Below are 61,894 nucleotides of genomic sequence, written 5' to 3' on the forward strand. Positions count from 1 at the left end.
CTATCGTTGGTTATTATAGACACAACCCTATCGTTAGTTATTACGGTGATTATAGACACAACCCTATCGTTAGTTATTACAGTGATTACGTACAACCCTATCGTTAGTTATTATAGACACAACCATATCGGTAGTTATTATAGACACAACCCGGTGAGTTTATAGACACAACCCTATCGTTAGTTATTATAGACACAACCCTACCGTGATTATAGACACAACCCTATCGTTACTTATTTACCCTACGTTAGTTATTATAGACACAACCCTATCGTTAGTTATTATAGTGACAACCACATCGTTAGTTATTATAGTTAGTTATTATTATCAATATCGGTTAGTTATTATAGACACAACCCTATCGTTGGTTATTATAGACACAACCCTATCGTTAGTTATTATAGACACAACCCTATCGTTAGTTATTACAGTGATTACGTAAAACCCTATCGTTAGTTATTACAGTGATTACAGTGATTACAACCCTATCGTTAGTTATTACGGTGATTACACACAACCCTATCGTTAGTTATTACAGTGATTACACAACCCTATCGTTAGTTATTTACTATCGTGATTACACACAACCCTATCGTTAGTTATTACAGTGATTACACACAACCCTATCGTTATTACAGGTGTTGGTTTACACACAACCCTATCGTTGGTTATTATAGACACAACCCTATCGTTAGTTATTACAATGATTACGTACAACCCTATCGTTAGTGATTACAGTGATTACACACAACCCTATCGTTAGTTATTACAGTGATTACGTAAAACCCTATCGTTAGTTATTACAGTGATTACACACAACCCTATCGTTAGTTATTACAGTGATTACACACAACCCTATCGTTAGTTATTACAGTGATTACACACAACCCTATCGTTAGTTATTACACTGATTACACACAACCCTATTGTTAGTTATTACAGTGATTACACACAACCCTATCGTTAGTTATTACAGTGATTACACACAACCCTATCGTTAGTTATTACAGTGATTACACACAACCCTATCGTTAGTTATTACAGTGATTACACACAGTCGTATCGTTATAAATCTTTAATAAAAAGTTCTTTTTATATCATCTGTTTCTCACTATAAACAATCTTAAATGTTTCCACATCTCTTTTAACGAGAGAGTAAACATAAACATTGTAAAAGAATCAACATATCTATTCCATACCTTCGTAAACAATACAGAAACATAGCTGTTTCATACCTCATTTCACTAAACAATATAGAAATATAGCTGTTTCATATCTCGTCTCACTAAACAATATAGAAATATAGCTGTTTCATATCTCGCCTCACTAAACAATATAGAAATATAGCTGTTTCATATCTCGCCTCACTAAACAATATAGAAACATAGCTATTTTATATTTCACATCATTGAACAATATATACATATATAGACTTAGCTATTAGATATCTCACCTCAGAAACAAAGAAACATAGCTGTTTCATATCTCACCTCAGTAAACAATATAGAAACATATCTGTTTCATACCTCACCTCACTAAACAATATAGAAATATATTTGTTTCATATCTCACCTCAGTAAACAATATAGAAACATAGCTGTTTCATATCTCACCTCAGTAAACAATATAGAACATATCTGTTTCATATCTCACCTCAGTAAACAATATAGAAACATATATGTTTCATATCTCACCTCAGTAAACAATATAGAAACATAACTGTTTCATATCTCACCTCAGTAAACAATATAGAAACATAGCTGTTTCATATCTCACCTCAGTAAACAATATAGAAACATATCTGTTTCATATCTCACTTCAGTAAACAATATAGAAACATGACTGTTTCATATCTCACCTCAGTAAACAATATAGAAACATAGCTGTTTCATATCTCACCTCAGTAAACAATATAGAAACATAGCTGTTTCATATCTCACCTCAGTAAACAATATAGGAACATATCTGTTTCATATCTCACCTCAGTAAACAATATAGAAACATAGCTGTTTCATATCTCACCTCAGTAAACAATATGGAAACATAACTGTTTCATATCTCACCTCAGTAAACAATATAGAAACATAACTGTTTCATATCTCACCTCAGTAAACAATATAGAAACATAGCTGTTTCATATCTCACCTCAGTAAACAATATAGAAACATATCTGTTTCATATCTCACCTCAGTAAACAATATAGAAACATAACTGTTTCATATCTCACCTCAGTAAACAATAAAGAAACATAGCTGTTTCATATCTCACCTCAGTAAACAATATAGGAACATATCTGTTTCATATCTCACCTCAGTAAACAATATAGAAACATAGCTGTTTCATATCTCACCTCAGTAAACAATATAGAAACATAGCTGTTTCATATCTCACCTCAGTAAACAATATAGGAACATATCTGTTTCATATCTCACCTCAGTAAACAATATAGAAACATAGCTGTTTCATATCTCACCTCAGTAAACAATATAGAAACATAGCTGTTTCATATCTCACCTCAGTAAACAATATAGAAACATAGCTGTTTCATATCTCACCTCAGTAAACAATATAGAAACATAGCTGTTTCATATCTCACCTCAGTAAACAATATAGAAACATAGCTGTTTCATATCTCACCTCAGTAAACAATATAGAAACATAGCTGTTTCATATCTAACCTCAGTAAACAATATAGAAACATAGCTGTTTCATATCTCACCTCAGTAAACAATATAGAAACATAGCTGTTTCATATCTCACCTCAGTAAACAATATAGAAACATAGCTGTTTCATATCTCACTTCAGTAAACAATATAGAAACATATCTGTTTCATATCTCACCTCAGTAAACAATATAGAAACATAGCTGTTTCATATCTCACCTCAGTAAACAATATAGAAACATAGCTGTTTCATATCTCACCTCAGTAAACAATATAGAAACATAGCTGTTTCATATCTCACCTCAGTAAACAATATAGAAATATAGCTGTTTCATATCTCGCCTCACTAAACAATATAGAAACATAGCTGTTTCATATCTCACCTCAGTAAACAATATGGAAACATAGCTGTTCTGTGTGTAATAAACCACCAACTTTTCTAATATTTCGTGGGTTAAAAATAATTTACCTTGCACGAGATGACCATTTAAAAAACAATTAAAAACAACTATAAACGTGTTGTTAAACGCATTGAAAAGTTTTCATTTAACTAACTAACTCTGTTTAGTATTTTATGTTTAACTTTTTTGCGACAGGCCTCAACTGGTGGCTTTGTTATACATAAGAAAATCTTTTCCAAAACCATATTATATTACTGCATTAATTTTCCGGGAATCACTATTCCGACAATCTCCTCCCCCAGAATGAGATGGTTTTTGCAGCTCCTTATTCTTTCAATCTTTGTAAAATATGTATGTCTCGCTAAGCACACACACATTTTTAACTCCTTCCCATAAGACTGATATACAAATCAAATAATCGACAAGATGGCGAATGGTTAAGAGCTCTTTTTATCGAACGTTAAAATATTTTTACAAACTTTATAGATAACTGGCCACACAGTGATAATTTGTTGAGCTATAAAATGAACAAGTGTTTTTTTTACACATTCATTAACTTAAGATAAAAAATAAGCATCTTAAATATTCAAGTTTCAAAAGTAGAATATAGTGCTTATGACTAAGCATGACACGTATCCCTCATTTATAAATAGCTACTTAATCATTTGTTTAAGCCTTCACTGAACTACAGAGATGCTTATTTTATTTAATTATATTTTTATAGGATGTTTTTAGACGTAATTTTATCATTTTCCACTTTCTATGAATTTGTAAAATAGAGATATGATGTTTTAGTTATGATTTCTCCTCCTTATGTAAAGTGTGATAGCTTTTTATAACGTATAACTAGGCGGTAAACTTGAGGGCATAAACTCTAAAATTCGGAGTTTAAATATTTCAGTGAATACAGAGCAGACAGCCCGCTTCAACAATAGCAGACGCACTAAAATTGTTTTAGTAAAGTCCTACTAGTGGGGTAGCGGGTAAATTTACGGACTTACAACTCTAAAATCCTGGTTTCGATTCATTGTGTTGAACAGAGCGCAGACAGCTTATTGTGCAACTTTGAGCTAAAACAAATAAATAAGAAATCATTGAAAAGAAAGAGGGTGTCTATTTGACTTGTTACGTATTTTAATTTATCTCGGATGAGTCTGCGACATATAATGGTACGTATATACGATTTCAAATACTCAGAAATTTTAATTTTGAAGTTAATTAATTGTCAACACGCATCAAAATTAAAATATTTGCCAAAAAGATTGATGCACATAATTTTTCCCTTAATACAAATAAACAAACAACAACACAACTTATAATAATGACTATTACAAATAATGGTTTATATACAAAAATTTTACAAACAATACCGAATCGTGTATCTGTTATAGACTGAATATTTTATCTGCGATTCACGATGAGAGAATTAATTCTATGTTGACATACAGTACATCTCATTTGACGGGAAGTTAGCTAGCTATTTCACGTGAGTTTTTCCAGACGAAAATATCTAATGTCCTTATAGAAATACGAACGTCCGAAGCTGATTCACTGAAGTTAAACGGTTTGTAACATTAGAAATCTACAAATGTTCCTGGTAAAGTATCTTTAGTTTTCCGATTAATAAGTATTATCACAGTTTTAGCTTCCGAAGTTTATAGTACACAAACTGTAGCAAACCAACAATATAAAATTCTCTCCGCGTGTTACGATGGCTACCTTTTGTATTCATTTGGCGAGGTTCTCGAAAGTTCATTTGGTAACAATACTGGTGGTAGTCTCAAGTATCTTACAAACACACATAGAACATTGTTGATTCTTAGAGTCGATAATCTTTTGTAAATTTAGAGTATAGGCGAGACTTCCGCAATACACGTTTAACATTACATTAAACTGAAACAAACATAGATATTAAAACAAATATATAATAGTAAATCCGTTGCAGATTCTAGAGGATATTTTAACATATTTATACTTCCTGTAACTTTGTGTGTTTCTTTCAGAAGATACTTTCTAATCTACTTTAACTTTCTAATTATTAAAATGAAACTTTACAGACTGTTGCTCTATGGGGTAGAATACTGAACATTCTATATACACTGTTCTATTTTTGATATCGGAATGTATATGAATATTGTTTTTTGGTTAATATTATATTAAGTACCAGCTTACCAGCCATACGGACTTCCTTTTAATACTAGATGCTCATATAAACTGTCCCACCAGTGGCACAGCGGTGTGTCTGGGAATTCACAACGCTAGAAATTGGATTTTGAGTGGTGGGCAGAGCACAGACAGCCCATTGTGCAGCTTTGTGCTTAAACTACAAGTAAACACAAAAACAGTATATTACCAAGTTTCAAGTCTCTGGATGCCATGACACAACCTGTTTATAGTGATATATAGCTATGGATGCCATGGTGCAAGTTATGAGTGGGAATATCCAGCTATCTATGCCATTTTTAATCTGTTTATCTTTATATCTTGCCACGAATGCTGTGATGCTGCCTGTTCGTGATGATAGCTGGCTATGGAAGGTGTACTAAAGTCTGTTTATGATGATATTTAGCTGTGGATGCCATGATGCAGCTCACCATGAGACGGAAAAATTGTATACAACGTCGTCATTTTGTAGTTTTATTGCTTAGGCTTTCTTCTTGGTTAAAAGCTGATTGGTATATCTCACTATAACATAATTCTTTCATTTTTCCAATTGGTTTTACAATGCTTAGTTTCGTAAAGGATCTGATGTGGATCCTTAATCAGCGGTCAGTCTAGCAGTTTTATTCGGACTACTAAATGTTGGATTTTTAGTGTTTAGTTGGTGTTTTTTCGGAAGCTTAGTGTTGGACCTAGATCATCAAGTATTTGCTTTGTTAAGATCTTATTTGGTTCCACTTCATCGAGTCTTTTAGTTGCGTTCGGATATTCATACTTTTTAAGATTTAGTGTAGTATGTGTGACTTCTGTCCTCGTCTACGAACGTAATAAATATGTACAGCATTTGTAGGACTAAATACAATGACAAAATATGACAGTCCAGTTAACACCGGCCCGGCATGGCCAGGTGGGTTAAAGCGTGTGACTCGTAATCCGCTGGTCGCGGTTTCGAATCCCGGTCGCACCAAACATGCTCGCCCTTTCAGCCGTGGGGGGCGTTATAATGTGACAGTCAATCCTACTATTCGTTGGTAAAAGAGCAGCTCAAGAGTTGGCGGCCGGTAGTAGTGACTAGCTGCCTTCTCTCTAGTTTTAAACTGGTGAATTTGGGACGGCTAGCACAGATAGCCCTCGAGTAGCTTTGTGAGAAATTCAAAACAAACAAAGGAACCTGTTGAATAATTACGTTTAAGCATAGCACCTATTTTATAATTATTCGATTACAGTTAACTTTCTAAGTAATAATCAGCTCTTCAGTTTTGTGATCCTTACTTCAACATCACATTCTTTTACTTGATTTTGTGACATTTTATTTTCCTAACGTTGAAAGCTTCACCCAAAACTTTTCTCGTCAATGATCTCGTTTTAGTTTTTTGTATGGGGGGAATTCTTTAGGATAAATATGTCACGCAGGGTTTTGAAAGGCTAATTTTACAAATGTCTATTGGAATAAGAAGTAAAGTTTTCAACCATCTCTATTGGAATAAATAGTAGTTTTCTACAGTCTTGACTGAAATAAACAGTAAAGGTTTCAACAGTTTCTATTGGAATAAATGGTAAAGTTTCATCAGTTTCTTTTGGAATTAATGGTAAAGTTTCATCAGTTTCTTTTGGAATTAATTGTAAAATTTTCACCAGTCTTTTCTGGAATAAACAGTAAAAGTTTCATCGGTACCTGATGGAATAAACAGTCAAGCTTTCATCAGTTTCAATCAGAATAAATAAAAGTTTCCACCAGATGCTATTGGAAAATATAGTAAAGCTTTCACCAGTCTCAACTGAAATAAGCAGTAGAGGTTTTGTTGTTTGTTTTAAATTCGCATAAAGTTACACGAGGACTATCTGTGCTAGCCGTCCCTAATTTAGCAGTGTAAGACTAGACGGAAGGTAGCTAGTCATCACCACCCACTGCCGACTCTTGGGCTACTCTTTTACCAACGAATAGTGGGATTGACCGTAACATTATAATGCTCCCACGGCTGAAAGGGCGAGAATGTTTGGCGCGACGAGGATGCGAACCCGCGACCCTCAGATTACGACTCGCACGCTTAATACGCTTGGCCATGCCGGGCCAGCAGTAGAGGTATCATTGGAATCTATTGAATAATACGCTTGGCCATGCCGGCCCAGCAGTAGAGGTATCATTGGAATGTATTGAAATAAGGTTGAAGTTTTCAGTAGTTTCTAATTATCATGCATGGAAAACAAATTGGCTTGAAATTAGAGGAAACTTTCGAAAATTAAGTTTTCTATCGTGACACCCTCTGCTCCTTAAAGTAACAACGATCTAAATTCTTTCTTACTGCCTAAGAATTGATTCGAAGTTTTTCTTTTTCGTTTTCTGTTTATTTTTAGGTAAGTAGTGTCAGACGGACCATTACGGACTCAAGTCCTTCACTAAGTATCACTCATTTTAACAAACGTCTTTATTTTAACTAAACGGGTACATGTTGGTATAAACGAAACTGAAACCAGTACTCTCACGTTGTTTAAGAATAAAGGACCCAATGTTTGTGTGAATTGTCGGAAAAAAAGTCTATTTTAAACAACATATAACAAATCTAACCAATAAAAGCACACTTGACAAACACCCACTTATCAGTAACGTTTTACATGTCAGTGTATATTTCCTTGTTTAAAGTTGTCGTGTCTGAAAGTTTTTGTGTTTGAACTGTGTATAGGTAAGTCATAATCACACAAATATATTTATAGGACCGCCGATAACGAGAGTACAGAGGGGATTACACCTCGAGACCAGGGTCGTCAGGTGGGCTCGTGTGAGAGCTCAGCAAATTGATTTTTCAGAATACATTAACAACTTTTTCAAGGTTCGAAAATTACATTTTATAGTTAACTGATATTATGGGGGCAAATATCTTGAGTCATTTAAAGTGGGGACTGACAAGGAAGGGTGATTCAGGTTAGCAGATTTTAGTTTATATATTCCCTGGAAATTCGCCTCTTTCCTCCTCGTATTTAAAGTACTGTCTTCTCGTTTTGCAGATAGACGCTTTCCAGTTGATGTTTCAACACAGGCTCACCGCGATACTTGGTGAACGTTCCGCGAAACTCTCCGTGTCGTGCACGGACCGTGTCTCACGCACTTAGTGCTCGCGTGCGGTGGAAGCAGGCTGAAAAATGGCCATTCAAGATGAAGTTGCTCCAACGTTTGTACATAAACCAAAACTGAGACAGGAAGATGATGGAAATAAGTTAGTGTTCGAGTGTCAGTTAGTAGCTAACCCTCGTCCGGAAGTAGCGTGGTTTAGAGAAGAAACTAAACTTATAGACGATCTTCGAACTCTGACTAAAGTAACGGAAACTGGACCGAACAAATACAACATTAGCTTGGAGTTGGATGACGTTATCGAAACAGATGCTGGATTGTATAAGGTCAAAGCAAAGAATAAGCAAGGAGCAGTCAGTGCGTCGATAAATTTGAACTTCACTCGTAAGTATCTCTGTTTGTAACAGGGCTACTAAGACAACATACATACAACTGTGTTTTATACAATAAGTGACCCGTTGCATTTCGTACAATAAATATTGTCTTCCGATCAATAAATAATATATTGTGTTCCATAAAATAAGTAACATGTTATGTTCCATACAACAAATAATATGTTGTGGTCGATATAATAAGTAACGTGTTATGTTCCATACAGTGCATAAAATATTGTGGTTGATTTTATAAGTAACGTGTTATGTTCCATACAGCACATAAAATATTGTGTTCCATACAACAAATAACGTGTTATGTTCCATACAGTAAATAATATATTGTGTTCTATATAATAAGTAATCTATTGTTTCGTACAGTAAGTAACTTATTGTTTTCCGTACAGTAAACACTACGTTCGGCATGGCCAAGTGGGTTAAGGCGTTCGACTCGTAATCCACGTGTTCGAATCCTCTTCCACCACACATGCTCGCCCTTTCAGCCGTGGGGGCGTTATAATGTGATGGTCAATCCCACTGTTTATTGGTAAAAGAGTAGCCCAAGAGTTGGTGGTGGGTGGTGATGACTCGCTGCCTTCCCTCTAACCTTACACTGCTAAATTAGGGACGGCTAGCGCAAATAGCCCTCGAGTAGCTTTGTGCGAAATTCAAAACAAACAAACAATCTATGATTTAAAATAACGAGTCAAATTTTGTAAATTTGATATTCACTAGTTATTTGTTCGTCACTCTTTTGTTTGTTTAAATGAAAGAAATGCTTTCTATATTTTCTGTTTTGTTGACTTCTTTCAAACGAAATGTTTGTGAATCAGGTTTTACAGGGTAACTCGTTACCTATATTTCCATACCTTCCTATAAAACAGCTAAGTTAACGTAAGAAGCAAACTTGAAATAAAAATATATTTTCAGTACGACACTAGATGGCATCACGTAAAGAAAGCAAAGAAAGTTTTCTTCCATATACAATGGAACGCATCGTACAAAAGCACGTAATTTATGTCAGGAAGCTAAAAAATCAGGAAACTTTCCTTGACTATGAAACGATTAAAATAGCTACTAATTTTTTCATACTACAATTTTTTTTTTCTAACAGAACTTTATGTAAACCTACAACATGGAAACACGAATGCATATTTTCAAAACTACTAAACGTTTCCGTCATTTAAATGAAAACAAATAAAAACAGCAAGATTTCTTTAAAAAGATGAAATTTCAGTACGGTTAGTTTATTGTTTAAGCACAAATCTACACAATGGGTTATTTTTGCTGTGATCGAAATCAGATTTTTAAATGTATGAGCCCTCAGATTTATCGCTGAACTACTAGGGGCTTTCAAGAGGAAGGTGATAATTAAATCGGTGATTGCTATGTTTAACCACCAGATGTCTGAAAACGACCGATGGAGTGCAGTTCAGCGAGAGCTTGCCAGAGTAAACATAAATCAAAGTGCTACGTCTGGCGTCGTTTGTTTTGTATTTATTTAACCTGATTTTTTATTACACAAAATTTTCGAACTGCATGAGCTATAACTTCTACACGAGTCTCCTGTTTAATGGGATTCAAAATTTAATTTTTATCATTGGTGTGATAAATAATGGCTTGATTTTTGTGGAGGTGTATAAGCAAAAATTTTAAACAGTCTCACTGGTTAGACTAAATACAAGAATAGATGGATTTATTTAACTGTTACCACTAGCGCACCCAGTGGTGAAATATTTAACTAGTGCGAACATAAGAAACATTAAACACTGACAAAAAACATCACCACCAAAAACGGTAAGTAAATCACTTTTAAAGATTAGTTAATGTACACGTTCGTAGCGCACAAAGCCGATTAAATACAATTTACTTGTTATGAACTTATAATAGTATTATTAAACAGTTTCTCTGAAGGTTGCAGTGTCCAATTATTCCTAGCTTGCTTTGTAGACAAAGTAATGATGACCGTTAGAAATATTGATTCTCATCAAGTTTTCCGTTAACAATTACATACCTTAAAATTTATAACCATTTGTTGAAATTACACAGTACAAAGCCGTATTAATTCTTCTGAATTAGTCTCGCTGTTAATAATTAGAAAACTTAACTTTCGAAACTACTTGTTCAATTTACAATGTTGCTATCTGTTAACAACTACATATCTTAACTTTTAGATATATTCGTATTACAAGTAGGTATTGGCCTAGCATGGCCAGGTGGGTTAAGGCGTACGACTCCTAATTTGAGGGTCGCGGCTTCGCAAACCTGTCGCACCAAACATGCTCGCCTTTTCAGCCGTGGGGGCGTTATATTGTGAGGGTCAATCCCACTATTCTTTGGTGAAAGAGTAGCCCAAGAGTTGGCGGTGGGTAGTGATGACCAGCTGCCTTACCTCTAGTCTTACACTGCAAAATTAGGGACGGCTAGCGCAGATAGCCCTCGAGTAGCTTTGCGCGAAATTTAAAAAAAGTACGTATTAGCCTTTTTAAATTACGCCTGCCTATTAAAAATTGCAAATCCTTAATTTTCAACAGTTAAAACCTTAAATTTTATAAGTGTTTAAGTTTAAAGAGATGTATTGTTGCTTTTTATTAATTCTGCCTGTTGATAGTCATATTTATACAATCCTTAAATTTGATAACTGTTTTGAAGTTAATAAGACGCAATTGTTGCTTCATACTAAGCCTTTCTGTACCAAGTAAAACAATAAATTTTATAACTATTTCTTCATATATCAAATACATATTATTTAATTTATTTAGTCTATGCATTAACAACTATAAACCTTACAATTTTATAACTGTATTTAAATTTTTAAAAACTGTTGTTGCTTGAATATTAAGTTTTAGTATCAATAAGTGCAAACCTTAACTTAAAAAATATATATATTTGTTTACACAACAACGACGTGCTGTTACTTCATATTAAGTATTTCTGTTAAAATTACAAACCCTAAAACTGTTTTTGTTGCATGTTTCTTTAAACCAACTCTTCTTCTTAACTATTACATATCATAAATTTTTATGTTCAAATTTCGAAAATGCACTGTGACTTTTACTAAGTCTATCTGTTAACAATTGAAAACCGTTTTATAACTTTGTTTAATGAAAATGAGATACATATTGTTGCCCAAATATTTACCCTTATTACTAACAATTACAAAACTAATATTTTGTGTTCTGATTCCGAAACATATCGTTGTTTCTTATCAAAATTACAAAACTTAATTTCTTAACTATTCATTCTACGTGTTAATTAAAATGCTAAGCCTAATTATCATTTCTTAAGTGTGTGTTTACACAAAAAAATATTTAGTTATTTAAATGAATCTTTGTGTACTGTTTTCTTACACTAATTTAAAAAAAATACTGCATATTTTACTAGAAGTGATAAATAATAGTTTTCTGGAAATTAAGTGAAGACTAATTTTGTTGTTTTTACTATTACAGCTGCAGACGAGCCTTACGACGAGTAAGTAAACAACCTCATTCACAACTTCTAATAATGTAAAGATCTTTGTTGAAACGATACCTCAATATAAATTATTTTACCAAACTATCCAATAATGTAAACTAAAATACTGTTTATTTAATAATGTTCTGCAGGAAAAATATTGCTGTAAAACAAATAAAGTTTAAAACAAGTACGAAGTTAGTTTTTAGTTTGAGAATTATTTAATCTCGGTAAAATTTAAAAAAATAAGTTAACTTTGTAAGGTTATAGCTTAGCATATACACCCCTAAATGTTTTAACAGATGTTTCAACGAGCAGTTATAAGAATATCTGAAAAAAATACAATTTTTCGAAATTGATAATACGTGGGCCGTAAATCTCCCTCTGGCATTTTACTGACCACGTTGTAAGGTTGACAGCAAAATATAAACACGTGGAACCACGGGGGCTGTAAACTTCTGTCCAGGTCTTAACAAACCACATACCTAAATGTTTTTTGAATAGTCAGGTAAAGTACGTGGTACTTTCATTATGGCCTGGCATGGGTAGGTGATTAGGGCGCTCCACTCATAATCTGAGGGTCGCGGGTTCGAATCCCCGTCGCACCAATGATGTTCACCCTTTCTCCTGTGAGTGCGTCATAATGTTACAGTAAATCCCACTATTAGTTGGTAAAAGAGTAGCTTAAGAGTTGGCGGTGGGTAGTGATGACTAGCTGCCTTCCCTCTATTACACTTCAAAATTGGGGGCGGCAAGTGCAGATAGCTTTTGTGTAACTTTGCGCGAAATTTAAAAAAAAAATCATCTTAGTTTGTGTTAATGTTTTCTTCTTGCATACTTCGTGTAAAACGAAGAGTCTACTTCGAAATAGACTTATGTATGAGTCAGGATACGAGTTCCTTTTGGCAAAGGTGAAAAAACGTTTATTTAGAAAGCTCCTGAGTTTAATGCTTAACGGAAATACCAAAAATCTACTTAATGTTGTTTGTACTGCTGAAAAGTACGTGTATATAAAGAACCTGCTGACCTAAGCAGTTAGTCTTGGTGGAAAAGAATATTACACTAAGTCTACCGTCACTCTCAGCGCCACCGTATTTAGACGGATAAAATTGGAAACCATTCTTTCTCATTTCGCTTATGAGCTAATACATTCCCAGTTACGTTTACACTGATTGTAATTATAACCAATCATTAGAGAAAAAAAAAGTGTGTTTAATTATTAGTAGATGCGGATTGGTTCCCCAGGATGTCGGGAAACTGCATTTCATTGTTTCGCTACTTTTTGTTTATCTATTTCTGTTAATTAAAAATTGAAAGCTATAATTTTTGTTCTTTTGTTATTTAATCAATTTGATATACACTGAAAAAGATACAGGTCAGTTATAGGATGTACAATACCTTATTTGGTGGAGCATGATATTTACATGTAATATTTATGTGATGTTACCCGAGGGTCTCGGGTTCGAATCCCCGTCGCACCAAACATGCTCGCCCTTTCAGCCGTGGGGACATTATAACGTGACGGTCAATCCCACTATTCGTTGGTAAAAGAGTAGCCCAAGAGTTGGCGATGGGTGGTGATGACTAGCTGCCTTCCCTCTAGTCTTACACTGTTAAATTAGGGACGGCTAACGCAGATAGCCCTCGTATAGCTTTGCGCGAAATTCAAAATAAACCAAACATCACAGTAAGACCGATGCTAATTTAAGTTACGTCATTTGTTACTAACAAAGTACGGGATTCCAGTTATAAGTCTATATATAATAACACTTCACAAATATATTGTATAATATTTATTAGTTGTTGCTGCCAAAGAGGCCTACCTACCTGAGCGTGCTTTGTGAGAGCTGGTATCGAAGCAAAACCTCGCTGGCCGCGACATATAACCTGCAACTCTGTTTTGTTACTTTTATCCCTAAGAGACGACCATGGCTAATACAAACGGTGGTATTGAACGTTATTCGAGGATAAAACGTTTTATTGTTTTTGTCTATACCAAAGCCACATCGGATTATCTTCTAAGTCTATCGAGGGGAATCGCCCCCCCCCTTCGTTGGTGTCTTGATACCTCTGATTAAAAGAAGCTGTCATTTTTGTCTTCAGTTAAGGATAAAGAAATATTTTTTTATAAATTCACTTTAAAATAATATATATATATATTCAGGGGTGTAGATTTTTTACACCCGATGGGGGGGGGATGATTTTGCAACCACTTATGTGGGCTTTTCAGTTTGCAAATTGGTAATCTCTGATTACGTGAACCTGAAAGCTGTAAACATGCAGTCACAGAGCAATCTTGTTGCCACGAAACTTGCATGTATACTTAGGCCTACTGACTGATACTTACGAACTATCGCTTAGATCGAAAAGCTTAGAAGCACGCCTATATTAAAGATTTACATTTCGGCTACTGAAAAAGCCTACATCTAGGCCTAATTATGTAATTCGAATGGTAAGAACACGAGAATCACAAGAACAAACACACAATTTGAAGGCCTGTGATGCAATAGAACAATTCAACAGACCAAACTGTAGGGGGGGATGATTGTATGCATCGTACCTTCACCTAAAATGAAGGGGGGATGTATCCCCATGCTCCCAGGATCTACGCCCCTGTATATATTGTTAGATGTATATGACTGTTTCAGTTTAATACAAGTGTTATTATTTAGATAGTTTATATAGCCCGAGTGTAAAATTTAGTTATTTTTCGAAGTGATAGTTTATCGCAAGTGTGTTTACGTCGTATAGTTTAATAGTAATGAATTGGTAATTGGTATATTAATAAGTCATGCTACTAGAACTCTCTGAGTTTTTCTGTTTAATTGTGTATTATTGCATCATAATATCTAGTAGTGTGTGGAACATTCTAGACCTTCCGTGTCGAAAATATAGTTCGTTGTAGTTAGATCTCGACTGCGCGATTGTGGGTTTTGCCATAAAGAGCGTATAGTGGCGATTTTTAAAGTAAGATTATCACTGATTGTATTGTAATAACAGAGTATAATTCGTCTTGTCAAATTGCATTCTAAAGTAACTGAACCAGTCTATGTGAACTTTGACGAAAACGAAACAATTATTTAAAACTCTGGATAAAACTGTGATAACCAACAGTGTAATGAACAAATTGTACATACGTTTGACTTGTTTTAACATATTATTTTAAACCAAGTGGACTCTGTGTTGTTGAGATATATCGCCAACAAGTCACAGACATCTACTGTAAATAATCCGCCCTATACACACAACATGACATATAGATTATTTTGACACTGTGTATTCGTTGGTCTGTACTTTATTGTATTGTATTTGGTAGCTTTGAATATGACCTTGGTTTTATTTAAACTTCGAAACAAATTAAAGCAAAGCAGTAGAATTATAGTTGAACTATAACTTTATGTTAAACTGACACTTGTTAAGCAATAAGCTTGATGGCTTGTAACGTTAGAATTCTGGGTTCGTTCCACGAGGGACACAGCCATTGTGCAGTTTTATGCTGAATCATAACACTATGAAGTTTCGTTCTGGCCTTGTATGACCAGGTGGTTAAGGCACTTGACTTACATTCTGAGGGTCGCAGGTTGGAATCCCCATACCACTAAACATACTCATCCTTTCAGCCATGGGGGATTTATAATTTTACAGTCAATTCCATTGTTCGTTTCTAACAGAGTAACCCAAAAGTTGGCGGAGGGTGGTGATGACAAGCTACCATCCCTCTAGTCTTTAATTGCTAAATTAGGGACAACTAACACAGATAATCATTGTGTGGCCTTATTTGAAATTCAAACCAAACCAAAACAAACTCACATTATCAAAGCTGATTGGACTTTAATGTGGTAGTACATGAAATAAGGAACTAACAGTTACACGTACAAATCAATACATTTGTCCACTCATAAAGCAGAAAGAGTATTTTCTTGCCATGTCACGTTCAAAACGTATGGGTGACAGCAAAGAAAATTAGGCAATAATTTGTTAACCAAATTAGGCCTGGCATGGCCTAGCGCGTTAAGGCGTGAGCTTCGTAATCTGAGGGTCGCGGGTTCGCGCCCGAGTCGCGCCAAACATGCTCGCCCTCTCAGCCGTGGGGGCGTTATAACGTGACGGTCAATCCCATTTTTCGTTGGTAAAAGAGTAGCCCAAGAGTTGGCGGTGGGTGGTGATGACTAGCTGCCTTCCCTCTAGTCTTACACTGCTAAATTAGAGACGGCTAGCACAGATAGCCCTCGAGTAGCTTTGTGCGAAATTCCAAAACAAACAAACAAACAGTTAACCAAATTATTTCGGTTACAGCTTTGTGAAAGCCTTCGTTCAACAGTTGGCCTTATCAGGCCGGCTAGTGTTAGTCTTAGGTATTTATGTCATCGCTTGCATAAATAACAACTGTTTTAGCGTAAAGTAGGTTTAGTAAGTGAAATTTAATTATTACATATGCCTGCGAATTTAAACTTCATAAAAGTTGTTTTGGTTTCAACACCATATTTTCTATAATTCAGCTACTAAGATTTCTAAACTAATATTTTATTTTTACTATCAAATAAGGTTTATTTTAAAAATCTAAAAGACAAAAAATCTGTTACTTAGATCAAATTATTGTTTCGTTTACTTTGTCAGTGGTTGTCAACATTTTACGCATAACAAGATGTGGTCAGATTTCAATGAAAATGGTTCATTTATGTTGAAGTACATATGACGATTTGTGAAAAATATGTAAGTAATGGAGCAAAATGGATATCATTTTCGGATCCAGCGTACGAGAACCACTGTACAACGTGTTTGTTTGTTTGTTTTGAATTTCGCACAAAGCTACTCGAGGGCTATTTGCGCTAGCCGTCCCTAATTCAGCAGTGTAAGGTTAGAGGGAAGGCAGCGAGTCATCACCACCCACCACCAACTCTTAGGCTACTCTTTTACCAACGAATAGTGGGATTGATCGTTACATTATAACGCTCACACGGCTGAAAGGGCGAGCATGTTTGGCGCGACCGGGATGCGAACCCGCGACCCTCAGATTACGAGTCGCACGCCTTAACACGCTTGGCCGTGCCGGGCCTGTACAACGCGTAAAAATTTCAAGACGATAATACCATCGCAGCCTTGTATTATTATTATTTAAGAAACTTACAAATCAAAATGAGGACAAAAATAAATAGCATTTATTTTATTTAAAACCAGTTATTTGTTAATTTCATTGTTGTTGTAGTTTCAAACTTTCAGCTTACTTTGCTATTAATAAAAAATTAGGAAATTTGAAATTTTTTCAAATCTGTCTCACTAGGTGGATGATAATGCCACATATAATAGTATGATGGTTACATTTTTATCTTGTTAATGAGATGAGATATATTCATTGTAGTGAAATACTAGTCATTACAGCCCCCCAGTCGCACAGTGTTATGTCTGCAGGCTTTACATGAAATACTGGTCATTACAGCCTTCCAGTCGCACAGTGTTATGTCTGCAGGCTTTACATGAAATACTGGTCATTACAGCCTTCCAGTCGCACAGTGTTATGTCTGCAGGATTTACAATGCTAGGAACTGGATTTTGATAACCATGGTGGGCAGAGAACAGATAGCTCATTGTGTAATTTTCTGCTTAATTATAAATAAATAAGGTATTATATATTTTATGTCTTTATGTAAAGTTGTATGACAAACAAAGACAATAATCAAGGTATTTAACACAGCAGCAGCGGGATCTAGTGAGAGTTGTTAAACGCACACGTGGTACAGATGGCTTAATGAAGGTTCTTGTCAGAGTAATAGCAGGTTTTAATGGAGGTTACTAGACACACGTATGGAAGAGTAGGCTTACTCGAGGTTCTTATTACAGTAACAAAAGGATCTAGTGTGGGTTGCTAAACACAAATGGTAGATTAGGTTTAATCAAGTAGTTTATTATTCAGAGACCAAACTGTGATATGACATATTAAAACAGTGTGCATAGCATTCATAGTCTAAACTACGATACAGCACACATTACAAAAGTATGTATATTGTTCTATTTCTAACTATGACACAACACAGACAAGAAAGGTGTCATATTATTCTGCTTAAAACTGTGAAATAACACAAACTAGAAAGGTGTGTGTATTATTTTAGTGAAACTATAACAATATACATTCTATAAAGGTTTTGTATTATTCTATTCCAAACTGCGACACAACACACGTTAGAAATGTACGTATGTAGGTGTTTTACCCCTGAGTAATCCTAAACCTTATGACACCAACAACCCACTTGAATCTTCTAAGTTTCGTCGACACTTCAGAACCGATTAGAAACTGATTATTCACAGCTAGAGTTTTCTGATAAGTTACACCAAATGTTTCTTTATATAACTTTATGTGTAGGAGTTATGACGTAGCTTTGCAGTTAACTGTGGATATTGCAAACAAAAGTAGGAACTACAACTTAAAGCGAAAATTCCAGCAATGACGACAAAAAAGCAAAAATATTTCAAGGTTATTATCAAATAATCACGTTATGTGCTTGTGCTTAAAGTTAAAATTTGTTAAAACGACTTTATATACTAGCACACGGCTTCTGAACCCTAATTCTAATTGACAATGTCCTGAATTCCTAGTTCGTGTCTTAAAAACTCAGGTTAAAAAAACATGCTAGATATTATACTGAAACGCCGAAAAGTCCTGCGCCTTTGGTGTGTGTTTTCTTATAGCAAAGCCACATCGGGTTATCTGCTGAGCCCACCAAGGGGAATCGAACCCCTGATTTTAGCGTTGTAAATCCGAAGACATACCGCTGTACTATCGGGGAGGGGCTGCCTTTGGTCTCAAGACTCGAAACTTCTAAGCACCTAACTATGTCTGATTCAGAGTTATCCAAGAGCCATCCACTCATAAAAGGGAGCTTAAATGATTGAAGAGTTATCAAAAAAAGTATAGGCCTGTCGTGGCCTGGTTGTTAAGATACTTAATTCGCGGCTTGCGGGTTCGAATCCTATCACCGAACATGCTCGATCTTTCAGCCGTAGGTGCATTAATATGTGACAATTGACTCCATTGTTCGATTAAAAATCCGAAGAGTCGGTGTTGGGTGAAGTTGACAAGTTGCCCTCCCTCTAGTCTATCATTTTAAAATTAGGGACGGCTGTAAATAGCCCTCGAGTAGCTTTGTGCGAATAACAATATACGTTAAAAAGACTTTCTCGCAAAAGTTTCCCCTGGGACATGGGAAAGTCTTCGGATTTTACAACGCTAAAAATAAGATTTCGATTCCCCTCAGTGGATGCAGCAGATAGCCCGATGTGGCTTTGTTATAAGAAAACACACACAGATACACACTTTGCCCTCAGTGGTACAACGCTATGTCTGTGGACTCACACCGTTACAAACCGGATTTCGATACCCGTGGTGGGCAGAGCACATATAGACCATTGTATAGCTTTGTGCTGAATTCCCAAAAAAAAAACTCGCAAAAAAACAACACAAAAACTTGAATTATTACCAAAACCTTGAATTATTCAGCTATCGAAAAACTTTGAATTTTTCATTTTTTTTTCCTGAACGTTTCTACCCCCGAGAAGAACGAATTTATGTTATTCACTATTAAACCAAAAAATCTTTAAATAAAAATTTAAAGAAAGTTATTTAAAATGGCTCGACCGTACAATAAAAGGATTTGAATGAAGTACCAGGAGTTAAGCCTAATTATATTTTTTATAACATCTCATAAATGAAAAATCCTGGCTCAAAAAACAGTCAAACAAAAAATTTCCTTCTTTGATTATTCAGCATTGGCTACAACTTGGAAAAGAACGTATGACAAAGCGACTGTACAGAGAAGTTTTTACTGGGAACTAAACTGTCAGAAAATATAAATATCCTTGTTAACTTACTGGTAAAGTATATTTTTAGCTCCAACAAGAGAACTGAAAACATGGCAAGCTGTTTAGATGCACAAGAAATTCGACTTCTTGTTAAGTACGGCTCTACACTTGCAACAAACTTTGGCCCGGCATGGCCTAGCGCGTAAGGCGTGCGACTCGTAATCCGCGGGTCGCGAGTTCGCGCCCGCGTCGCGCCAAACATGCTCGCCCTCCCGTTATAATGTTACGGTCAATCCCACTATTCGTTGGTAAAAGAGTAGCCCAAGAGTTGGCGGTGGGTGGTGATGACTAACTGCCTTCCCTCTAGTCTTACACTGCAAAATTAGGGACGGCTAGCACAGATAGCCCTCGAGTAGCTTTGTGCGAAATTCCAAAACAAAACAAGCAACAAACTTCTAAATAAGGTTTTTACATTCTTGTAAGTACAGATCTACAGTTGTAACAAACTTCTAACTGAGGTTTTACACTTTTGTAAGTACGGAACTACAGTTGTAACAAACTTGTAAATAAGGTTTTACATTTTTGTAAGTACGGATCTGCAGTAGTAATAAACAGTGATAACGAGAAAACTCACTTGTAGAGAAAAATATATATGTGGAAACAACTGGTTTGAGTTGAGAAAATTTTTATGTAGAGAAGCGAACAACGTTTCGACCTTCTTCAGTCATCGTCAGGTTCACAAAGAAAAAAAGAGGTAACTGACCGATAGCTGACCACATGTTTAAAGGGAGTTGTGTATCTGAGTGTAGGAATGTAGAGGGCGTGCTTAGATGTTTGATTATATTTATTAATATAGGTATAAAGGTGTTGCTTTGTATTGGGGGCCCGGCATGGCTAAGCGTGTGAAGGAGTGCGACTCGTAATCTGAGGGTCACGGGTTCGCATCCCCGTCGCGCCAAACATGTTCGCCCTTTCAGCCGTGGGGGCGTTATAACGTGACGGTCAATCCCACTATTTGTTGGTAAAAGAGTAACCCAAAAGTTGGCGGTGGGTGGTGATGACTAGCTGCCTTCCCTCTAGTCTCACACTGCTAAATTAGGGACGGCTAGCACAGATAGCCCTTGAGTAGCTTTATGCGAAACTAAAAAACAAACAAACCTTTGTATTGATTTATTTTGGGCTTGAGTTGTTGTATAAGTAAGGCTTCTTTAATTTTGCGTTTGTTTATGTTTGTTTCTTTATTTAGTATTTGGGTGTTTTCTGTGGTTATGTTGTGTTTATTTGATTTGCAGTGTTCGAAAACGTGTGAAGGTGACTTTTTGTGTTCTCTGAATCTGGTTTCAATTTTTCTACTTGTTTCTCCAATATAGAAGTCGTGACAGTTATGACATTGTATTTTATAAATAATGTTGGTGTGGTGTTTGTCAGTGTAGTTTTTACACAGTCTAGACCAGGGGTGTGCAACATTTTTCGTCGGTGGGCCATATAACCAACTTCATCAATCAAGCGGGGCCACTTAAAAAACAAGCTTATTCGTGTACATGCACAATAAATTAAAAAAAATTCTCAAAATGCAAGCAATAATATTTTATATTTTTGCATGAGTGATCATTTTAGTGCGACACTTGAAATTTAGAGTCCTTGCAGAGCTTGTCAATATCAGCTTTGACAGAAGTGGTTGCCACTCTTAACTGACTGGTCAAATGTTCATCAGTCAGCTGACTTCTACATTTGGTTTTGATGAGCTTCATTTTGGAGAAAAATTGCTCACAGCAGTAGGTGCTACCAAAAAGGGAGGCAATTCTTTGTGCATGACGGGACAAATTGGGAAACTTTTCACGTACACAGAGTTTGTAAAGTCTAGCAAACTGTTTTCAGAGAATTTCCTTTTAGTGTCCATGTCAGCCTGCAGTTCAATGAGTTCCATTTGGCAATCATCAGGACTGTCTTCCACTGCCAAATCAAAAGGTTGAGCGAACAATTTCAATCTAATTTCAGTTTGTCTGAAATCTGGAAATCTGTTTGCAAACTCATCACGCAGCTTTTGTACACTGGTTCCATATTTGGTGCAATCCAGATTAGGAAATTCCAGTTTCCTGGTTGCAAGACATGTAAAATGGATCAATATGGCTCTTCTCAACTGAACCTGGAAAAGTTCCAATTTCTTCTCAAAAGCACAAATATGCTCAAACAACTTATTCACAAGTTGACTTTTCCCTTGTAGTTTTAAGTTTAAATCAGACAGATGCTGTGTAATGTCTGTGAGGAATGCTAAGTCATTCAGCCAGTTCTCATTGCTCAAGAAGTCCACATTCTGACGTTTGCTCTCCATGAAAACTTAATCTCCTCTCGCAGATTCCAGAATCTCTTCAAAGTAGCAGCTCTACTAAGCCAACGTACAGCAGAGAAGTAAAAACATCTGAATACTCACTGTCCAGCTCATCTAAAAAAGTTTTAAATTGTCGATGATTTAATCCTCGTGTTCGAATATAATTTACGCATTGGACGACATTTTTCATGACTTCTGCAAAATCCAGAACTTTGGTGCACAAGCTCTCTTGGTGAATAATGCAATGGCTTACAACTACGTCTTGTGCTCCAATTGCAGTTAGAAATTTCTTGGTGAATCCATTTGTCCTACCTGTCATGGAAGGAGCACCATCTGTTGTAACACCACATAATTTATAAGGATTCAGTTCAAACTTTTCTACAACCTTAAGCACTTGTTCACAAATATCCTGTCCTGTGGTTGTGGAGGAAAGGCTTGCCATATCTAAAACTCTTCGAAAACATCAAAGCCTGCAGTAACAGCTCTGATGAAAATGACAAGTTGGGATGTGTCATTGATATCAGTGCTTTCATCCAAAGCCAGACTGAAAGCTTCACACGAATTCAATCTCTCTTTCAAAGTTTCTTTGATGTCCTCTGAAAGATCTTTTGTCCTGCGTGAGACAGTAAAGCGGAAAGGCTAGTTTGCTCCACCAAATATTTTTTCTCTGGACATGCATATTCTGTGAATATTGTTAAACAATTTTAATAAATTCTCCATCACTGAAAGGCTTTCCTTTTCTGCCATACATTCACAAAGCTTAAAACTCAGTTTTGTCACCAGTTCTGAATTTTTCTTGAAAGTGGTAAAACACCTTGTTGCTTTTCAATGGATGTTTTAAATGTTCAATTTTGTCCTTTCGTGCCTGACCAACAATTTCATCAAACTGGGAGGAGTGCTTAGTTGCGTAATGTCGCTTAATATTGTACTCTTTCATGACTACAATTGTAGTTTGACAGACGAGGCAGACAACACCTTGATTATGTGGGACAACAAGATATTTTGTGCACCATTCACTGTTGAATAACCTTCCCTCATCATCAATTTTTCGTTTCTTAACTGCTGACATTTTACTAGCCCTGAAATCAAAACAAAAATTATTCTCACGAAAATGGCAAAGTAAAAAAAAACATAGAATTTATTTACACATGGAACCTCTTATGGACAGAAACACATGTTTCTAAATTGGCATCCCGATCATAGCCTTCCGGTACTTAAATTAATTAAGAATAGCAAAATACAGTGTGACCTCGCCTATTCGCGGTTCGCCATTCGCGGCCCCGCATATTCGCGGGTTATGCGCGAACTGCGTTTTTGTAGGTCACAGAGACTGAAAGGGCTTTTCGAGGAGATTTCTGTTGTATTTACTCAATCAAGCCGTTTTTATCAATTGTCGTCTTCACCAAACAAGATTGGACTGCTATTGGCTGACTGCCTCAGCTTCCCCAACAACGCAAACGGCAAAGCACAGCCCGGTAACGCACGGTACAATTTAGTGAAATACATAACAGTATGCAATATTGCTACATTATTACTGCATCAATGAGTATAAGTATCATTAGTGTTTGGGAAGCATTTCATATAGTATATAATCGCATACATATACGTTTTAAAATTGCGTCCAATATTCGCGGTTTTTCGCTATTCGCGGGAGGGTAAAGAACGTAACCCCCGCGAATAACGAGGTCACACTGTACATAGAATCAGATGCATCTGAAAGCAAAAATTTTAATTAATTCAGTAAAGTCACAACAATATGCTAAATAATAATCAATTTACCTTCAATCTCTTGTAGTAACTGTAAAATTTTCACCAATAATGAATGACGGACAGCAGAGGTTAGGGAAAATTGTTGCCAGCGGGCGAAGGCGAGGTTCAGGACATGACGTTGAGTCGTAGACAATAGTGCTAGTGCACGTCACTTATTCATGCCCTAAGGAGGCCGACCAATCGAATTCGGCCTGCTCCTCTCTAGCAAAGATAATTTTAGAAGTTTGTCGAGTCGAAGCCTGGGAATCCCGTAGGATCGATGCTTTTAAAAATATTCCATTTGCGTTGGATTACAGATCAGGCCACATGGTTAGATTACAACAACTAGGGCCACACTAAATGGCTTGGCGGGCCGGGTTGTGGCCCGCGGGCCGCCTGTTGCACACCCCTGGTCTAGACCTTAGTTTTGTGTCTGGTTTTTGAATAAATTTGGTATTAACTGGTTTGTTTTGAATTTCGCGCAAAGCTACTCGAGGGCTATCTGCGCTAGCCGTCCCTAATTTAGCAGTATAAGACCAGAGGGAAGGCAGCTAGTCATCACCACCCACCGCCAACTCTTGGGCTACTCTTTTACCAACGAATAGTGGGATTGACCGTAACATTATAACGCCCCCACGGCTAAAAGGGCGAGCATATTTGGTGCGACGGGGATTCGAACTCGCGACCCTCGGATTACGAGTCGCACGCTTTAACCCACCTGGCCATGCCGGGCCGGTGTTAACTGGACTGTCATATTTTGTTGCTAGTTTTTGCCAAATGTTGGTTATTTTTCTATTTATATAGGGAATGTATGGTATGCAGCAATATATGGTTTCTTGCTTTTTTATTTCGTGGAATATATTTACTTTTGTTAGTTGATTTTGCTTTTTATCTAGGTGTGTGCGTATAATGTTTTCTACGGTTTGTGGAGGAAACTTATTGATGTTGATGAAGTATTGTTTTATTTTGTTTAATTCGTCGTTAATTTTATCTGATGAGCATAGTTTTATGGCTGTGTTTATTTGGTTTCTTAGTATGTTGAGTTTTGGTTTTGTTTCATGTGCTGAGTCCCAAAGAATGTATAGTCCAGTGTGGGTGATTTTTCGGTGGATTTCTGTTTTAAATTGTGTATCGGTTCTTGTAATTTTGAGGTTAAGAAATGATATTTGATTGCTTTCTTCCTGTTTACATGTGAAGTTAATGTTCGGATGTATAGAGTTAATGTGATTGAAAAAATTAAGTGTGTGTTCTGTAGATCTGAATCCCGCAATCGTGTCGCCTACTTATCTGTAAAAGTATAGTGGTGGACGTAATGCTGTGTTAATTGCTTGTGTTTCAACTTGTGTCATAAAAATATTGGCTAGAACTGGTGATACTGGATTGCCCATGCTTAGACCATTTGTTTATATAGTTGTGGTTGTTTAACATGAAGTTTGTCTTTATCGTGGTGAATTTTATGAGGGTTCCTAATTGGTTCCTGGGACTGTCTATTGATGGGTTAGGGTCTCGGATACAGAGTTCCAAGGCTATCTTGCAGGCTTCAGCGGTTGAGACTTCTGTAAAGAGTTATATAACATCAAAACTGGCCATTAAGGCTTTATGAATAAGTTGCTTAAGATTAGACTTGAAATTAAAAGAGTCTTTGATGAATGAGCTGGCTGATGTTACATATTTGGAGAATGCCCATGCTATGTATTTACCAAGATTGTAATGAAACGATTTATATGTGGACATTATTTGTCGTAGTGGACAATCTGGTTTATGAGGTTTGGGGATGCCGTATATTTGTGGTGTGGGTGAGTCGGTTTTTCGTAGGTAGGAATAAAGTGTTTGTGAAATTGTGTTGGCTTTTTTTCATTTTTAGTAGTATTTTGTTTAGTTGCGTGTTGTGTGTCTTTGTTAGATTTGTGTGTACTAGTTTAAATTTGTTCGTGTCTGATAGGATGTTCTTCATTTTTTGGATGTATTCATTCGTGTTCATTATGACTATAGCGTTGCCTTTATCTGCTTTTAGAATTTTTATGTTTTTGTCTTGTTTTAGGTTTTTAATGGAATTAATGTCTCTTTTTGTAATATTGTTTTTTAGCTTTCTGATTTGTGAGAAAATTCTTTGAAAAATCGTTTAAGATGTTGTTTTTAGGTGTTTCTGGAAAATATAAATATTTAATTTTTTCTGGGAAGTTTGGCTGTTGGATGTCAATAGAATTGTCGAAGTTGTCTTCTTTCTGTTGGTTGTTTTCTACAGTTGTAACAGTCTACTTCACGAGGTATTATTTGCTATAATAACGAAACTATGAGAATAACAATCTAATTAAAAAACCAGTAACGTTAACACGTTTTCAGAAAAGTTGCAATCTTTCTCTTCCTTTCTGTCAGGAAAATAAGAAATCTTTGTTTGCTCGCGAAATTTTGCGTGATATTTATAAAATAAAACACAAGTAAGTCCTAGATGACTGTGCGAATTGTTATTTATAAAAGTCACAACGACCTTTTCATTAAAAGCTGGAACTATTAAGCCTCAGCTGCTCACAATTACTCTGGCGTTATCTGATTGAAAAGTAGAATACAGGGTTGTTGAAAGGGTATTGATTAATATTTACGTCAGTGTAATAAGGAACCAAACGTTAAAGAATTATCAGGTGGAAGAGTAAAACCTTAATTCTGAATCTTTTTCCATTACATGTTATTAAGAACGAAACTTTGAATAATTATCAGATGATGTCATGAAACCTTAGTTCTGAGCCTTTACCATTATATATCATTAAAAACAAAACGATAAATAATTACCAAGTGGAATAAAAAATACCAGTTGTACCCGAGTCTTTACCACTATGAGTTATTAAGAACGAAATGTTATGTAATTACAAGATGGAGTAGAACATATGTAACTGATGTGCTTTCAAAAATGAAGCGTTAAATAATTATCAGACGTATTAAAACACATCAAGTGTAACTAAGGCTCTACTACTATGTGTTATAAAGAACGAAACGTTAAATAATTATTCGGTAAAAATAAAACACATCAAGTTAAACTGAGTCTCTCCAACTATCGAGTTGCTAAAGTCGAGCGATGTTTCAGATTCCTGACTTATTACATTTAGTTTGAAGATATGCTGACTCAAAACATTCTATTTTGCTCTTTGTCCAATCAACAAACCCCACAACACACAGAAACAATAGAGTTTGAAGAGTGAATAAACTTTATCCTCCGTGTAGTAAATATCAAATTGAAAACCAGCAGTAGAAAGTCACGTGTCCCATCTACTAACAGATCTATTGGAATCTAGTACATCAGAAGACACAGATAGTTCCTGTAAAAGAAAGGTTTATTACATCCCAAATAACCATGGACAATAACAATGTACTGTTTTATTCCGGGGCAAAAATTACTTAGTCAATACTAGAATAACACTGACTTTTAACTTGGCTAAGGTTTGTTAATGGCGTCATGAATTGGGATCCTTCCAACACCGGTATCTAAGACCTGTTCTGTTGACATCCACTGTTGTTCGTCTCTCGCACGATCTTCAAAAGACTTAGACAAAATTCTCATTACTTTGTCCAACATACTAGTAATGTTACATTATGAATTGTTATTAACTGGTATTCACAATACACAAGAAAAGTATTTTCCACTGAAAAAATATAACTTATTCCTGTTAATTATAAGAACTCATACCGGGGTATATTAGGCACAGAGAAATAGTAAGGAAAAAAAACAAATAAATTCGTTACGTTACCAAATATGATATCAAATTACTGGCAGGAGAACAGCCACAAATCCAAAAGCTTTACTATCGGACTCACTGTTTATAAAACACAATAGTTCAGAACAGCTCAGAGCAATATCAGTGAAACCAGGTTCTGCATAAAAGAACAAAACAATTCTACCTTTATACCCGATAACAAAAGTAAAGTAGGCATCATGGTAGAAGGTTTGGTTTACTGTCTTCATATCTGATAACACACGTGAAGTAGGCAGTCTGGTAGAAGGTATGGTTTACTGTCTTCATATCTGATAACACACGTGAAGTAGGTAGTATGGTAGAAGGTATGGTTTACTGTCTTCATGTCTGATAACACACGTGAAGTAGGCATCATGGTAGAAGGTTTGGTTACTGTCTTCATATCTGATAACACACGTGAAGTAGGTAGTCTGGTAGAAGGTTTAAGTTACTTCCTTCATATCTGATAACACACGTGAAGTAGGCAGTCTGATAGAAGGTATGGTTTACTGCCTTCATGTCTGATAACACACGTGAAGTAGGCAGTCTGGTAGAAGGTATGGTTTACTGTCTTCATATCTGATAACACACGTGAAGTAGGTAGTATGGTAGAAGGTTTGGTTTACTGTCTTCATGTCTGATAACACACGTGAAGTAGGTAGTATGGTAGAAGGTTTGGTTTACTGTCTTCATGTCTGATAACACACGTGAAGTAGGTAGTCTGGTAGAAGGTTTGGTTTACTGCCTTCATGTCTGATAACACACGTGAAGTAGGTAGTATGGTAGAAGGTTTGGTTTACTGTCTTCATGTCTGATAACACACGTGAAGTAGGTAGTATGGTAGAAGGTTTGGTTTACTGTCTTCATGTCTGATAACACACGTGAAGTAGGCAATCTGGTAGAAGGTTTGGTTTACTGCCTTCATGTCTGATAACACACGTGAAGTAGGCAGTCTGATAGAAGGTATGGTTTACTGCCTTCATGTCTGATAACACACGTGAAGTAGGTAGTATGGTAGAAGGTATGGTTTACTGTCTTCATATCTGATAACACACGTGAAGTAGGTAGTATGGTAGAAGGTTTGGTTTACTGTCTTCATGTCTGATAACACACGTGAAGTAGGTAGTATGGTAGAAGGTTTGGTTTACTGTCTTCATATCTGATAACACACGTGAAGTAGGTAGTCTGGTAGAAGGTATGGTTTACTGCCTTCATGTCTGATAACACACGTGAAGTAGGTAGTATGGTAGAAGGTATGGTTTACTGTCTTCATATCTGATAACACACGTGAAATGACAGTCTGGTAGAAAGTATGGTTTACTGCATGCTAAAGTGTAATATTTTAGCCTTACTTGAATCACCAAATTATCAACTTATTTTAATACTGTTTACTGCAGTGTCTTGATTCACGTTGAGTAAAAACACTCAATGTAAAGAACTGACCGAAAGTATTAGGTGAAATTATTTCTGTGAAAGTTTCATATGGTTAAAACTTCTATTTGCAATTTATAGGACATGGGTTCGAATCTCATTATCGAAAATGACGCTCTCTCAGCCACGGGAGCGTTATAACACGATGATCAAGCCCAATGTTCGTTGAAAAAGAGCAGCTTGAAAACTGACGATGGGTGATGTTGAAAAGCTGCTTTCCCTCTACGTCATAATTTCTGGATTTGGTACGGCTACTCTGTGTATGAAATTCAACAAACAAACACTACATAATGAACCCTGGAAGTAATTAGTGAGATTAATTACAACACTGATGCTATTTTGTTGGTTTTTTTTGAGGAGAGGAATCATATTTTAGACCCTGTACCCAACAAAGTCATTAGCTCACACGTCTTTTATCGCACAAATAATTTATAAAACACGCTTGAAAAACCAATGAAACCTTATCAGTAATTACTATTTAACCAGCTCCAGGTGAATGTAAGCCACTTTTATATTGCTTAGTAGCTTAACCATGACTTCCAGTTAAATGTAAACCAGACTTCTATCAATGAAGGCCCGGCATGGCCAAGCGCGTTAAGGCGTGCGACTGGTAATCCGAGGGTCGCGGGTTCGCATCCCCGTCGCCCCAAACATGCTCGCTCTTTCAGCCGTGGGGGCGTTATAATGTGACGGTCAATCCCACTATTCGTTGGTAAAAGAGTAGCCCAAGAGTTGGCGGTGGGTGGTGATGACTAGCTGCCTTCCCTCTAGTCTTACACTGCTAAATTAGGGACGGCTAGCACAGATAGCCCTCGAGTAGCTTTGTGCGAAATTCCAAAACAAACAAACAATCTATCAATGACAAAATAATGCAGCAGCCACAACGCACTAAGAATTGAAAATACGATTTAATATCAGCTGTTTTTGTGTGTTTTATCTTCTTTTTTTTTATAATACGACAATAATACCTGCAATGTATTTAGTCTGCATGACTTTATGTCAGTTAAATAGTATAACAATTCATGAAGAGATTCATAGAGTTTTCTGACTTAAAAAGTTACTTTTCTTCTGCTGTATAGTCTATTCATCTGATTACAATATTACTCACAAAGTGTTGGTTAAGAACAAGTTAGTATAATCATATCTATGGTCATTTAGTTAAAGTTCGGAACTTTTCCAGACAAATCGACGGCATCGCGCCGACATATGAAAAGAAGCCGTCCATCCGACAAGAGGATGAAGGCAGAAAGCTATTGTTTGAATGTCGTATTCTCGCAGACCCTGCCCCTACTGTGTCCTGGTACCATGACGGAGCCCTTGTGAAGGATAAGGGCAGATTTAAGGTAATAGGATAACACTATTTACAGAAGTTGCTAATTTTTTTTGTGTGTTATAGCTTATTCGATTTTCTCTTTAATTTTTGAGATTAATTATATTAACGAAAAATTGGCAATATTCTTTTCCTTAACACAGAGTAGGACAAGGGGACACACATAAATTAATTAATGATGAGAATGGTAGGACTAGGGGACACACATAAATTAATTAATGATGAGAATGGTAGGACTAGGGGACACACATAAATTAATTAATGATGAGAATGGTAGGACTAGGGGATACACATAAATTAATTAATGATGAGAATGGTAGGACTAGGGAACACACATAAATTAATTAATGATGAGAATGGTAGGACTAGGGGACATGCATAAATTAATTAATGATGAGAATGGTAGGACTAGGGGATACACATAAATTAATTAATGATGAGAATGGTAGGACTAGGGAACACACATAAATTAATTAATGATGAGAATGGTAGGACTAGGGGACATGCATAAATTAATTAATGATGAGAATGGTAGGACTAGGGAAAACACAAATTAATTAATGATGAGAATAGTAGGACTAGGGGACACACATAAATTAATTAATGATGAGAATGGTAGGACTAGGGAAAACACAAATTAATTAATGATGAGAATAGTAGGACTAGGGGACACACATAAATTAATTAATGATGAGAATGGTAGGACTAGGGAAACACAAATTAATTAATGATGAGAATGGTAGGACTAGGGGAAACACAAATTAATTAATGATGAGAATAGTAGGACTAGGGGATACATATAAATTTTGGTATATTTATTTGTTTGTTTAAAGTTAAGGTCAAAACTACACAATGGGCTATCTGTGTTGGATCCACTGTAGGAATCTAAACACGTTTTCTAGCGTTGTAAGTCCGCAGATATTCTGCTGTGCCACTAGGCAGAGGACGAATTTTAGTAAGATGAAAGTTATCTTCAGCTAAAACAGTTTTATCATTCTAACAAGGTGATTGTTCTAGGAACGAATTAATTTCAGATGTGTTAGATGCAAGTCATTTAAAGGATTTTAAGAAAACAATTGATACGTATTAGAATTGTGAGGGCCAGCTCTGAGTTTTCTATTTTTCAATTTAAGTTAGCGGATAGGATGGCGTAGAAGGGACAAGAGATAATTTATTTTTCTTAAATTATATGCATATAGATATAAAAAGTATCTGTACTGTTCATAAAGAGTAAAACACACCAATGTTTATAAATATGTTTTGGATCTACAAAATATCGCCATTTTGAAAACGCGAAGAAAAACTTCCAGTGGTTCTTGGCTCGAATCGGTATTCAAGAGGACGTGATGCGAAGTAACATTTCACGCCTTTTTCCATGTTTCCTTAAATAAATCTCTACATCTGGCAGTGTATAATACCATCACAACAGTTTTTTTTTTCAACTTTGACAGTCACTCGCATTTCTGTCTGTGTATTTAAGCCGGTTGAGCTTGAAGGTAACACTTTTCTGCTGTCTTCTTTCAGTTACAATATCTGTGAATAAAAGAAACAAAACAAACAACTAAAGATATGATGCAAATTTTGGAAAGCAGTATTACTTAACATCTTAAGTTTTTGCGAATGAATTAGTAAATTATCGAAATTTGAGAAACCATACTTGTAGGTAATGAGTTACAGATCAGCTGAAATTGAATTTTTATTTTTTTTACGTGTAATCTATAACTAAAGTTTCAGAAATGAATCTTAATGCCCAATAATACGTAATTGAATAATTTTAATATGATTAATGAAATTTGTGATTTAACAAATTTGTAAATATATTGCAAATTTAGAGAGTTTTTATGAAGACATTGAAAAAATCTTTATAGTCTACAAACTTGAACCAAATATTATCACAATAGCTAAATGATCAAGAACTACTAAATTAAATGGTGTATCGCGTTTACAGGAATTTTACATTTTATATTATCGGAGGGATAGCTCTACGCTAGCACAGCGGTATGTCTAAGGATTTACAACGCTAAAATCAGCGGTTCGATTCGCTTCAGTGGGCTCAGCAGATAGTCCGATGTGGCTTTGCTATGAGAAAACACACACACACATACACTCAGAGAGATATAAATTATATATGAAACAGATCACGGTTAAGCAATACAACCTTAAGGGCCTAGCATGGCCGGGTGGGTTAAGGCATTCGACTCTAATCCTAGGGTCGCGGGTTCGAATTCCCGTCGCACCAAACATGCTCGCTTTTTCAGCCGTGGGGGCATTATAATGTGACGGTCAATCCCACTATTCGTTGGTAAAAGAGTAGCCCAAGAGCTGGCGGTTGGTGGTTATGACCAGCTGCCTTCCCTCTAGTCTTACACTGCAAAATTAGGGACGGCTAGCGCAGATAGCCCCCGTGTGTGTAGCTTTGCGCGAAATTAAAAAAAGGAACAAACAATACAAACTTAATCTTTAAAATTATTGATACCCATAGTATAGTTACTACACATTAACAGATAGAGATAGATAACTTATAATTAGATAAAACAATTTTGTAATTAGTACTGTGGAGTCACCCTTATTCATTTAAAAGTATTCCATATAACATTCGAGAAAATTCAAAACAAACAAACAAACAAAAGAAAATACCACCTATATTCTATGTACTAAATCACTTAATTAGCGCCATCTACTGAAAGTATATCATTATGATATTTAAACGTAACTAAAACACATGAAGGGATGACTATGAAAAAAGAGAGGAAGAGACTAATGTTTGAGTCCCAACAATTATGAACTTTCCTAGGTTAGAGATATTGGTTTAAGCCAGTGGTTCTTAACTTTGTTGGAGGAACTAAACCCCAGAAATTTCGTACTTGCATTCACTGAACCCTTCGTAATTGGAAAAATAAAATATTATTTTTTCAAATTTAAAACATAAGTAGATATTTTATTAGTGCACAAAATGAACCATACATCAGTTGTACACAATATCGCTGTGTTCAAAGAACAAAACCAACAAATATTTACTGCAAATCAATGTGACTATTGCTGTTGCCTTTAGAGACAAGTTCAGAAATGCGCGGCTTCACCTTCACAAGTGCCACTCCCATATCATTTTCGCAATAAAGTCTGTTCCTTTTCTTCGTTTTTATGTCTACCATCATCGAAAAGGATTGTTCGCAAAGATACGTTGTAACAAACAGTATGAGATCTCAAGGGCTTTCTTAGCAATAAGAGGGTACGCTACGATTTGGTGGCACCAAAACGTTGAGAGCGTTGTTGTTCTGAAAAGTTTCTGTTGAGCCTGGCTCTGCTGAAGTTCAGTGATTTCGTCGAGGTATTCATCATTGACATCTGCGGTCGCAACACTAAACGTGAACGGCTGTCTTACCCATGCCGGATATAACTTTCTGGTGGGGAAGTATCTTTCGAGAGACTTTGCAAGCTCATCTAAGTGCATGACAATTGCTTGCTTCAGTTCCCCGGGTACAGAAATGTCTCCGATTTCAGACACATCTTCGATCTTACTTACAGAGTCGTCCAGCAGGGGAAAGTTTGCGAAGTTATCATTCTCTGCTCGTCGTTTCCATAACAGTAGCTTTTTTTTTTTGAAAAGCCTTCAGGTTTTCTTCCGCTTCAATGATGTTGACTCCACCGCCCTGCATCTGTTGATTGAGATGGTTGAGAGCATTGAAGATATCGGCCATGTACGCCAATATAAGAATGAACTTAGATTTTTCGAAGCAATCTGCATGACAATATTGGTGCTCTCGAAAAAACAGGGCTAATTCCACACGCATGGCAAAACACGATTCAGCACCTTTCCCCGGGATAACCACCGAATGTTAGAATGGTACAGAAGTACCTCGAATTCAGAGCTCATTTCATTACACAGCTCTTTGAAGATGCGGTGCTTCAGGGCACTATTTCGCACAAAGTTCACACATTCCACTACAATTTTTAATATTTCTGCCAGTTTTGAAGGCAAGGTTTTTGTTGCCAACGCATGCCTATGCAAAACACAGTACGTTACAATGATGTGGTGCATCGGCTTTCACCAGTGCACCAAAACCAGAGTTTCGTTCCAGCATGACTGGAGCTCTGTCCGAACAAACTGCAGAAACCATATCCCACGAAAGATCGTTGTCTCTTAAGAAGTCATCCACAAGTTTCTTCACGTCGGCTGCATTGTTCCATTGTACACGTGAATCCATATTGTACGTATTCGTCCTGCCACTTTCTGTTTTTGCTCGACATAGTTAGAATGAAGGGATTGAAAGATTAGGGAAAAAATCACAAATGACGCACGATTACTATAGTCACAAGTCGACTGCTAAGCGCATGAAGTTCCCTGCAGCACAGATATTAAGGCCAAGTGATGTGACGGGATCAGCCGCAGCCAATGATGGCTAAGTGGAGTATGACGTCACGAATCATACGAGTGGGGTGAACGGAACGGACACACACATAGTGTGTGAGTCTTGACCTCTGCCGAAATCCTGAGACTGACTCACCGAACCCCTGGGGTTCGATTGAAACCAGGTTAAGAACCACTGGTTTAAGCTTTCATTTTTATTACATATTCATTGTATCACTGTCGAATCGAAAAACGGAAGCAATAAGTTTAAAAATTATAATTTGTGTAACTTTATATATAATTATACATGAATTTTCTAACACGTGCTTCAATGATATCACAGGAGTTTTGACATAACTTTTATGTTTGTTTGTTTGGTTTTGAATTTCGCACAAAGCTACTCGAGGGCTATCTGTGCTAGCCGTCCCTAATTTAGCAGTGTAAGACTAGAGGTAAGGCAGCTAGTTATCACCGCTCACCACCAACTCTTGGGCTACTCTTTTACCAACGAATAGTGAGATTGACAGAAAATTATAACGCCCCCACTGGTGAAATGGTGAGAATGTTTGGCGCGACGAGGATGCGAACCAGCGCCCCTCAGATTAGGAGTCGCACGCCTTAACGCGCTTGGCCATGCTGAGCCGTTCTTGTTGTAGTTAGGTTCGTAAGAATGCTTTTGTCTTAACAGTAAGTTGGCTGTTGCTAAGTTCTGGTTCATTGTCAATCATTTTACAATTATTATTTCAAACGAACATGAGTTTTACATGTATGATATATCTTACATGTTGATGTCATAAAATTCGTATATATGTAATGTAAACTAAATTTATGTCAACAGAAACTTAAAAAAAAAAGGCCTAGAGTAACTTAGCCATAAAATTAAATTTTGAGTTGTAATTTAAGATCGCTTTAGAAATACCAAAGGTCTTAAGCGTAGGCCTACAATTTTCAAAAGTAAATTCTTGGGTAATTGTGTGCCCCCCACTGGTACAGCAGTCAGGCTACGGATTTAGAATGCTAAAATCAGAGGTTCGATTCCCCTCGGTGGGCTCAGCAGATAGCCCGATGTGGCTTTGCTATAAGAGAAACATTGGGTAATTGCGTACATTTTTTTTATAAATCATAATAACTTCGTAGTGTTATCACATTTCGCTTCATTTGAGAATGAAATCATTTTAAATGTAATACTAGTATTGTAGATTTATTAGAAATGTAAGTGGCCTAACAACGTTTAGGCTACAAATAACAAAATGTGTTTGTATTTCCAAGTATTTAAAACTACAGGTTAAGCTGCAAACATTTGTCATTGAGGTAAAGCCAATAATAATTTATTTGGTGAAAAATATGTAGTTATAATTTGTTGATTTCAATTGCAGATCAAACTAGTGAAAGAAAAGAATTCATATTATTCAGCATTAGAAATAGATTATGTAACAGTAGAGGATGCAGGGAACTATAAAGTTACAGCCAAAAATGAACTTGGTGAAAGCAATGCAACGATCAGTCTTAACTTTGGTAGTAAGTACTATTTTGATTCTTTCTTTTTAAATTGTTGTACATTAAACCTCTATTAAGATCATACAACAACAAACAGTTGTCAGAAAGGTACTGAGACCATTCAGACTTGTTGAGTTTGTTTTTTTCTTTTCAGGTGAGTTAGTTTGCTAATGTTTCTTACAATAAACATAAAAAAAATGTAAATAATTTGTCTTAGGATAATATCCTAACAATATAAGAAATTATATATATTGATTTTAAACTTAATAAAAAATTCTGAATAGCATTGATGTAATGAAGGATTATTGAAGGTTGATTTTTACTAAGTTGTTACCAAAGGATGATGATATACCAATTACTTCATTTACACATAAACATACCTAATATATTTTTTCCATCATTACAGTAACCTTTTATGTGTCATGACCTATTTAGTTTCTGTGAATTCTATGGTAATTAATAAAATTCCGTTTCTAACATGTTAAAATATCATAATATTTTTGTTATTTGTATTCTGAAGTTGGCATTATTAATGCCATCCTCAAAGCATAAACATAATTGTTTACAAACATTTAGAATTTTATGGTGCTGTTTTATTTATTTAGGTGATGAACCTCCCCCTCCTGAAGGTGCAAAACCTATGTTCACAGAAAAACCTGTCATTAGTCAATCCAGTGACCTTACTAAAATTATATTCGAGTGTCAGCTTGTAGCTGATCCTTCTCCAACGATCAAATGGTAAAAATTAGGATTACTGTAGCTTACAGACAGTTTTTTATCTGTTATCCCAACTTTTTAATAAATAATTTAAAAGCACACAAATGTTTAATATGAGAACTCACAGTCATAAGTGTTTTAGATCCAACTTTTGTACAGATTAGGACTAATATTCCATCTCATAGATGAACTTCTCCAATAAAATCTGTTGGTTCAAATAACATTTGGTGGTGAATTGTTTGAGAAATTACCAACTGTTATTAAAGACATGTAATTTCTGTGTAAACAAAAGCCTTTATGTGGGATTTTTTTGCAGTTTACATTAGCATATGTAACAGAGAAGTATTTCTGTTAATTACATTATAAGTTTACAACACCAAACAAAGATTCCAAAAGTCAGCTCATTTTAGTAACTTCTTCAAAATAAGAAAAATCATTTTTATTGTTTGCTACAGTATGTCTGTGAGTTTTGTCAGTGTGTGCATGAAATATGTTTTTTTTTCCTACAGATGGTTCAAACATAAATAGTTATTGATCATGAGAAACCCACATCAAATAAAAATGTATCTCAGAACAACTTGTATGGATATCAACACCTTTTCTAATAAAGTAGAAAACAATGTTTCGACCTTCTCTGCTTTATTAGTATAGATGTTAATACCTGTACCAGCCATTCTGAGATACAAATAAATAGTATTTTGTTTCTTATAAGAATATTTCAGCTTGTATAGGGAATATATTGTTTTCTTGTTGGTTGTTCTTAGTGGGCATTACACAAAGACCATTTTCTGAGGATAGTAACACCACAAACATTTTATCAGATATTGAAATATAGAATGTGTCTGTTTTAATGTAACAGATGATCAAGTATAGAATGTGTTTGTTTTAATATATCAGCTATTTCAGCATAGAATGTGTTTGTTTTAATGTACCAGATGTTCAAGTATAGAATGTGTTTGTTTTAATGTATCAGCTGTTCTAGTATAGAATGTGTTTGTTTTAACATATCAGCTATTTCAGCATAGAATGTGTTTGTTTTAATGTACCAGATGTTCAAGTATAGAATGTGTTTGTTTTAATGTACCAGATGTTCAAGTATAGAATGTGTTTGTTTTAATGTACCAGATGTTCAAGTATAGAATGTGTTTGTTTTAATGTATCAGCTGTTCTAGTATAGAATGTGTTTGGAATAGAAGGTGTTTGTTTTAATGTACCAGATGTTCAAGTATAGAATGTGTTTGTTTTAATGTATCAGCTGTTCTAGTATAGAATGTGTTTGAGAATAGAAGGTGTTTATTTTAATGTATAAACTGTTCAAATATAGAATGTGTTTGTTTTAATGTATCAACTGTTCCAATATAGAATGTGTTTGTTTTAATGTATCAACTGTTCCAATATAGAATGTGTTTGTTTTAATGTATCAACTGTTCCAATATAGAATGTGTTTGTTTTAATGTATCAGATGTTTGAGTATAGAACATGTTTGTTTTAATGTATCATATGTTCAAGTATAGAATGTTTTTGTTTTAATGGATCAACTGTTCCAATATAGAATGTATTTCTTTTAATATATCAACTGTTCCAATATAGAATGTGTTTGTTTTAATGTATCAGATGTTCAAGTATAGAATGTGTTTGTTTTAATGTATCATATGTTCAAGTATAGAATGTTTTTGTTTTAATGGATCAACTGTTCCAATATAGAATGTATTTCTTTTAATATATCAACTGTTCCAATATAGAATGTGTTTGTTTTAATGTAACAGATGTTCAAGTATAGAATGTGTTTGTTTTATTGTGACAGATGTTCAAGTATAGAAAGTGTTTGTTTTAATGTATCAAATGTTACAGCATAGAATGTGTTTGTTTTAATGTATCATATGTTCAAGTATAGAATGTGTTTGTTTTAGTGTATCAGATGTTCCAGTGTAGAACGTGTTTGTTTTAATGTATCAACTGTTCCAGTATAGAACGTGTTTGTTTTTATGTATCAGATGTTCAAGTATAGAAAGTGTTTGTTTTAGTGTATCAAATGTTACAGCATAGAATGTGTTTGTTTTAACGTATCAACTGTTCCAGTATAGAATGTGTTTGTTTTAATGTATCAACTGTTCAAGTATAGAATGTGATTGTTTTAATGTAACAGATGTTCAAGTATAGAATGTGTTTGTTTTAATGCAACAGATGTTCAAGTATAGAATGTGTTTGTTTTAATGTATCAGATGTTCAAGTATAGAATGTGTTTGTTTTAACGTATCAACTGTTCCGGTGTAGAACGTGTTTGTTTTAATGTATCATATATTCAAGTATAGAATGTTTTTGTTTTAATGGATCAACTGTTCCAATATAGAATGTGTTTGTTTTAATGGATCAACTGTTCCAATATAGAATGTGTTTGTTTTAATGTATCAAATGTTACAGCATAGAATGTGTTTGTTTTAATGTATCATATGTTCAAGTATAGAATGTATTTGTTTTAATGTATCAACTGCTCCAGTATAGAATGTATTTCTTTTAATATATCAACTGTTCCAATATAGAATGTGTTTGTTTTAATGTAACAGATGTTCAAGTATAGAATGTGTTTGTTTTAATGCAACAGATGTTCAAGTATAGAATGTGTTTGTTTTAATGTATCAGATGTTCAAGTATAGAATGTGTTTGTTTTAACGTATCAACTGTTCCAGTGTAGAATGCGTTTGTTTTAATGTATCAACTGTTCCGGTGTAGAACGTGTTTGTTTTAATGTATCATATGTTCAAGTATAGAATGTTTTTGTTTTAATGGATCAACTGTTCCAATATAGAATGTGTTTGTTTTAATGTATCATATGTTCAAGTATAGAATGTATTTGTTTTAATGTATCAACTGCTCCAGTATAGAATGTATTTCTTTTAATATATCAACTGTTCCAATATAGAATGTGTTTGTTTTAATGTAACAGATGTTCAAGTATAGAATGTGTTTGTTTTATTGTGACAGATGTTCAAGTATAGAATGTGTTTGTTTTAGTGTATCAGATGTTCCAGTGTAGAACGTGTTTGTTTTAGTGTATCAGATGTTCCAGTGTAGAACGTGTTTGTTTTAATGTATCAACTGTTCCAGTATAGAACGTGTTTGTTTTTATGTATCAGATGTTCAAGTATAGAAAGTGTTTGTTTTAGTGTATCAAATGTTACAGCATAGAATGTGTTTGTTTTAACGTATCAACTGTTCCAGTATAGAATGTGTTTGTTTTAATGTATCAACTGTTCAAGTATAGAATGTGATTGTTTTAATGTAACAGATGTTCAAGTATAGAATGTGTTTGTTTTAATGCAACAGATGTTCAAGTATAGAATGTGTTTGTTTTATTGTATCAGATGTTCAAGTATAGAATGTGTTTGTTTTAACGTATCAACTGTTCCAGTGTAGAATGCGTTTGTTTTAATGTATCAACTGTTTCGGTGTAGAACGTGTTTGTTTTAATGTATCATATGTTCAAGTATAGAATGTTTTTGTTTTAATGGATCAACTGTTCAAATATAGAATGTGTTTGTTTTAATGTATCATATGTTCAAGTATAGAATGTATTTGTTTTAATGTATCAACTGCTCCAGTATAGAATGTGTTTGTTTTAATGTAACAGATGATCAAGTATAGAATGTGTTTGTTTTATTGTGACAGATGTTCAAGTATAGAAAGTGTTTGTTTTAGTGTATCAAATGTTACAGCATAGAATGTGTTTGTTTTAATGTATCATATGTTCAAGTATAGAATGTATTTGTTTTAATGTATCAACTGTTCCAGTATAGAATGTATTTCTTTTAATATATCAACTGTTCCAATATAGAATGTGTTTGTTTTATTGTGACAGATGTTCAAGTATAGAATGTTGTTGTTTTAATGTAACAGATGTTCAAGTATAGAATGTTTTTGTTTTAATGTATCAACTGTTCCAATATAGAATGTGTTTGTTTTAATGTATCAACTGTTCCAGTATAGAACGTGTTTGTTTTAGTGTATCAAATGTTTGAGTATAGAATGGATTTGTTTTAATGTATCAAATGTTTGAGTATAGAATGGATTTGTTTTAATGTATCAACTGTTCCAGTATAGAATGTATTTGTTCTAATATATCAGCTATTTCAGCATAGAATGCGTTTGTTTTAATGTATGAACTGTTCCTGTATAGAATGTATTTGTATTAATGTAACAAATGTTCAAGTATAGAATGTGTTTGTTTTAATGCAACAGATGTTCAAGTATAGAATGTGTTTGTTTTAATGTATCAGATGTTCAAGTATAGAATGTGTTTGTTTTAATGTATCAACTGTTCCAGTGTAGAACGTGTTTGTTTTAATGTATCAGATGTTCAAGTATAGAATGTGTTTGTTTTAATATATCAACTGTTCCATTATAGAACGTGTTTGTTTTAATGTAACAGATGTTCAAGTATAGAATGTGTTTGTTTTAATGTAACAGATGTTCAAGTATAGAATGTATTTGTTTTAATGTATCAGATGTTCAAGTATAGAATGTGTTTGTTTTAATGTATCAAATGTTTGAGTATAGAATGGATTTGTTTTAATGTATCAAATGTTTGAGTATAGAATTTGTTTGTTTTAATATTTCAACTGTTCCAGTATAGAATGTATTTGTTCTAATATATCAGCTATTTCAACATAGAATCCATTTGTTTTAATGTATCAACTGTTCCAATATAGAATGTGTTTGTTTTAATGTATCATATTCTCAAGTATAGAATGTGTTTGTTTTAATGTATCAACTGTTCCAGTATAGAATGTATTTGTTTTAATATATCAACTGTTCCAATATAGAATATGTTTGTTTTAATGTAACAGATGTTCACGTATAGAATGCGTTTGTTTTAATGTATCAACTGTTCCAGTATAGCATGTATTTGTTTAAATATATCAGCTATTTCAACATAGAATGTGTTTGTTTTAATGTATCAACTGTTCCAGTATAGAATGTGTTTGTTTTAATGTATCAACTGTTCCAGTATAGAATGTATTTGTTTAAATATATCAGCTATTTCAACATAGAATGTGTTTGTTTTAATGTATCAACTGTTCCAGTATAGAATGTGTTTGTTTTAATGTATCAACTGGTCCAGTATAGAACGTGTTTGTTTTAATGTATGAACTGTTCCTGTATAGAATGTATTTGTATTAATGTATGAACTGTTCCAGTATAGAATGTATTTGTTTGAATGTAACATCTGTTCCAGTATAGAACGTGTTTGTTTTAATGTATCAGACATTCAAGTATAGAATGTTTTTGTTTTAATATATCAGCTATTTCAGCATAGAATGTATTTGTTTTAATGTATGAAATATACAAATACATAATTTGTTTGTTTTAATGTATGAGATGTACACATACATAATTTGTTTGTTTTAATGTATGAGATGTCCAGGTACATAATGTGTTTGTTTTAATATATGAGATGTCCAAATACATAATGTGTTTGTTTCAATATATGAGATGTCCAGGTACATAATGTGTTTGTTTGAATATATGAGATGTCCAGGTACATATTGTGTTTGTTTTAATATATGAGATGTCCAGGTACATAATGTGTTTGTTTTAATGTATCAGCTGTTTAAATACATTTCTATAAGAGCATGATTTTTGACATCACTGATAAAGACATTGACTTCTTTTGAAATTATCCTACACAAAATGCAGTTTTTGTTTTCAACTGTAAAATTATTTAAGGATAACGTTATCTTGCTAGATCTTTAGTTTTATAGCAGCTCTTAGTGATTTCAGACTGGATCATCAAACTGAATTACATTATGTCTTATAGAGAATTTAGTTCTGCTCTTGTATACTGGTTGTACTGTAATTTTGTTTTAAGTCTATTGCTGATTCAAAGTTCATTTAACCTCTTTTATAACTCATAGTAGTTGCCTGTCTGTTTGATGAAAGTGTCCAGAAGAACTTGGGATATTTTCCATTTAGCTGTAATGGAAGAAAAGTCTGAAAGAACTTAAGTTATCAAGGTTTTTAAAGAATTTGTCAATTACTTTATTTAAAGTCATATTAAAATAACTGAATTTTTATAACAACTACACTTTTCTTCTTTCTTAACAAAGGTACCATAATGGCAAGGCCATTAAAGATGGAGGGAAGTTCAAATATGTCCTGACTTCTGACAAGTACAATCATTCTGTGGTTTTGGAAATTACCAAGATTGCTGCTAAAGATGGTGGAGAGTATAAAGTGATTGCCAAAAATAAACATGGAGAAGGTTATGCTACAATCAGTTTAAATTTTGAAGGTACTTTAAAACATCTTTTAAAATCAAAGGATATTTTAAAATAAGATTTAATATATATATATATTATCTTTTCTTGCACAGTTAGTTATTTTCAAATAACTGCACTAATAAATTGGATATTTATTTTTTATTCAATCTTTTCTTAATTTGAAATTGTAAAATAAATCCATATGATGCTGATTTGTACTTTTATATATTGAATTACTGGTTCAGGTGATATTAGTAAAACAGTGAAAGTGTTGAATTATTAGATCTTAAACTCAAAAGAGCTCAATGTCTAATATAATTGGGGATGTTCAGAAAAATGAATTTCTCTTCACCCACCTTGTGACAAAGAAGTAGCTATTGGAAAAAAAAATACACACACAAATAAACCTCACAGTTTTGAGCAGCAGAAAGATAAGTTGGAAGCACACAACAAGCAGAGAGGAAACATCCTGGATGGTATGAGAAAAAACAATGGCCAATATATGACACAAGGTCCTTCAGGGTGGCAGGAGATCTATAGAACCAATACCTAGAAGTAGGTGTGTGAGGGAGGGGGGAATGAGAGAACCCCATGAAAACCCACTTTTCACTTTCTGTTGTGTTTATTTTATGGAATGCCTATAAACACAGTTGGTGTAAAAGAGTGAATTATAATAGACAGACTGGGTTTCCAGAAAATGGATTTTATAGACTGGAAATTGTACTACATTCTTGTGTTTGTTAATAGAATAAGTGTCATGTGACAGTATGTTTTGAACTTTTCTTTTTGTTTTCATACAGTTATAATGTATAATCCTATAAAGCCATAGATAAATTAAAGCTATACATGTTGCAATACATAAATTGTGCAGGTTGTTGAAATTTGTTCTTCATGATTTGTTAATAGTGTACTTGTTGGTGTTATATTAGTTTTTGGTAAAAGTTTTATAAAGTGTTCATACATGAATATTATTTACTTTAAACACATTTGCAATTCTTTAAAAAAGGTGTGTAGTTATAGATGTTATAGTAATTTGAATGGTAATACCAGGAGTTGATAAAGTTATTTAATACTGTTATATTTTACAAATTTTTCAGGTGATGGCAAACCGAAGTAAGTACAAAACACTTCTTGTTTTTGTAGAAAACCTTTTTTTTTAAAAAAAAATATAGAACAGTTGAAAGTGTGTAAACATAGACTATAATCTTTGTTGCAAATAAAGAAAACTCACTTTCATGTTTTCTAACATTTTAATAAAATCATTGAAAAAAAAAACTTTATTACTAATGGAAATGATTTGGTTTAAAAATGTATATGGAATGATGGTAAACAATAAATTATTTGATGTATGTTAAAAAGAATATACTTATTTTACAAATTAAGAAACAAATTACATTGTGATGTAAATTTGGCTTGGGACTTCCCAGAATTCCTCTTGGGAAAGCCCCAAGATTTCCTCAGAAGCCTACGATCAGACAAGTTGGAGATAACCTGATTCTTGAGTGTGTGCTTGAAGCCAACCCATTTCCTGAAATCACATGGTATCATGGCACAAGACAGATCTCTGAAGGGGAGAGACACAAGTGTATGAAGAGCAACATAGCAAAAGATACCTATGGTCTTTCACTTGAAATCAGGGTACGTGCTCAGAACAAATACCAGTTAGTCACATATTTGTTTATAGTGAACTAGGAGTATGCTCATTACTAGTAAGACCTGTGTCTGTTTATAGTGAACTAGTAGTATGCTCATTACTAGTAAGACCTGTGTCTGTTTATAGTGAACTAGTAGTATGCTCATTACTAGTAAGACCTGTGTCTGTTTATAGTGAACTAGTAGTGTGTTCATTACTAGTAAGACCTGTGTCTATTTATAGTGAACTAGGAGTATGCTCATTACTAGTAAGACCTGTGTCTGTTTATAATGAACTAGGAGTATGCTCATTACTAGTAAGACCTGTGTCTGTTTATAGTGAACTAGGAGTATGCTCATTACTAGTAAGACCTGTGTCTGTTTATAGTGAACTAGGAGTATGCTCATTACTAGTAAGACCTGTGTCTGTTTATAGTGAACTAGTAGTATGCTCATTACTAGTAAGACCTGTGTCTGTTTATAGTGAACTAGTAGTGTGTTCATTACTAGTAAGACCTGTGTCTATTTATAGTGAACTAGGAGTATGCTCATTACTAGTAAGACCTGTGTCTGTTTATAATGAACTAGGAGTATGCTCATTACTAGTAAGACCTGTGTCTGTTTATAGTGAACTAGGAGTATGCTCATTACTAGTAAGACCTGTGTCTGTTTATAGTGAACTAGGAGTATGCTCATTACTAGTAAGACCTGTGTCTGTTTATAATGAACTAGGAGTATGCTCATTACTAGTAAGACCTGTGTCTGTTTATAGTGAACTAGAGTATGCTCATTACTAGTAAGACCTGTGTCTGTTTATAGTGAACTAGGAGTATGCTCATTACTAGTAAGACCTGTGTCTGTTTATAGTGAACTAGGAGTATGCTCATTACTAGTAAGACCTGTGTCTGTTTATAGTGAACTAGGAGTATGCTCATTACTAGTAAGACCTGTGTCTGTTTATAATGAACTAGGAGTATGCTCATTACTAGTAAGACCTGTGTCTGTTTATAGTGAACTAGGAGTATGCTCATTACTAGTAAGACCTGTGTCTGTTTATAGTGAACTAGTAGTGTGTTCATTACCAATTAGGTATGTTTCTGTTTACAATGGACCAGGACTGTGTTAATTATTATTTAGACATGTATCTGTTTACAGTGAACTGTGAATACGTCCAGTTACAGTTTATAATATAAATCAGGCTAAAAACATTATTAACGTTATGCATATTGTTAGTTCTAATAAATTATCAAGTTTTTATATAATTAAAGATAAGCTGTATTACTTTAGTGTGAAAACAAAATAATGAGAAAAATGATATTATTGGCTCTTAAACATTAGGCTTGACAGTAACAGTGTTAACAATTGGCTAAGGGTATTTGAGTATTCATTTTCAGGCTATAAGTATAAGTGCAATGGTTGAGACTAGTTTTGGAGTTAAGCATCCATAGTTTGTTAGGTGTAATGGGTACAGTGAGTTGGTTTTATTTAGGAACTCAAGATTGGCATGTACTTTTAAGGAAGCTAGTAATGAAAGTATACAATTTTTATTTAGAGTTTGTTGGTCAAAGGGGAAGCTGGAGGTTATCCTATTAAAGTAGGTAAAGAGAAATGTAAACTGTGGGAGCAGGACTTCTGGAGACCTTCAGCTTTTACATACAAGAGATACTTTGGCTAACAGTGGCATTCAGGAAGTTAGAAAGAGTTATACTGAACCTATTCTGTTGAACAACAAATTTCAGTCCTTGGCTTCTGCAGATGAGAGGGAAAGAAAACAGAAGGGTCATAGAAGGAGGTGGATGATAAGGAGGTTATAGGTGATCCCTTGACATGACATGTGGATAGGAATGTCTGTGGGATAAATAGGGAGAAAAGAATCAGATTATGCATCCCAGGTGCACAGGTGGAGGATGTAATACAGGGGGTTGGAACAGATGTAGGTTTTTTGGTGCATGTAGAGGGCTGATGATGTAAGGAAAGGTAGGTCAGAGGAACTAACTTATAATTACAAGGGGCTGATAAAGGCTATTAACTCAGCCGTAAGGGAAGTTTTAAACTGGGACTAGCTAGTGGTGAGGGCCAATGAGAAATGTAAAAAGAATAGCAGTCAGAGAAAAATTTAACATAGGGAATGAGTATAGAAGTGGTTATAAGGGTAGGGTTGGTTGTTACTGTTGTAATACTAGAAGTATAAGATACAAATAGATGACTTTAGAGTATTGGTAGGAATGAAGGATTTTGATAACATAGGTTGTTTTTGAAACACAGGGTTAATGGTTATATAATAAGGATAGACTATGAAAGAAGGGTAAGAGAAGTGACTTTATGTGTAAAATGTGAGTTAATGCATGTGGGTTATCATAATTTGAATTATAACTGTAATTTGCATGAGAATAATCTTAACAGTGTTACAAGGAATCTTGGTGTAACAGTCGATCAGTCTCTTGAGCCATCCAGGTACTGCACTGTTGCTGTTGGTAGGGCAAATAGGATTTTAGGTTGTAACTGCAGCAATATTGAATACAAGTCTAAAGAAGTTACAATTTTATTGTAAAGGTCACTGGTTAAACCACCCATTTTGAATATTACATTCAGTCTTGGGCTTCTTACCTTAGGAAGGACTCACTGAATTGTTGAAAAGGATTCAGAGTAATGTTGCTAGAATTATGTCTAGGATGGAAGAGTTATCCTGTGGGGAGAGATTAAGATCTCCTAAATTGTTTTCTTTTGAAAAAAGAAAAGTTAGAGTGGATCTGATTGAGGTGTTTAAGAATGTAAAGGGAAGTGATAGTATTGATGCACTATCTTTTTTCATACGTAATAGTGAGAATAGTACAAAGAGGTGACACATATATACAAGATATACATTTTAGTAGGGTAAGAGTCATTTTCAGCTAAGACAGTTTTATTTTTCTACCAGTGTGGTTGGCCTTTGGAATTGGTTGCTTTTGGATGTTGTAGAAACAGTAAATTTTAAGTAATTGTATGAAAAAGTTTGATAGGTATATATGAATGATAAGGGCTGGATTTAAGATTTTTTATAAAAATTACTGTAATTTAGTTTAAAGGATGAAACAGCTGTGGTGATCACTAGGTCCCACATTGTTGCAAAACTACATTATGACTTGTATCGGTTTATAGTGAACCAGTAAAACAGTAGTGGTTCATTACCAGTTGGATTTGTATGTGTTTATAGTGAACCAGGAGTGTATTTGTTACAAGTCAGACTTCTATTTCTTTACAGTGAAACATGATATCTCTGTAAAGCTTGAAATGAATGATGTATGTTTATTTGCTTTAAGAAATCAAACATTCTTAGAAACCTTTAATATATTGTTTTAAATCTTTATCTAAAGTTATTATTTTATCTCTGTACAAGGACCCTACAACAGAAGATGCTGGCAATTATCGATGCAATGCTGTTAATGAACTTGGTGAGAGTAATGCAAACATTGCCCTGAACTTCCAAGGTGAGAAAGAAGAGAGAGAAAGACTTGTTATACTGATACTGTTTATAATATGCATGAAAAATAAGCAAGCTAAACTATGTGTATATTCATGTAAAACTGTAAACTGGCTGGCTTACAGTACATTTCTTGGTATTTGTATACACATTCTTGTTATAATTGAAAGTAATATCTTCTGAAGAGAACTGTTTGAAAAGTAGAAAAAAATTAATGTTAAAATATCCTAAATATTTTGAAACCATGTTTTGTTTTGTTTTTACTGATAGGAATATTTTGTTTTTATAAATATGCTAATATGCTTTAAGAATGTATTTAAATTTTACTAATATTAAATTTTGAGACAAATTTTAAAACTGGTATTAGTAATTGTATTAAAAGATGCATGCACAGTTGTACTTAATGTAAACTATGTAGATTTTATTATATGGGTTTCTATGTTGTAGAAAAAATGTTCATAACTTTCTAAGTTTTCAGGTGTGTAAGTGTAAGCTTTGCTCAAAGTAGAGAAGAGTGTTAAGTTTTTCAACACATTCTGACATTTTTGTTATTTCTTATTAGATCACGTGGTTAGAATGCACTGTATATATTTTGCATACTTGCTAGGTGGAGAAAAAAGGGAAGGGCCAGTCTTTATTGAGAAACCTCAAGTCATTCCAAAGGATGGTGGAAAGCGTGTTATATTGCACTGTCGGGTGATGAGTATTCCTCCTCCTAAAACCCTCTGGTATCATGAAACAAAACTAGTTAAAGAGACTAATCGTGTCACAAGTCAAATAGTGAAGGAAACAAATGACGAATTCACAATTATTCTGGAAATCAGGGTTAGCTATGCTGTGAATAAATTCTGATTTATTGTTTTCTGTGATGTGATTTAAGTATAATAGTCAGAAAAATTACATTTTAGTTTTCATTTGAAAATGGGTTTTAAAAGTCTTAGTTAATTCTAGAAGAACTAATCTGTAGTGATGAGATATTTTTAATTGAGATTTAAGTATACCTGTGGTAAAGAAGAGTCATATGCCTTGTGGAGAACTTTAAAGCAAGGTCAGAAGAGTTACATACTTTATGAGAGGACTTTATGAACCAAGTAAGGTTATTTAACCTAAACTTTCATGGTACAGAAGAGTCATTTTTATTAAATGAAAACTCTACAAACAAGGGCAAAAGAACCATGTCTATGTACCTTATTGAATAAATTTATGCATTGTGCGGAAGGATCATACTTATTAGTAAAACGGTTTACAAACTTAGGTATTATAATATAGAAGCTTTGGGATTATTAAACTTGTAAAACTTTGATTGGTGCAAGATGTTTTTCTGAATGTGTAGACTTATTAGTTTGTACTAAATGAACTATTTGTTTAAAGTGTATAAAGTATGAAGTTTGGTACAATGATCTTTCCTTTAATTCTAGGATCCATCTTCAGAAGATGGAGGAAGCTACAACTGTAACATAAAAAATGAAAATGGTGAAATCAATGCTGATTTTAATCTTAATGTTCAAGGTATGTTTTCACTGCATTTGCCTTTATTTCAGTTAATTGTAATTTTTTTAAGGAAGGATATGTTTTAGTAAAAGATAACAACATATATAGCTTCTGTTTAGTTATTGAACATCCATTCGATAAAATGGAGAATTGGTGTTAAAAATAATTTTAGGTTATAAAAACAGACAAATCACATAACAAGAATTCTGATAACTGAAGCACTTTTGCAAGTCTATTTTGGATATTCTGTCAATTAAGTTTATACATAACTTATATTTTGATACTACTCACAAACAAGAAAAAGGTTATTATTATTCTAAACCATCATTCTTTGTTGCATTATGTTTAGTTTGTTTTATAAAAGAAGCTTTAGTTTTCCTATTCAAGAGAAATGTTTACATCAGAAGTTAAATTTGTCAAGTTTCTGTTCACATTATATTAATAGTAGAATTTTATTGAATTAGAAATTTTTAAAACTTGAAATTAATAATATAATAATCTTTCATGAAATAATATGTCTTTATTAACACATTAATTAAGATTTTGCATAAATACTAACCCACATTAAACAGTATAGTATATCAATATTAATTACATTTTTTATCTAGATATTATGTTAATATTAACCACAATTAATCCATATATTATATCAATATTTACTGAGATTAATCAAAATATCAAAAATGATTAGTATTAATCAATATATTATATTAATTTTAACCAATATTAGTGAAGACATCATACGTATACCAGTATTAGGCTTATCATTACAGAATGATCAAAATGCCCATGTCACGACCTTATAAAGTTACATTTAAAATTGAATTAAACTACTTTATTATCAATGTATATGAATAAACTTGGCATTAAAAACATTTAATAAATTAAATTTTAATATTTTACAAATTTAATTTCTTAATTTATAATGAAATACTTAAAAAAATTGAATCTCCTTGGTATGAGAATTGTGACATTTAATCTCTAGGTTTTCTCTCTTCTCTACCTACAGTCCCTCTCTGAAGTACAGCATGTAACATAAATTACTTATTGTAATGTAAATATTATTAAGACAAAAATTTTTGTAGCCAGAAAATCAGACTCATTTGCCATGCCAGCAGTTCTTTCTGATATTTTATGCTATATCATTCATAATTAATGGAAAGACAGAGTTTTAATCTATTAAATGACATATAATTTTATATTGTTTTTGGTATAGAGTGTGGTAAGTTTTGTCTTCAGTTTGAAAGATTATCTCGTGTTGTTCAGATCGAGCAGTAACGAGAATTAGTTTGAGTCCCTCTTGTCTTAGTTAGAAAGTCAGTTAATTTATAATAGTTTTTTTGTGTTTTAAGATGTATTATTTAAGTAAATAAAATTATATAGTGTAATAGTACCATCATAATAAAAAAAATAGGCTTAAATTTCATTGGTAATTGACAGCAAAAAAAAATGAGAGGACAAAAGTAAATACTATATTTATTATTTTTCAGATATAATCTTTATTTATTACTGTAAAGGTATCTAAATTGTAAAAATTAGAAACATGTTAGGTAAGATAATGAAAAAATAAACAATTCTTCATGAGATATGCTCAGAGCAGCTTTTCTGTTATGTTATTTATTATAGTAATGCATTTGATGAGTGATTTGCAACTTGTGTGGTATGGTTATTAGAAAGAACAAAAGTGTAATTTTTATTTATCTTGTATTTTTTTATGATGGTTACAAGGTTTGACAACAAGGTTTAAAATATGTAGTTTTTCAGGAAAAAAATATGTTTGTTATTTCTTTAGGTGGTTTTAGAGATTATACAGATGAAATTTGAAAATTTTTATAGAGAAACGTATTTCAATCTTAATATGAAAACCACTTTGTATTTGGAACAATCAGAAGTTTGATTTCTAGATATTCAAAGGGAAATCATTAGTAAAAAGCTACTAATTAAAAAATCTGATATTTCATGTTTAAAAGAATTGCAATATTTACTGAAATCTTACCATATTTTGGGAAGATACATAAACATATTAAAATTATAGTTTTGAAACCCTGATGAACACTTGTGATTATAAGATAAGTCACATCAACCAACCCCATATGGAAAGAGTTTTCATCTCCATTAATGAAAAAATTACATTTAAATATACTAATTGAGGTATCATATCTGAGTGTCATTTTCTAAGCTAATTTTCAAAAATGTTCTGTTCTCCATTACCTCTATAAACTGATACAAAGGTTTTTATAAATAGTTAATGTTTTACATGGGTATGAAAAAGATTTGTAAGTTGAATATTTAACATTTTTTTGCTTTTCATTTTGTGAAAAATTAAAGAACAGTTTCATAAGCCAAATATTATTTTGCTGTACCACTTCTGTGGAATTGTTTTTTTCATTAACCAACATTTTAAAATACTTTATGACACAGAGAGATATTGGTTTTAAATATGTATGGATATTTTTATCTGTTTATCTTTTTATTTTTTACTTCTAACATATAATTTATTTTGTGATATCTTGAGACTAGTTTAAGATATATATGTAGTTTATATTTTATGAGATTAGTTTGAAATATGTATATATAGTTTGTTATTTTAACTCAAAAACAAGTCAAAACAAAAACAAATTAAACAAAAAATGCTGCATCAACTGAAAAAATCCCAGGGTTCAAGCTACAATGTGGGACTATAAAATGTACCCTAGGTTTTGGAGGTGGCTGCAGAAGTAGGGCCCACATAGCAGTCTGTCAGTCTTAACCTCCATTTGTGTCACACATAAGAAATAAAGAATAGCAATATGTATAGAATATTTATATTGAGTTAAAATAACAAAATATAGAATATTTATCTTTTTAATTTTACTTCTATAATATAAACTATTTTATAAATATTGAGACTGGTTTAAAATATACTTTGTTTGTCTCTCTATATTTGCTTATAGTATATATATATTTTATGAGTCCATATATTTGTAATATACTTTTTTAAGAACTTGAAAAGAAGAAATCGGAGAAGAAGGAAGAAAGAGAGGTCTGTGTTTACATTATTTGGATATTTGATCTGATCATGGTTTCAGTAAGCTTATGCTGTAAGAAAAGAAATTTGACAAAGAAATATACAAAACGTTTACCCATGTTATTCAAAATTTCATAAAATGTTAGCAAAAGATCTGACTTTAATCTACAATTACTTATAAAAAATCTTTTTAAACACTTTTTCAGATACTTGTTACAGACTAAAGCAGTGGTAGTGAATGACATAAAATTACTAGATGTTTGAGGGTTTTCTTTGGTTGACTAGGATGTGACCAACAAATTAAATAAACAATACAATAAAATAATTTATTTCTGTTTTAGTTTATTGTTTGAAAATCTATTTCCATCTTCCTTTACTGTTTCTGTTTTCTATTTTATTTTTTATTAGTGTTTGTTCTTGACTGAATATTTAATGAAACAAATTGTGAACAGAATAATTTAATATAAAATTGAAGTGTTATGGCTGGTCTTTAGTTTCGTCTGTCTTAAATTTGAAATAAAAAATAAGATTTTTTTTAATATGGAAGAAATGCTTTGGGTTAACATATTAGTGTTTGATTAAGATGACAAAAAGCAATTTAAATACATCATTGATCAGTTTAATCTGTTACTTTCTATGTTTCTCTTTAGTTGTTTAATTCAGTTTGATGAAACAGTTTTTTATGAGAGCTGCAAAGTATGCACTCATTTTTTTATGTAGACTTATATTTTTTTGTGACCATTTAGGCTGTTTTACACTTTCAGACCGAGACTGAAGCCAAGAAAATCAAAGAGAAGAAAGAAAAGAAAATAAAAGAAAGAAAAGAAGAACAAGTGGTTGAAAAAGAACTTAAAACTGAAGAAGAACGTATGGATTCAGTGGAACTGGGTAGCCCTGAAGAGGTATAGGAAAAAAACCTACTTCTGCATTATTGATAGTGCTTGTTTTTACGTGGTAGTGTTAAATTTACTAGTTTTGATATTCATGGTAATAGAGTAAAGGCTTCAATATTTTCTGATCAAGTGTACACAGAAATATTTTGTTATTTATATGTAATGAATAAATTTACGTAGATTAACTCAGTTTTACAGAATTTATGTCTTTTCTTCATTGATTGAAATTAAACGAGAAAAATCATGCTTGTGTTTAAAAATGTAAATATTTTTTATTAGATTCAGAAGTAAAGACATCATTTTAATTTATTTACGTCTGTGTAATAAATTAAATACAAAACCGTAATTTCTTCATTTTTCAGAAAGGATTATTGGATGAATCAGGGAAAATAAAAATGCGACCTAGTGAAATGGTGGAATCAAAACAGAAACGAAAATCTAGTGTTGACCAACGAAAACAAAGGTACCATAGAAAGAAATACAAAGTAAAAGCTCAGTATTAAACTACAAATGAACGTTGTTCTTTGTTACACAATTGCTTATACATTATGTAAAAGATGTACAAGTTTTTGTTTCTGATGTGTAAAGAGATAAAGGCTCATATTCACATTGTTCCACTCATTTGAAATGTGGACCCCAAAAGTGAGATTTTGATGTTTTTAATTTTAGGTATTGTTCTTACTTTATTTGTATTTTACTTTAATACAGAATCGAGGTTATCTTAATTCTCCTTGTCTTCAAAAATGTAAATCTGTTATCAACTTCAAATTGTATATGGACAGGTAGTTTATAATTATTCTTATATTTTTATTTTGTTAGAACAGTTGTTCTCATACTATGATTAATTTAAACATAATATAGTTGGTCATTTCTTCAGGCTAGCTGTCCTCATGCTCCAATTATATCAACTGTGATATACTTATTCATTTGTTCAGGTCAGCTATTCTTATGTAATTAATAAATCAACTGTATAAAAAAAAGTTATATTAGTGCAATTGTTTTCAGCATACCAGAGAAACCAGAGCCTATTGACCAACCATCAACACCCCTTCGTCCAATCCCTGATGATGAAGAAGCCCCTCCTTCTATTCTGGACTATCAAGAAAATAATACAGCCATTGAGGGTAACTAAAGTTTCTAAACTCTTTGCAAGTTTTAACATTCTCCATGTTCACACATAATCTGTGATACTTGTAATAATTTGTAGCATTTCCATGTTTATAGTTAGTATAAAAAATATGTATTTGTAATAATAGTTTTTAATCTTTCTATGTTTATGTTTTATATAAAAACTTGTGTTTGTGATGCTTTCTAATATTTCCGTATCTATATTTAATATAAAAACTTGTATATGTAATTATACTTTTTAACATTTTCATGCTTATATTTAATAACATAAGTTTCAGGACAACATGGGACCAATTGGTCCATCTTAGCTGTCCTATCTCCTGAAATAAACTAAAACTATTAATAAATAAATTAAAAAAAATTAAAGTCAAACCCAACCATTCATGTATTTATCAATCTTTTTCTTAAATTAACTTAAATTTACTGCCTCCACAATATGTGAAAGCAACCCATTTAAAAGGCCAACTACTCTGTTAAAAAAATAAAATTGTCTTTGATGAAGATGACTCCTATCCTGCCAAAATTTATGTTTAACAGTGAGAATAGTTCTACTGTTCTCACTCTTAAATATGAAGAAAGATAATGCATCAGTACTATCAGTTCTTTTTACAATCTTTAACACATCAATCAGGCCCCTCTAACTCTTCTTTTTTTAAAGAGAAAACAATTTGAGATATTTCAACCCCTTCTTGTATGACAGCCTCTCCATCCCAGGCATCATTCTAGTAACCCCTCCTCTGAACTGTTTTCAAACATTCAACGTACTTACTAATTTTATTTACCTTACACTAGCAACAGTACACTACTTGTATGGCTTTAGACTTTAGAGACTGATCAATCACCACACCAAGTTATCTTTCTTTCATAACACTTTTAAGATTATTTTCATACAAATTATACTTATAATTCAAATTATAATAACCCACAAGCATCACTTTGCACTTGTTATAATAAAAATTCATTTGCCATTTATTTGTCCAACTCACTAAATGATCTATATCCTTTTGTAAATCAGCAGCATCCTCTTCACAGCTAGCAACACCCGAAACCTTAATATCACCTTCAAATATAAGTGACTTGTTGACCATTCCTTCATCTTTGTCAATGATTTAAATAAAAAAGAGCAAAGGTCCTAAGACTGAGCCTTGATATACCTCACTTGTAAAATGTATCTGGTTTGATTGAATTCTGTTTGTAACAACCTTCTGCTTTCTTCCATCTGGCCACTTTTCTGTCCAGTTTACTAACTTTTTCTCAACACCTGTAGAGATAATTTTTTATACAACTCTTTTTATGTGGCACTGTGTCAAATGCTTTTTGAAAATCCATATACACCAAATCTACATCCTTACCCTCATCTGCATAAGGAGGAACCTTTTCAAAAAAAGTCAAAAGATTTGTAAGGCAAGATTTCCCTTAGTGAAACAGTGTTGACTATCTAGTATAATTCTAAACTTGGTTAAATGGTTTTGCAAAATTTTTCTCACACTTTATATGAGTCTAATCGGCCTGTAATCACTGAGTCAATTTTTGTCACCTCCTTTGAAATAGGAGTTATATTAGCCTCCTTCCAATCCTTTGCTACTTGTCCACTCTCTAAGGATTTATAAACAAATAGTAGCAGATGGTGCACATATCCAATCCTTAACCTTCTTTGAACCCTTAGAGAAATATCATATAGACCAGGAGCCTTATCATTATTTAAAGTTTCCAATTTTTCTTTAACAAGTCCAGATTTAAAACAGTTATATTGTCGAACCTTGTTGTCATATATCAGTTGTTCAGTATTTCAGTAAAAGCTGAAAAGTAAAATTTAATAACTCAGCCATCTTGTAATCATCAGATGTGAGCCTTCATTTATAATTGGTCAAGTGCCCTACCTACATCCTGATATTTTGTTTACCCTAAATGTATTTAAAGAAATTCTTTTCAGCCAACCTTTTCTCATACATTGTTTATGATGTCCTAGTGTTCTGTTTCACTAACTTTCTAGACATTGTATAATCTACTAAATCTACTGTTATACCAATCAGTTGAAAGTTTTTTAAATCTGTGATTCTCTTCTTTCATTTTATCTCATACACTTTTTGTGAGCCAACCTGGTATTTTTACTAACAGCTACCATTTTCTTTCTATAAGGAATATGCTTACCTTGAACATTTAAAAATTTATCTTTAAAAAGTTTTCTATATTTGATCAGTGTCTTCAAATAACTCAGCTATTCAGTTCACAACAGATAATTCTTGTCAAATCCATTGTATTTGTAAAACAAGTTTCTAATATTTCTATTTTTATATTCAACACAAAAATATGTATATGTTATAACATGTATGTTTATTTTTAATATAGAAACTTGTATATGTTATAATAGTTTTTAAAATATATGTTTATATTTAATATAAAACTTGTATGTGTAACAAATAACTTTTTCTACGTTTATTTATATAATGTAAAAACTTGAACATTTAACAAGTTAAAATTTTCCCTGTTTATGTATAATCAAGTATAATTCTTCTACTTATAACTAAGTACAGCAAATTTGTATGTATTTGAATAAATTAGGGTTTTTGATAAACGTGAGGAAAAATTGGAGTTGTACGTAAACGTGCTATTGTTATGCCAATTTTTGTGTATATGAAGTACTATTTACTTTTGCTAAGTAATATATCTGTGAAGACTTTGAATTTTTTCATAATAAACATTTCATTTTTATGCAGATTGACTGATTTCAACTTGTGAATGAAAATGACTTAAACAAGAATTTTTGATTGCGTTATATAAATTCAAATTTAAAATGTAGACAAGATTCAACTGTTGATCTTGTGAACCTTATAACACCTAGATAATATATCTATAGCTTTTACTGTAAATTGACGTAAAGGTTTCTTTTTAAAAAGTGATTAAAAAGTAGTTTATGAAGACTGTAAATTTGTGTCTACAGTATGTACCAACCCAAGATTACTGTGAACATTAAAAAACTATATATTTCATCACAGGTCAGACAGGTTACTTGATATTCAAGGTCAAAGGCAATCCAGCTCCAGAGTTTCGTTTCTACAAAGGGGTTAGTGAGATTTTTGAGGGAGGACGTTACAAAGTGGTCACTGATGGTGACACTAATACTGTATATTTCTGCATTGTTAAAGTCAAGTTGACAGATGAGGGTCGTTACAAAGTGGTTGCATACAACAAGCATGGAGAAGACACTGTAGACATGTCTCTATTCGTCAGTGGTAAGCCTTGATTTAATTACTCGTCCAACAGGCATATCTCTTTTTGTCAGTGGTAAACCTTGATTTAAATACATGTACATTAGGCATGTAGAAGGTACAATAGTTTTATCTTTTTTTGTCAGTGGTAAATCCTGATATAATTACATGTACAACAGATGTGGAGAAAATACAGTAAGCATGTGATTCTCTGTAGATTTTCAATGACATGGTTTGTTTGTTGCTAGTGAGCATCACAATTAATGAGTATTAGTTGCTTCTTTACAGATTTTAATTGTGTGTTCTTATTTGTTGCTGATGAGTCATAACAGTTGATGAATTTTGAAAAGTGTTTCTTGTTCACTTACTATGGTAAAGAAAGAGTGTGTGTGTTTTCTTATAGCAAAGCCACATTGGGCTATTGGGTAAAGAAAGAGTGTGTGTGTGTTCTTATAGCAAAGCCACATTGGGCTATTGGGTAAAGAAAGAGTGTGTGTTTTCTTATAGCAAAGCCACATTGGGCTATTGGGTAAAGAAAGAGTGTGTGTTTTCTTATAGCAAAGCCACATTGGGCTATTGGGTAAAGAAAGAGTGTGTGTGTGTTCTTATAGCAAAGCCACATTGGGCTATTGGGTAAAGAAAGAGTGTGTGTGTTTTCTTATAGCAAAGCCACATTGGGCTATTGGGTAAAGAAAGAGTGTGTGTGTGTGTTCTTATAGCAAAGCCACATTGGGCTATTGGGTAAAGAAAGTGTGTGTGTGTGTTCTTATAGCAAAGCCACATTGGGCTGTGGGTAAAGAAAGATTGTGTGTGTTTTCTTATAGCAAAGCCACATTGGGCTATTGGGTAAAGAAAAGTGTGTGTGTTCTTATAGCAAAGCCACATTGGGCTATTGGGTAAAGAAAGTGTGTGTGTGTGTTCTTATAGCAAAGCCACATTGGGCTATTGGGTAAAGAAAGTGTGTGTGTGTGTTCTTATAGCAAAGCCACATTGAGCTATTGGGTAAAGAAAGAGTGTGTGTGTGTTCTTATAGCAAAGCCACATTGGGCTATTGGGTAAAGAAAGAGTGTGTGTGTTCTTATAGCAAAGCCACATTGGGCTATTGGGTAAAGAAAGAGTGTGTGTGTTTTCTTATAGCAAAGCCACATTGAGCTATTGGGTAAAGAAAGAGTGTGTGTGTTTTCTTATAGCAAAGCCACATTGGGCTATGGGTAAAGAAAGAGTGTGTGTGTTTTCTTATAGCAAAAGCCACATTGGGCTATGGGTAAAGAAAGAGTGTGTGTTTTCTTATAGCAAAACCACATTGGGCTATTGGGTAAAGAAAGAGTGTGTGTGTTTTCTTATAGCAAAACCACATTGGGCTATTGGGTAAAAGAAAGAGTGTGTGTGTTTTCTTATAGCAAAACCACATTGGGCTATTGGGTAAAGAAAGAGTGTGTGTGTTTTCTTATAGCAAAACCACATTGGGCTATTGGGTAAGAAAAGAGTGTGTGTGTTCTTATAGCAAAAGCCACATTGGGCTATTGGGTAAAGAAAGAGTGTGTGTGTGTGTGTTCTTACAGCAAAGCCACATTGGGCTATTGGGTAAAAAAGTGTGTGTGTGTGTTCTTATAGCAAAGCCACATTGGGCTATTGGGTAAAGAAAAGAGTGTGTGTGTTTTCTTATAGCAAAGCCATATTGGGCTATTGGGTAAAAGAAGAGTGTGTGTGTGTTCTTATAGCAAAACCACATTGGGCTATTGGGTAAAAGAAAGAGAGTGTGTGTGTGTGTTCTTACAGCAAAACCACATTGGGCTATTGGGTAAAGAGAAAGTGTGTGTGTGTGTTCTTATAGCAAAAGCCACATTGGGCTATTGGGTAAAGAAAAGAGTGTGTGTGTGTTCTTATAGCAAAAGCCACATTGGGCTATTGGTAAAGAAAGAGTGTGTGTGTTCTTATAGCAAAACCACATTGGGCTATTGGGTAAAGAAAGAGTGTGTGTGTGTGTTCTTACAGCAAAGCCACATTGGGCTATTGGGTAAAGAAAGTGTGTGTGTGTATTCTTATAGAAAGCCACATTGGGCTATTGGGTAAAGAAAAGAGTGTGTGTGTTTTCTTATAGCAAAGCCACATTGGGCTATTGGGTAAAGAAAGAGTGTGTGTGTTTTCTTATAGCAAAGCCACATTGGGCTATTGGGTAAAGAAAGAGTGTGTGTGTTCTTATAGCAAAGCCACATTGGGCTATTGGGTAAAGAAAGAGTGTGTGTGTGTGTTCTTACAGCAAAGCCACATTGGGCTATTGGGTAAAGAAAGTGTGTGTGTGTGTTCTTATAGCAAAGCCACATTGGGCTATTGGGTAAAGAAAGAGTGTGTGTGTTTTCTTATAGCAAAGCCACATTGGGCTATTGGGTAAAGAAAGAGTGTGTGTTTTCTTATAGCAAAACCACATTGGGCTATTGGGTAAAGAAAAAGTGTGTGTGTGTGTTCTTACAGCAAAACCACATTGGGCTATTGGTAAAAGAAAGTGTGTGTGTGTGTGTTCTTATAGCAAAGCCACATTGGGCTATTGGGTAAAGAAAAAGTGTGTGTGTGTGTTCTTACAGCAAAAGCCACATTGGGCTATGGGTAAAGAAAGTGTGTGTGTGTGTTCTTATAGCAAAGCCACATTGGGCTATTGGGTAAAGAAAGAGTGTGTGTGTTCTTATAGCAAAGCCACATTGGGCTATTGGGTAAAGAAAGAGTGTGTGTGTTTTCTTATAGCAAAGCCATATTGGGCTATTGGGTAAAGAAAGAGTGTGTGTGTTTTCTTATAGCAAAGCCACATTGAGCTATTGGGTAAAGAAAGATTTGTGTGTGTTTTCTTATAGCAAAGCCACATTGGGCTATTGGGTAAAGAAAGAGTGTGTGTGTTCTTATAGCAAAGCCACATTGGGCTATTAGGTAAAGAAAGAGTGTGTGTGTGTTCTTATAGCAAAACCACATTGGGCTATTGGGTAAAGAAAGAGTGTGTGTGTTTTCTTATAGCAAAGCCACATTGGGCTATTGGGTAAAGAAAGAGTGTGTGTGTTTTTTTATAGCAAAGCCACATTGGGCTATTGGGTAAAGAAAGAGTGTGTGTGTTTTCTTATAGCAAAGCCACATTGGGCTATTGGGTAAAGAAAGAGTGTGTGTGTTTTCTTATAGCAAAGCCACATTGAGCTATTAGGTGAAGAAAAGAGTGTGTGTGTTTTCTTATAGCAAAACCACATTGGGCTATTGGGTAAAGAAAAGAGTGTGTGTGTTTTCTTATAGCAAAACCACATTGGGCTATTGGTAAAGAAAGAGTGTGTGTGTGTTCTTATATACGAAAACCACGTTGGGTTATTGGGTAAAGAAAAAGTGTGTGTGTTTTCTTATAGCAAAACCACATTGGGCTGTGGGTAAAGAAAGAGTGTGTGTGTGTTCTTATAGCAAAGCCACATTGGGCTATTGGGTAAAGAAAAGTGTGTGTGTGTTCTTATAGCAAAACCACATTGGGTTATTGGGTAAAAGAAAGAGTGTGTGTGTTTTCTTATAGCAAAGCCACATTGGGCTATTGGTAAAGAAAAGAGTGTGTGTGTGTTGTTATAGCAAAGCCACATTGGGTTATTGGGTAAAGAAAGAGTGTGTGTGTTCTTATAGCAAAGCCACATTGGGCTATTGGGTAAAGAAAGAGTGTGTGTGTTTTCTTATAGCAAAGCCACATTGGGCTATTGGGTAAAGAAAGAGTGTGTGTGTGTTCTTATAGCAAAGCCACATTGGGCTATTGGGTAAAGAAAGAGTG

The 61,894-nt window shown here is 33.8% G+C and overlaps 1 protein-coding gene across 2 annotated transcripts; it reads left to right on the plus strand.

The window, feature by feature from the left end:
• The first annotated feature begins 7,843 nt into the window (after window positions 1-7,843).
• On the plus strand, window positions 7,844-58,163 carry LOC143248726 (neural cell adhesion molecule 1-like). 2 transcript variants are annotated; one of them, XM_076497390.1, is made up of 17 exons: window positions 7,844-7,906; window positions 8,229-8,676; window positions 12,113-12,134; window positions 30,325-30,487; window positions 36,199-36,340; window positions 36,925-37,057; window positions 43,141-43,325; window positions 44,391-44,406; window positions 44,721-44,931; window positions 48,302-48,392; window positions 48,993-49,210; window positions 49,804-49,894; window positions 52,858-52,898; window positions 53,648-53,785; window positions 54,139-54,239; window positions 54,782-54,900; window positions 57,901-58,163. In XM_076497390.1, exons 2-17 carry the CDS (start codon window positions 8,364-8,366, stop codon window positions 58,146-58,148), a joined length of 2,232 nt encoding a protein of 743 aa, XP_076353505.1. In that variant the 5' UTR covers window positions 7,844-7,906; window positions 8,229-8,363; the 3' UTR covers window positions 58,149-58,163. The 2 variants fall into 2 exon arrangements, with proteins under 2 accessions (XP_076353505.1, XP_076353504.1); XM_076497389.1 differs by lacking the exon at window positions 7,844-7,906 and adding an exon at window positions 7,936-8,053.
• The last annotated feature ends 3,731 nt before the right edge of the window (window positions 58,164-61,894 follow it).

Source organism: Tachypleus tridentatus, chromosome 4 (assembly GCF_004210375.1).
Source record: "Tachypleus tridentatus isolate NWPU-2018 chromosome 4, ASM421037v1, whole genome shotgun sequence".
NCBI classification, from domain to species: Eukaryota; Metazoa; Arthropoda; class Merostomata; order Xiphosura; family Limulidae; genus Tachypleus; species Tachypleus tridentatus.

Coding starts and splice junctions, on each gene's coding strand:
- LOC143248726 (XM_076497390.1), top strand. CDS start 8,364: ATGGCCATTCAAGATGAAGTTGCTCCAACGTTTGTACATAAACCAAAA. Junction 8,677..12,112: donor GATAAATTTGAACTTCACTC/GTAAGTATCTCT, acceptor TTACTATTACAG/CTGCAGACGAGCCTTACGAC. Junction 48,393..48,992: donor CATTGCCCTGAACTTCCAAG/GTGAGAAAGAAG, acceptor CATACTTGCTAG/GTGGAGAAAAAAGGGAAGGG.